The 71,244-nt window shown below is 51.0% G+C and overlaps 1 protein-coding gene across 1 annotated transcript; it reads left to right on the top strand.

Moving 5' to 3' along the window:
• The first annotated feature begins 19,833 nt into the window (after nucleotides 1-19,833).
• LOC123361631 (cytoskeleton-associated protein 2-like) lies at nucleotides 19,834-65,849 on the top strand. Its single transcript, XM_045001668.1, has 9 exons — nucleotides 19,834-19,864; nucleotides 22,282-22,348; nucleotides 29,310-29,376; nucleotides 32,924-34,230; nucleotides 36,346-36,547; nucleotides 45,114-45,269; nucleotides 46,317-46,380; nucleotides 64,709-64,904; nucleotides 65,555-65,849. Exons 1-9 carry the CDS (start codon nucleotides 19,834-19,836, stop codon nucleotides 65,769-65,771), a joined length of 2,307 nt encoding a protein of 768 aa, XP_044857603.1. The 3' UTR covers nucleotides 65,772-65,849.
• The last annotated feature ends 5,395 nt before the right edge of the window (nucleotides 65,850-71,244 follow it).

Below are 71,244 nucleotides of genomic sequence, written 5' to 3'. Positions count from 1 at the left end.
AGTTAATGGAACACAGATTATTAACAAAGTTTTCTTTAATTATGAATTCCTGTTCTAGGGTTGAAACATGGACGCAGACTGTGGTGGGTACGGTGTGCACAGATGTACAGACTGCTTCTACACTAGAGGAATGACAGACTCCTGCTCCTACAGCGGTCTCTGGGCGGAGGACAGTTGCGGGTGGGTGTGCAGGAAGGGGGGTGGGTTTGCAGGAAGGGGTGAGGGGTGCCGTCTTTGGGACGGAGTTTGGATGCAGGCTCTGGGCTGGGGGTCTGGGCGTAGGAAGGGGTGAGGGGTGTGTGGGAAGGGTGAGTATGTGTCCGTGGATGAGGGCTCTTGCTGGGGCTCAGGGCATCGGAGAGGCTCGTGGCTAGGGTGGAAGGGCATGGTAGGCCAGCCTGCCTTGCCATTTGTGGATGGCAGGCGCTAGGACCCTGGGGCGGCATACACCTCACAGACTGACCCGGGGCAGCATACACCTCACAGACTGACCCTGGTGCCTAGTGACTGCGGTCTGTGTGTGTCCTGCTGTTGATCCTGCCCCCAAGTCTGTACCCTGGTAATGGAGGCTGTCCTATGCAATTAAAAAACCCCTCCCCCCCCTTACACAAAGTCTTATGACAAGAAAAACGGGACGGAAACCGTGAATAACAACAAACTACTTTTAATACTCAACTACACAGTGGGGGGATGAAACTTGGATTTGGGACTGGGTGATCCAGGAAGGGAAGCACTTCTCAAATTTTATGGCATCAGAGCTGTGTGGTACATGAGCGCTCAGCTGGGGTGCAGTGACAGTTTGCACGGCCCCTAGCGTCCCTCCTTCTTGTTATTTTGGGTGACGGGGGGACAGGACTTTGTGGCAGGGGATTGCGGTTGCAGATACAGTGCAGGGGGGCTCTCTCCTCCTGCCTGCGGTCCTGCAGAACATCTACAAGGCACCGGAGCGTGTCCGTTTGCTCCCTCATTAGCCCAAGCAGGGTTTGAGTCGCCTGCTGGTCTTCCTGCCGCCACCTGTCCTCCCGTTCGATGTGTGAGCGCTGGTGCTGACATAGGGTCTCCCTCCACCGTCTCTGCTCGGCCGGCTCGGCTCTGGAGCAGGCCATCAGTTCCGAGAACATGTCGTCCCTAGTCTTTTTCTTTCGCCGCCTAATCTGCGCCAGCCTCTGTGAGGGGGATGCCGGGGCAGTTCGTGAAAGAGCCGCAGCTGTGTGATGGGAAAAAGGAAGTGATTTCCTTGAAAAGATACATGTTCGCAAACACTGAACACAGTCTACTCAGTTTCTGTGAACAAGACCATACAGGGCACCTAGTCTCACGAGCTCTCAGGACAAGTTTGAGATTTCGGAATACGCTTTCAGTGGCTGCGGTCTTGCACCGGAGATCGGACAAGCGGGGCGGTACAGCTGAATCCATTTATCAGCCAGGCCTGGTAAGCCCTACACTATAGGCTGCTTAACAGTTAATGGATAGCTGTGCCCTCCCGCAGAAAGCAATCAGGAAAGCATAAAGTCTGACCCCGTTCCAGCCCCGTTCCAGCCCCTCGAGGCTGTGCCCGGGAAAGATCACTGTATGCTTTTCCTCTGCGGCCTCCAGCACGTGGCTGTTAAACGAAGGTCTTTGCTATGCAAAGTAAAACTCAAGCATTCACAGTAGTAACAGTACACTAATTGCCCTACTTAGATGCAGCAGTCGCCGAACGACATTACCCTGAGGCGGGTCACTCAGACAGAGAGAGAGAGGATGCTGCGAGACTCCCTGCACAGACCAGGACCGTATGCAGCCATGCTGGTCGAGGCAATGATTCCTTTGTACGTGAGGATGGCCTGGCGCGGAAGAGTGTGCTTCCACGGAGCACCACATAAGGCACCTCTCCCCAGGAACCTCCTGTGGAGGCTTTTTGAGTACCTCTACGAGAGCTTCGTGGAAGTGTCCCAAGAGGATTTCTCTTCAATCCCTATATGTGTGGACCTTCTTTTTATATAGTTTTATATGGACAACTTTTTAGCTAGTTTTTATATAGTATATATTCCTGTTGTTTAAGAAATAAATGTTTCCATGTTTATAACACTTACCGACTGATCCTTCCCCTGATTCTGAGTCCGTGTTAACGGCCGGGGAGGGTTGGTAGGGGATCTCTGTGAGGGTGATGAAGAGATCCTGGCTGTCGGGGAAAGCGGTATTGTAAGCGCTGTCGCCTGCGCCGTCCTCCACAAACCCTTCCTCATCTTCCCCATCGGCGAACAACGCCGAGGAACTGCCCGTCGACACTATGCCATCCTCAGAGTCCACTGTCACTGGTGGGGCAGTGGTGGCAGACCCACCTAGAATGGCATGCAGTGCCTCGTAGAAGCGGCATGTCTGGGGCTGGGCTCCGGAGCGTCCGTTTGCCGCTCTGACTTTTTGGTAGCCTTGTCTCAGGTCCTTGATTTTCACGCAGCACTGCGTTGTATCCCGGCTGTATCCTCTGAGTGCCATGGCTTTGGAGACCTTCTCGTAGGTCTTTGCATTCCGTTTGTTGGAGCGCAGCTCCAAAAGCACAGACTCATCGCCCCACACAGCGATCAGATCCAGGACTTCCCGTCTGTCCATGCTGGGGACCTCTTTCTACTCTGGGATTGCATGGACTCCTCTGCTGGAGAGCTCTGCATCGTTGCAGGTGCTGCTGAGCTCGCCCCGATGTCCAACCAGGAATTGAGATTCAAACTGGCCAGACAGGAAAAGGAATTCAAATTTTCCTGGGTCGTTTCCTGTGTGGCTGGTCAGAGAATCCAAGCTTGGACTGCTGTCCAGAGCGTCAACAGAGTGGTGCAGTGGTGCTTACTCCCGGAGCTAGTAAGTTCGATTTGCATCCACACCTAGCCTAATTCGACATAGCCATGTCGAATTTAGCGCTACTCCCCTCGTCGGGGTGGAGTATGTAGCCCTGAGGATTAATCTGTTGGTCTGTATAAAATGTCTTTTTGATAAAGTGTATAGGCTGCATAGATTAATAGGAATTTGCAATAGCTGTAATGAAGATACCTAGAAACTTCTAGACCAGACATCCTGGCCTATTTCCTCTGTGATGCTGAAAGCAACCTTTAAGACCCTTACTCAGAAAAGTAATAATAGGAGACAAACCTACGCAAATTGTCTAGGGACTTTTGAATATCTGCTAACCTTTCACCTAGTTAGGTGCAAAGTGGGGGTTTTTTGCCACAAATTTCACACATATACCCGCAGGTGCGTCATTTAATACGTACACAAAGGTCAGCCTATGAAAACAGGTACCCTCACCTTTCCATGGGGGAAAGACAAATTTGGGCATAGGAGGAAGGATTTCTCCCTATAAAAAGGGTGGTAATCCTCCATTAGGGCAGGCGATACATCTCTCTGTTTCCTTGTCGTCTCAACCTGCTTCGAAGCCTCTTTCTCCTACGAAAGCTGTCAATACTAAGTCGTAGTATTAATTCTTTTCAAAGTTGTGAGTATGAACAAATTCTTATTTTTGCTAGAGCATTTAGGTTAAAAGAGAGTTTCACTCATAACCAATCTCTTTATAACTTCCTCTATCAATAGGTGTGAACAACACCCTCTTTGCTGCAAAGTGCATTTAGAACTGTGTAATATCATATCATATCTCTTAAAGAACTGTGATATTTTGTAACTTTGTAATCTCATACTGCTTTTAACATTTTACATTTACTTCTTGTTTTATTGATTTTAAATAAAAGGTCTTGTTTGACTAAACTCTGTCTCTGTCTAAATTTCCTGTTATACCCCAATCTCCTTGTATTAAATTCTGTGAAGCCTGATTCAAGACGAACTTTATCTTCTGATCACACATATTGGCGAGCCATACCCATATTATTAACATCTATTAATTATTATTAACATTACTAATTAATTAGAAAATTAATTATTAAATAAAACTAAATTAAGTGGATAAATTCCACTGTCCCCACTAACCCTCCCCAAATCAGGCTACAAGTACCGAATTCGAACTAAAGAGCCCTCTAGGTCGAATTAAATGGCTTCCTGGTGTGGACGGGTGCACGGTTAATTCGAATTAACGCTGCTAAATTCGAATTAAAGTCCTAGTGTAGACCAGGCCTGAGAGATCAGTATGTCTATTTTTAAACATTTTGGAGTCTCTCTGGTATTAAGGTGAATTGGAGCCATATAAACTAATAAGACTAAGATTTTTAGGCAAGGACATGGACTGAAGTTCTACTTGAAATTCCCATCCTATCTGGATAACATCTTGTTACCGCTGGAAATTTCCAGTATAGTTATTCTGGCATTTAGTTTTTCCATAAAGTCGATTTACTATTGAATTTGACTTAAAACAATTTTTATATTCCTTTGGAAGTAGTGAACCTTGATGCTTATTTTATATTCTTTCTTTGAATTTAATTTTTTAGATCCGCTCTACAGATGATGCTCACTCCGTCCAGGAATCAGAAAGGGCTTCCTGGCAGCGAGAAAAAACTATTTTGCAGAATGCTTTGAAACAGGCAGAATCTGAGCTGGCTAAAGCTACTGTTGAAATAGAAAACAAGCCAGTTATGGAAACTTCCAACCCAAAGGTAAAATGGATGATGCAAAATATGGCCCTCCCACTCCATCTGGTATCAGCTCAGGATCCTGTGGAAGTCAACCCTGAGTAAGGGACCTACCAGTGGGAGTCTACATCCACTGTCCTCGGCTACTTCCTACCATTGTTCCTTCAGTTTGGGGTGTGGCCCCTATAATCCAGGTTGCAGTGATGGCTTGTCTCTAGTAGTGCCCCTCCTAGATTCTGGGTGGTGTTCTGTTGCGGTCCCAGGGCAGCTGTAAGGTATGGCAGGGTCAGAACCTTCTTTCATCTGGGTCTGTCTTAAGACAGCTCCTCCTATGCCTCTTCCTCAGTCTCCTCTGGCCAGGGAGATTGTACTTGTTTCTGATGGCTGCCTTGAATGGCAGGCTAGTGATCCTTCCCCTCAGATAAGGTTGCAGCTAACTGCTCTTGAGGTACTCTTCTGTGCAAGGATGATCATTTTTGTAACTCTTTTAGTCCTTTCTGTAAACTGAGACATGCAGGAGATTAATGTTAAATAAAATTATTCGGTGAAAGACTGTGATACTTGGACATCATTTTAGTACTTGATGTGAGGAACTGAGATTGATCTTGTCTGAGCCTTGTTCAAATGGCTAGTATCAAAGATTTAATTGAAGTATGTGTATAGTTTTAACTAGGGCTGTCAATCGCACTTAACTCACATGATTAACTCAAAAAAATTAATCATGAATAATCACACTGTTAAACAATAGAATATCAATTGAAATGTATTAAATATTTGTGGATGATTTTTTACATTTCCAGATATATTGATTTCTATTACAATACAGAATACAAAGTGCACAGTGCTCACTTTATATTATTTTTATTACAAATATTTGCACTGTAAAAATGATAAAAGAAATAGTATTTTTCACCTGACCTCATACAAGTACTGTAGTGCAATCTCTTTATTGTGAAAGTGTAACTTACAAATGTAGGGGTTTTTTTGTTACATAACTACACTCAAAAACAAAACAGTGTAAAACTTCAGAGCCTACAAGTCCACTCAGTCCTACTTCTTGTTCAGCCAATCGCTAAGACAAACAAGTTTGTTTTACATTGACGGGAGATACTGCTGCCTGCTTCTTATTTACAATGTCACCTGAAAGTGAGAACAGGTGTTCACATGTCACTTTTGTAGCCGGTGTTGCAAGGTATTTACATGCCAGATATGCTAAACATTCGTATGCCCCTTCATGCTTCGGCCATCATTCTGGAGGACAAGCTTCCAAGCTGATGATCCTCATTAAAAACAATAATGTGTTAATTAAATTTGTGACTGAACTCCTTGGGGGAGAATTGTATGTCTCCCGTTCTGATTTACCCGCGTTTTGCCATATATTTCATGTTACAGCAGTCTCAGATGATGACCCAGATCATGTTCATTTTAAGAACACTTTCACAGCAGATTTGACAAAATGCAAAGAAGGTACCAATGTGAGATTTCTAAAAATAACTACAGCATTAGACCCAAGGTTTAGGAATCTGAAGTGCTGTCCAAAATCTTAGAGGGACGAGGTGTGGCGCATGCTTTCAGAAGTCTTAAAAGAGCAACACTCCGATGTGAAAACTACAGAACTTGAACCACCAAAAAAGAAAATCAACCTTCTGCTGGTGGCATCTGACTCAGATGATGAAAATGAACATGCGTCGGTCCGCTCTGCTTTGGATGGTTATTGAACAGAACCCATTGTCAGCATGGGCGCATGTCCTCTGGAATGGTGATTGAAGCATGAAGGGACACATGAGGCTTTAGCGCATCTGGCACATAAATATCTTGCAACATCGGCTACAACAGTGCTATGAGAATGCCTGTTCTCACTTTCAGGTGACAAACAATAAGCGGGAAGCATTATCTCCTGCAAATGTAAACAAACTTGTTTGTCTGAGTGATTGGCTGAACAAGAAGTAAGACTGAGGGGACTTCTAGGCTTTAAAATTTTGCATTGTTTCATTTTTGAATGCCGTTATTTTTTGTACATAATTCTATATTTGTAAGTTCTTCTTCAAGCATGTTCATGTCCATTCCAATAGATGTGTGTGCACGTGCCATGTGCATGATTGTTGGAAGGTTTTTCCCCTAGCGATACCTGTCGGGTCAGCTGTGGAGCCCCCTGGAGTGACGCCCTTATGGTGGTGTATATAGGACACTGCCGACCAGCCACCTGCTTGGTTCCTTCTTACCACCAATGATGGTCATTGGAGCTTCCTTCAGTGTCTTGCTTTGCAAGTGCCTACCTAGTGGTTACCTTCTAGTTAGTTGTAAATAGTTCTTGAAAGTTGTAGTTTAATAGTAGTTAGCTTCTTTTGGGGGGTTCTGCCCCCTTCCCTAGCTCCCCAAACTGGTGTATGCCTCGGTCACAGGGGTTTAAATCCTGCGAACGCTGCAGGAAGCCTGTGCCCAAGGGCGATCCACACGCGTTGTGCCTTAAGTGCCTGGGTGAGGGCCATAAAACAGATAAGTGCTCCATTTGCAGGCTCTTTAGACCCAGGATGAAGAGGGAGCAGGACTATCTCCTCAAGCTCCTTTTAATGGAGACGGCTCTTCACCCTCAGCTGGCACCGGAAGCGGCACCAGTGACATCGGTGCAGGATGCCTTGGCACCGAAAAAAGCAGGGATTTGTAGCGGAGCCCAGAGCTGGAGTGTGGAGCAGCTCTGGAGCAGTGGAGCTGCAGGTTTTTGCCTGGAGCTGGAGCAGAGCCGGAGCACAGCTCCAAAGCCCTGGAAAAAAGACTCCTCCAGGGCTGCTGCCGCAAAGCGGGTTTGAGCATGTGGCACCACTCTCAGTCCCCGGTGCCGCATAAGAAGAAGAAGGTGAACAGGGGTCAGTCCCTCGTCAGCAAACAGCACAAGGATCCCAGTGAGGTGCGTCCTAGGTCAGGGCACCCACAGCCTGGCCCTCAAATCCTGGCACCGTCAACTCCAGCTCGGCCAGGGGCTCCATTGAGTCAGGTGCTTGTGGACTCCCTGACTTGGGAGGAGTTGGAGGACGAGATTGATCGCCCCTCCATGCCGGATACCTTTGAGGCCGTGCAGGACGTTATTGTCATGACGGCACAGTCCCCGGCCCTGCAGGCACAACCACCGGCACCGGTCCAGGCAGCGGCGGCTGCAAAGGCACTGGCAAAGTCTATGGCACGTTTTGCGACACCAATGGCGGCGCCACTATCCATTCAACACCAGGGCAAGCCAGCGATGCTACGGTGTTGCTCCCTGTCACTGCGGTATGTTCCCCTGCACAGTCGGGCTCTGCCCCTCCATGGTCTGGCTCAGACTATTAGTTGCACTCCGGTAATGAGTCGTCGATCTGCAGACATAGTACTGGTCTCGGTCCTGGGACTGCAGATCGCGGGACATGCCAGCGACAGTGGTATCCTGGCCCCCACAGTGGCAGGGTCCAGTACAGTGGCCCTTTTGGACTCCTTGGGTCTACCGTCAGGCTCAAGGGCAGGGCTTCTGGGCCGTGTTCATGGTGTCCATGCCCCGTGCTTCTCCTTCAGCCATGTCGGTGCCACGCCATACTCCCACAGCACCTGAAGACCCCCCCCACATGACAAGGACCCTGGGTCTTCGCAAGTGGATGCGACGCTCAAGCCAGCACCCTATGTGGTACCAGCACCACAGTCCACCCCAAATAGGGCAGACCTACCAGAGCCAGCCTCCAGGGAGCCTGAGGGTCAGGAGGACTCGCGGCCCTCATCATCCTCTTCGCTGGATGAAGTGATGACTGGCACTTCTACCACCACACTCCCTGTGCTGGACAATAGGGTGCACCAGGACCTTCTTATGATGGTGGCCCAAAGCTTACCCCTCCAGGTTGAGGCGGTGTCAGACGACTCGGACCCAATGGTGGACATCCTTGCCCAGGAGGGTACATCTAGGGTAGCCTTGCCCCTTATAAAGACCATACAAAACACCACAAAGGTGCTATGGCAGACCCCGTCCTCCATACTTCCCACAGCCAAAGGGTTGGAAAGAAGGTATTTTGTGCCACAGAAGGGGTACAGACACCTTTTTACCCACCCTCAGCCTGGAACATTAGGGGTGGATGCAGCGAATCACAAAGAGTGGCAAGGTCAACCGGGTCCTGTCCCAAAGTCACGGGACACTAAGAAGCTGGACTTTTTCTGCCGTAAAGTGTACTCGACCTGTGGGGGGCTTCAGCTTCGCATTGCTAATCAGCAAGCAGGCTCCATCGCGGATGCTTTTCACCTCACATGGACGAGTCACATGCTCTGAGTTCCCGTCCTTCCCTCTCATACACAGAGTCCTTCTGAAGGTCCGCCAGGACAAGGCTTTGTTGATCTCCATAGTGCCGGCGTGGCCCTGCCAGCACTGGTTTGCTACGCTGTTAAGCCTATCGGTCGACAGACCAGTAACCCTTCCCTTATGCCCAGAACTCATCACTCAGGACCACGGCAAGCTCCAGCACCTCAACCTGGAGTCCCTTCATCTCACGGTGTGGAAACTCCATGGTTGAACCTGTTGGCGTTCCAGTGTTGGAACTCAGTGAGAGAAGTTCTTCTGGGAAGTAGGAAACCTTCCACGCGAGCCACATATCTGGCAAAGTGAAAGTGATTTTCTATTTGGTCCCTGTGAAAGGGTATCCCACCTGAGCAAGTGCCAATTCTTCTCATTTTGGACTACTTACTGGACCTGAAGCAACAAGGGCTGGCAATCTCATCTATAAAAGTGCACTTGGCTGCCACCTTGGCCTTCCACCCAGGGGCAGCGGATAGATCAGTCTTCGGAAACCCCATGGTTGGCCGATTGCTCAAGGGCTTGGACAGGCTTTACCCCCATGTGCGGCGGCCCATTCCCCAGTGGGACCTCAACCTAGTCTTGTCCAGGCTCCTGGGCCCTCCATTTGAGCCCATGGCCACCTGCCCTCTCTCCTACCCCTCTTGGAAGGTTGCCTTTCTGATGGCTATAACATCGGCTACAAACATCTGTGAGCTCAAAGAGCTTACCTCCAAGCCCCCCTATACTGTCTTTTACAAAGACATGGTTCAGCTGCATCCTCATCCTGTGTTTCTGCCCAAGGTGGTCTCCTAGTTTCATGTAAATCAGGACATATTTTACCAGTCTTCTTCCCTAAGCCTCATGCCACTGACAGAGAGCTGATGCTCCATTCCCTGGATGTCAGGCATGCCCTAGCCTTCTACATTGAACACACACAACCATTTAGTAAGTCACCACAGCTCTTCATTGCAATCACCGAAAGGACGAGAGGGCTTCCCGTCTCATCCCAGCGCATTTCGTTGTAGATCATGTCCTTCATTAGAACATGCTACAACCTGGTCAAAGTTCTGCCGCCACCATTGACAGCACACTCCACAAGAGCTCAGGCTTCAGCCACAGCTTTCCTCACGCACATCCCTGTTCAAGACATATTCAAGGCGGCAACATGGTCTTCCATCCGCACCTTCACGTTGCACTACGGCATCACCCAGCAAACAAGGGATGACACAGCATTCAGCAGGGCAGTCCTACAATCAGCAATCAGGTGAACTCCGACCCCTCCTCCAGAGAAACTGCTTGAGAGTCGCATATTGGAATGGACACAAGCAAACACTTGAAGAAAAACGGTCACCTACCTTTCGTAACTGTTGTTCTTCAAGATGTGTTGCTCATGTCCATTCCAAATCCCACCCGCCTCCCGTCTGTCGGAGTCTTCCGGCAAGAAGGGACTGAGCAGGCGGTGGGTTGGCAGTGTCCTATATAGACCACCAGGAGGGCACCACTCCAGGGGGTTTCACAGCCGACCCAACGCGTACTGCCAAGGGAAAACCTTCCGACGATCGTGCACGCGGTGCACACACACACACTTATTGGAATGGGCATGAGCAACACATCTCGAAGAACAACAATTACGAGAGGTAGGTAACCAGTTTTTCAACTTTCATGATAAAGAGATTACACTGCATTACTTGTATTAGGTGAATTGAAAAATACTTTTTCTTTTGGTTTTTACAGTGCAAGTATTTGTAATCAAAGATAAATATAAAGTGAGCACTTTACACTTGGTATTCTGTGTGGTAATTGAAATCAATATATTTGAAAATGTAGAAAACATCCAAAAACATTTAAATAAATGGTATTCTATTATTGTTTAACAGCGTGATTAATCGCGTTTAATTTTTTAATAGCTTGACAGCCCTAGTTTTAACTAAACTTGTTGCTTCATGCAATCCAGGTGGATTTTCAGGGATGAGGCTGTTATGTGTGTTTGCTCTGTCTAAAGTAACTGTAACCAAAGATTAGAGTGTGTGTGTATTTTGTGCCTTCTATAGCACATTGTTTAAAGTTATTCCACTGTTTTCTCTTTAGAGCCAGTCAGTTTCCCCTGTTGTTTGGCTCTTTCACATGTAACATGGGAAGAAAAATCTTTAAAAACATTGTTAAACAATAGAAATTGGCTGGGGTAATATTTAAACTACTTAATATGTTTTTTTGAAATTCACTAGATTTCAAATTGATGGTATCACTTTAAATCATATTCTAGAAAAACTAAACAAGTAGGTTTTACTTCACTTCATGAACATAGTTATCCTCTGCATAGATCTAATCTTAAATTTGAATCTAAGCATATATTTAATTAAAAAAGACAAAACCTCTTGAATAGGATTCCGAAAGTAGATAATGTATATACCCATTGTTAGTAATGTACTCTATTGGTTTTAACAATTTGAGACAGTTACCACGTCAAGATCCTTGATTTTTGGGAAACCCAGGCTGCAGTTTTCTTGGTAATTGCTAAGTGAATAGAATCATAGAATATCAGGGTCGGAAGGGACCGTATCTAGTTCAACCCCCTGCTCAAAGCAGGGCCAATCCCCAAACAGATTTTTTGCCCCTGAGCCGTAAACGGCCCTCTCAAGATTGAACTTACAACCCTGGGTTTAGCAGGCCAGTGCTCAAACCACTGAGCTATCTCTCCCACTACCATAACGAAGGTTAAAAAAAGAAAGATCATTCTATTCTGAATCCTATTTGAATTCTCTGTTTATGATAAATATGATAGTACTTGCTGTGACAAAAGAACCAAGATCTCTCCATCTCATATTTGTTAGGATATTAGGTAATTTTCATTAAATATAGAATTGTTTTTCTGCTATATAAACTGCAATTATTGTTTACACTTTTGGAATCTTACAAGTTTTCAGTTTTTAGGAAAATCTTTGCAGTCACCTTTCAAAAGATTGTTAGTGATAGTTAGATAACATGTAGTTCACGAGGCCATTCAAAAATATTCTTCCGCATATGTCTTTGATAAGACAGGTTGTTGTCTTTGATAAGACAGTTGTTGCCAGGTCATGTAAGACACAAATTCCTCTGTAAAGCTCAGGCATCTCTCTCTGATCTAAAAGTTGTCTGAGGGAGACACAAGCCTCTTGTCTGTCACAAGAACTTACCCCAACCATCCCTGAATATTATGTATTCAGTGCATAGTTTCCTTTGAACTTCAGAAGCATCTATTAACCCCTTTGTGACAATTTTATTGTGATCAAGTTAGATTAACATTGAATGCTCATTAATATTAACTAGTTAACACAAATCCTGCTCTAGAAGGTAAACAGTGAAACCATTTTCCCAGTGTTGGGTGTGAATATGGTGTTCAGAAGCTCACAAATGTTAAGACAATTGGACTGTCCAAAATCAAATGCCTGTAAAGTTAGTTTCATAAGGCCTTGTCTACGCTAGGAAATTGCTGCTGTTGTAGCTGCCCCCATATCAGCAATGTTGGAAGCACTAATGTAGATGTCTTCTGGCAGCTGTTCTTAGAACCTTACTTGACTGGTCAAGTAACCCAGCAAAAATTCCTTGGTATAGATAAGGCCTCGTAGACAGGTAGAGGTATAGCAGACTTACAGACCTTCATGTAAGGTTTCCATGCTGCCATTATCACAAACACTGTTAATTTTCAGTAAATGGTCCATATCAGCAGGAGCTTCAGTAATCCAAATTTTAATTGGAAGTTTCATTTTCAAAAACATTATACAATTTATTCAAAGTTTTAGAAACAGTTCTTATTATATGGCCTTCCACACAATTTTCCAAAGCAAAACAGCTTTAGCTAACTTTTGTCAAGCCACGGACAACAGGTTGTGGGAGAACTTGTGGGAGTAAACAGGTCTGGCTGTGCAACGAGTGTACGGGCTTCCTTAATTAAATTTCAATGACTTGGGTTTTTTTCAGCTGCAGAAATTATACAGGAAGTATCTGCAAGCAGAGAGTTTTAGAAAGGCTCTCGTTTATCAGAAGAAATACCTTCTTCTGCTTCTGGGTGGATTCTAGGATTGTGAGCAAGCAACACTGTCACTGATAGCTCGTATGGGAGTCTATCCTTCGCCTGCTGACCTGCAGGTCTCTGAATCACGTTCCCGTCCTTTTACCAAGTTCAGATCTGCAGTGAGAGTGGTCATTGCAGTATCAAGGTAAAAACAAACTCACATAATAATTTTCCTATGTTTTTCTTGTAAATGTTACAGCATCCACAATACATTCCCCAGATTTTTCATTTGTAGAACTGCTCAGGTATAGTTCACTTACTCTGGAGTGAAAGTTTTGTTTTGTAGGAATGTTACACTTCTCAAGCGGCTGAAGTGGTTCCCACACCCCCACACTCCCGATCAGGAGACACACAGATAAAGCGCTGACCAGGTGCATACTTTGGGAGTACACAATGTATAAGGCACCAATCAGGGGAGGGGGCGAAGTAGTTGGATTATGTTAGCACATGCGCATAATAGCATGATTTATGTAACCACTTATAATAAATAGACGTGGACAGCCCCGTTGGGCGCGGCTCCACGGCACTCCACCGGAACAGACTGACTGACTTGGCTTCATTCATTGCTACATCTGGTGACCCCGACGTGATACCCCCTGCTCACCGGCTGGAACAGCCTCCGATGCATCGACCCTCGCCGAATAGCCCCGTTTCGTGAGTATGGGGGGGGGAAATTGTCAGCTCAGCAAAAGGTTCATGCGAAACAGCTGCAAGATATCACACAACAGACTGGCAGGCCAGTTTCCCTGGGTCAGTTAGAAAAGCTATTAATTGAAATCAATCGCCAATGTCCTTGGTACCCGGATCACGGGTCACTGTCAGTAGATGATTGGATAAAGATAGGGGCGACACTGCACGCAGAGCCTAGAGCTGCGGTGCAATGGCTCCTGCTTTGGCAGCGATGTACAGAGGCTCTGGATTCAATCAGGGTTGGAGCGTCATCCAGGGCTATCCTTCTCGCCCCCGCGCCTTCGGCCCCCCCTCCTTACCCTCTGATTTTGCCCTCTCTGCCGCCTGAGGCGGTACCCGAATGCCATGATGCATGTCCGGGTACGGATGGCTCTTCACAGCTGAATTTTCAGCTGTCCCCTTTTCAGGCAATGATACACAGGGAGGAGATGGGAGAATTGAGCAGCGAGGGAGGACAGAGCTCCGAAGAGATAATGGAGCTACTGGCTGCCTTCCCAGTGACACATTGCCCAGGCAACGCAGAGGGGGAGGTTGAGGTGGACATTACAGCCCTCCCCTATTCTGTTCTGCGAGAGGCGAGACGAGCGGCTACTGAGTCTGGATTGGAATCCACCTTTACCCGAGGCATGTTAGAAGAAATTAATCATCACAAGAAAGAAATACAGCGGCTGCAGAAAGAAATCGAACGCCATAAGAAGGCATTGGGGGGGGCCTATACTCCCGAGCAATTGTATGGAGCAGGACAGTTCACCGCTATACGAGAGCAGGCAGATAATCCTGATGCCCAGTGGGAATTAATGAGGAAACTCGCTTATCGGTATCCTCCTTGAGGGACTGGCGGATACTGGAGCTGACGTTACAGTCCTCTCCGCTTGGCAGTGGCCGTCCACCTGGGACTAATCCAAAGTGCCAGCCATTTGGGGAGTGGGCGGATTGCAGGCTGCTCAACAAAGCACCCGATGGATTGCTATAACTCCGAGAGAAGGGGGAAAGGAGATTCTCCTTAAGCCCTATATCATGGATATTGCTGTATCCCTATGGGGAAGAGACTTGTTAAGTAAATTTGGATTGCATTTTACTGTTTATGATTGAGGCCAGTGCTGTTAGTGCCTGGCCAAGTTTTGCCGCTTGTGTTTGGGTGTAGTTAAGCCCCCCTTTCTCTTGGCTGTTCGCCAAGTTTTGGTAGCTAGTTGTGTTTTTGACTGAGGCCAGAAATTTATCTTCAGCCTTTTTTAGTTAATTTATTTTGTTTATATTTTACCATTCATGACTGAGTTTACTGCCCTTTCCCTTGTATGGCTAATCAGTACCCCTGTGTGGGTGGAATAGTGGCCACTGCCCCAGGAGAAGCTTTTTGCATTGTGTCACTTATGTGAGGAACAATACCAGGTGGGCAATGTGGAAAAATCCACTAGCCCCTGGAATTCGCCAGTTTTTGTTATTAAGAAAAGATCTGGTAAATGGCGAATGCTCCATGATTTTAGAGCGATTAATGCATGCATTTAACCCATGGGACCCCTGCAGTGTGGAACCCCAAATTCCAGTTTTATTTCATATGATTATTAGCTTAGGATAATAGGTTTTAAAGATTGTTTTTTTAATGATTTTTCCTTGTTTTAAAGATAGGGAGCTTATTTTTTCCAGGGAGGCGGTGGTGGTTTTTATTTGATTTTTTGGACCCCTGCCCCCAGGCATGATGGGGTTAATTCTCCCTGGTTTTATGCCGGAAAATATGGCATTTAGATAGTCCCCAGGGTAATAGATAGTGATTATGTGGGAAGAATTTATGTTTAGATTTGGGCTCATATGCCAAAATAGCAGCACCAAGGGGACTCATGGGCCCAGATGGTGATCCTTCCCTTTTCTTTTTGGCTAATATATTTTGTTAGTGTTTGGCTGAGTTCTGTTGCTTTCATTGCTGCCTTTTTTGGCTATTCGCCAAGCCCCCTTTTCTTGGCTGTTTGCCAAGCCCTCCCTTCTGCGAAGCGGTGTCCTTGACTGAGTCAGTGTTTTGGTTTTTTTTAGCTTTTTTCAGTTAACCCATTCTGTTCTTTTCGGATTCCATTGATAGTCATGCATTTTTTTTATTGAAATGCTAAATTTTTAGTGAAGCATTTAATGATCCCCCTAATTCAGGCCCGATGTATTGTTTAAATTTGTAATTATTGTGCCAGTTTTTATTATAATTTTGAATTGGGTGTTAACCCTCGCAGCCTTTTATTTAATCAAATTTGGCAAATGGATGTTACGGTTTATTTTCCCTTTTTTTTTTCCTGGAAACATTTACATGTTACCATTGATACCTACTTTCATTACATGTGGGCCACCCCCCAATGGGGCAAATAGGCCAAACATGTAATTAATTACATTTTTGCTGCGGTGGCCGTAATGGGCCGCCCCCCCCGATAGATAAAAACCGATAATGGCCCCGCCTACATTTTTTACAGATTTGCAGATTTCTGCACGCAGTGGCAAATTAACCACGTTTTTGGTATTTTGTATAACTCCACAGGTCAAGCCATTGTGGAATGGACCAATCATACACTTACAGAGTACCTACAAAAAGCAAAACAAAACAGTGGGGGATGATGGGCCAACCATGGGAGCCAAGCAAAATTAATTAGTGATAGTATTGTTTACCCTAAATATTTTAAATGTCTTTCAGAATTTTACAGCCACTGAATGACATTTTAAGGTGGAAACCCCGCTCCCATGCCCATCTGTTAGATATAGGCAGAGCCCAGACCCTAATTGGTATGGCCCCTGTGATGGGCCAGGTACCCCAGCGCCCCCTCGTGGCAGGGGCGGGTTGGGGCCTAGCGCTGCACCACTCGCTTGTCCTTCGGTCTGCCCCTGGTAGCCGGCGTATTACGGCCTAGCGGCCAGAGTCTATGGACACCCCCTCCGGGGTGGAGTAGCACGGCCTAGCGGCTGGAGTCCATACACACCCCTTCGGGGTGGGGTAGCGCGGCCTAGCGGCCGGAGTCCATAAGCGCCCCCTTCGGGGCGGGGTAGCGCAGCCTAGCGGCCGGAGTCCATAAGCGCCCCCTTCGGGGTGGGGTAGCACGGCCTAGCGGCCTGAGTCCCTACACACCCCCTTCGGAGTGGGGTAGTGCGGCCTAGCGGCCTGAGTCCATAAATACCCCCTTCGGGGTGGGGTATTACGGGGTGGGGTAGGGGGACTCGGGCCCTCCCTCTCCACCGAGCCCCGACCCAGGGCCCTGTTTGTGGCAAGTTCTCCTTGCCTCCCGCTCGGCGGGGATCCGCCCGCAACACGCCGAGCGGTCCTGCAGCTTTAAGGCTGTCAGTCTCTACAATGCCCCTGGGTCACTTCCTACCCTGCCTGGCCGGACGTCTGCGTTGTGGGAGCGGCTCCCCCGTAGGTCCGTCACTGCCGGCGTCCCTCCCCGGGGGCCCCGGGTCGGCCCCGGCTCGGCTGGCGCCCCGGTCCGAGCTCCTGGGCTCTCCCTCTGCAGAGGCTGACGGTCTGCATCCTTCTCCCCCGGTGGCCAGCCCAGACTGAGCAGACCTGCAGGCTTTTATACTGGTCTGCCAGTTGGAGCATTCCCAGCAGAACTTCCTGGGCGTGGCTTCCTCTGCTAGTAAAGAAGGGTTAAACCCTGCTGTACCAGTGCGGGGCTGCCCTGCCCCGTCACAGCCCCGTTCCATTGAGAATCTGGGGACGGGGGCATGCCGCTGTGCTTACTCCCACAGGTCCGTTGTGGGTCCCTGCCAAGAACGTGCGACCGTGGCACGATGACGTGGCATCAAAGCCTCAAGAACCCGATACCCAACTTCAATCTGACCCCAACCGAGACCTTTCCAGTGTGCCGAGCCACAAAGACGGCACCAAAGGTTACCTGGGGGCAGGTGAAACGACTGGCGCAGCAGGCTCAGCAAATGCTGGAGAATAACAAGGCCAAGCTTACCCCCAAGAATTTTACTGCTGTTATTTTTGCTTGTTTAATTGCTAATTCTTTTACCATATTGTTGTGTTGTTTTTGTGTGTTACAGGCTAGGGCCGAACCTGAATTGCATAACCGTATGTGTTATAATATATGGGCTCGACTTGTGATTGTGGCCAATTAATCCTCCTTTTGTTTACAGCAGGCCCCTGAGATGCATGGCCTGTTGGGCACCTGCCTGGTCCCAGTATGTAAGGCGCCGGGCAGTGCTGCACATGCAACGGGGATGTTTAATTTTATGAATGTTATATTAGATAATAGAGCGGTAATCAATTACCTGCTATTGCTTAGCCATGTGGGTTGTGAAGAGGTATATGGCATGTGTTGTTTTAATCTGACAGACAATTCTAAACGGATTCAAGCACACATAGATAACCTCAAAGAATTGGCTCAACACATTCAGCAGGACAGGAACCCATCATGGTGGGATGACCTTTGGGCGTGGCTGCCATCCATGGGATGGGTCCGAACTGTTTTGCAATATGTTTTGATTGTTACCGCCTGCTTGATTGGTTTTTGTTGCTTTGCTCAGTGTATTCCTAATAATATTAGGATGTGCTTTACACCCTGTCGGCGCAAACCCCTGCCTACATTCCAAGCCGTCATGTATGCCCATAGAATCATGAAACATGCGGACCAGGCACGGGTCGACAAAACAGAAAAGGAGGGGATGTAGGAATGTTACACTTCTCAAGCGGCTGAAGTGGTTCCCACACCCCCACACTCCCGATCAGGAGACACACAGATAAAGCGCTGACCAGGTGCATACTTTGGGAGTACACAATGTATAAGGCACCAATCAGGGGAGGGGGCGAAGTAGTTGGATTATGTTAGCACATGCGCATAATAGCATGATTTATGTAACCACTTATAATAAATAGACGTGGACAGCCCCGTTGGGCGCGGCTCCACGGCACTCCACCGGAACAGACTGACTGACTTGGCTTCATTCATTGCTACATTGTTCAACAGTTATTTCAGAGTGTTAATTAGACAATAATTGTGTGTTTGACCAATATAGCATGTTCAAGGCCAATGTGTTTCATATGTGCCTTATTAGAATACTTTAAAATATTCCTCAAAGCTGCTTTTGTCTATTTTTATACTGCACCCAGCCCCATGGTATCTGACAACCTGCATGCAGCACCTGTGAAGGAATGACCCATTCAGGCAATATCCCCTCCGTCTGGGCTTACTGAGTGTATTCTAACCCATAGTAGACTATTGTATCACCAGTCATTGGCCTGAAGTATTAATCCTTCCATCTGACCTCATTCATGCTTCATCAGCGATGAGTATGTTCCTCTGAGTTCTGCCAACAAAGTCCACTTTTCATCAGTCACAAAGCTTGTCACAATGATTTATCCGCAAAGGATCAATCTGTAATAAGCAGATAATTTCAAGATGCAAAACCCAGCTCCCTATTGGTTGGAGGTCATTGAAATATTACTTTTTTAAATTTTAAAAGAATTTTGTTCTAAATGTAACAGGTGGTTCCTCCTGAGTCTTTTCCCTCACCTTGTAAAAGTGTGATTGGCTGAGGTTAATAATTGCCTGATGTGAGTCTAATTAGGGAGTTAGTCCAACACAGGAATAAGCCCTGTACTTTGTTATACCTGAGAGGGAAGCTTTCATGGCAACAGCAGCAGGATGACATGCAGGCACAGGAAACCAGTGACCAATCCTGTGGAGCATGAGGAGCCGTCCCGGGGCTCCGTAAGGCTGCGGGATAGTGGAGGGCATCCTCCAGCATCATGCATTCATAAGTACGGAGGAAAGGAGCCACAAACCTTCTGCCCATGCTGAGTAGGGAGCAAGAAAGGGAAGGATCTGCTACGCTCAGAGACAAAACAAAGGGAAGGCAGGAACTGTTGAGGGGGATTGGTGTTTTTAGGCTGTTATAATTGTGTTACCGTATTTGTTACTTTTCTTACTGCCACATAAACAGTCTTTTGGGACTGGGTTTCTGTTACGTACAGCGCCCAGCGCCCTGGCCCCGAGCTTGGCGGCCCCGGACCTAGTTCCGCCCTGCCCCGCCCGAGCCAGGGAGTTGCCCTTCTCCCCATCTCTCTCAGAAGAGATGCGGGAACGGAGCGCGGACCCTATGATTGACATCCCGCGGTCCCGCCCGCCGCGCCTCGCTAGCTAATCGCCTGCGCCGCCACAAGCTCGTCTTCTCTTCTATTGGCTGCTTCGAATGCGGCGACGGCCAATGAGCGCGCAGGAACGGCGAGCTGCGGGAAGGACGGCGCAGACCGGGCCGTTGTGCTAGGCTCCAGCGGAGAACGTGAGGGCGCCATGGGGCGCGCGAAGGCCACGGCCGCCCAGGGTGAGTGCGGGTCGGACCCCGCCCCCCCCCGGCTGGGGTGCGGGGGGCACGGGAGGCAGGAGCCCCTCCCTCCTCGGGGTCCTGCGCAGGCGGCCCCCCCCTCGTGGCCGCGGTGTTGTGCCCCTGCCCCCCTTCTCTGGGAGAGGGGCCAGGCTCTGTGCGGGGAGCGGCTCGGGGCAATGTGGGGTGGGGGGAAGCAGCGCTTCCCTTGGTGCGTATAGGACAGGGGGTCTCAGACTCAACTGACCACCAGGGCCACGTGAGGACTAGTACATTGGCCGGAGGGCCACATTACTGACACCCCCCACCCCTGCCCCCACTCCACCCCTTCCATGAGGCCCCTCCCCTGCCCCACCCTTTCTCCGCCCCCATTCCAACCCCTTCCCCGAAACCCCCATCCCAACTCCCGCCCCCTCCCTGCCCCAGTGGGTGCAGGGGGTGTGTAGTGTATGGCAGGGGCTCAGGGCAGGGGGTTGGTGTGCAGCAGGGGGTCAGGGTGTGGGGGACAGGGGTGCAGCAGGGGGCTCGGCAGGGGCTTGGGGTGCAGCAGGGGGTCAGGATGCGGCTGGCAGGGGTGCAGGGTGTGGCAGGGGGCTCAGGGCAGGGAGTCGGGGTGCAGATGCAGTGCAGGGTGCAGGAGGGGTTTCAGGGGTTGGGGTGCAGGGTGCGGCAGGGGGTTCAGCTGCAGTTGGTGTTCAGGGGGCGGGCTCTGGACCAACGTGCACCGGGGTCAGGGCAGGCTCCCTGCCTTTCCACCGCACCGGGAAGTGGCCAAAACCTGGGGGACGAGGGGCGCAGGGGTGTGTGTGGCGGTTGCTTCAGGCACTGCCCCCAGCAGCTCCCATTGGCCATTGGTGCCTGAAGCAACCGCCGCACACGCCCCTAGTCCCCCAGGTTCCGGCCACTTCCCGGCACAGGAGCAGGGCAGGCAGGCAGGGAGCCTGCCCTGACCCCGGTGCACGTCAGTCCGGGTCCGCTCTAGGTAAACGCTGGGGGAGGGCGGGGGGGATGCGAGGAGCTTGCAGGCCACAGAAAATAACCCCACGGGCTGCGTGTTTGAGACCCCTGGTATAGGAGATGCTGCAGCACACTACTGTACCCCTTTCTAAAGTTTGATTTGTCTTGTGTACCACCAAATTTTACCTCACTTAAAAACTACTTGTTTACAAAATCACACAAAAAATATAAAGCTGTCACAGCCACACTATTACTGAAAATTGCTGACTTTCTCATTTCTACCATATAATTATAAAATAAATCAATTGGAATATAAATATTTTACTTACATTTCAGTGTATAGGATATAGACTAATATGAATGTCATTGTCTATATGAAATTTTAGTTTGTACTAGGTTAACTGATAGGATATCTCCAATAAGCATCAAGCTTAACTCCTAGGACTGGAAGGGACCTTGAAAGGTCATCGAGTCCAGCCCCCTGCCTCCACTAGCAGGACCAAGTACTGATTTTTGCCCCAGATCCCTAGGTGGCCCCCTCAAGGATTGAATTTGCAACCCTGGGTTTAGCAGGCCAATGCTCAAACCACTGAGCTATTCCTCCCTCACAGGTTTCTGTTAATGGTTAAACTCTGGTTGCTTGGGGCTGCTGGCCCCACATGCCCAGGGTCCCTCGGCTGCCAGCACTGCTGCTGCCTGGCATCCTGGTGTGCCCGGGGTCTCTCCAGGCTATGGGATCCCCAGCGTGGGGCCAGCAGCTGGGATGCCTAGTTCCCTGGGGTAAACTTAACCATGTAACTGATAGAATTTTAATCGGTTACACAGTTACTGTTTTTACACGTTACTTATATCCCTAGTTTGTACTGATTTTGCTAGTGTTTTTTATGTAGCCTGTTGTAAAACTAAGCTAATAGCTAGATGAGTACTCCCTAGAAGACCTCATGTATCCCCATTGGGTACACATACCCCTGGTTGAGAACCATTGCTCTAGTCTAATGTCGCATTCTGTTTCTGCCTTGAATTCCCTTTATGCCAAAGGCCTGAGCACTGAACTGTTGTTGTTTTTTTTGTTTTTGTTTTTTGCAATAAAAGCATTTGTGTGTGCTCTGCTGGACTGTAATACTTCCCCTGTATTCACAGTCAGGCACCCAAACTGCTGCACTAGGGCATTCTTTCCAGAATAGTCTTGCCTCTTTATTTTATGGGGCTCAAATTAAGGGTGTCTCTGTTTCCTTGTATTTTGCCCCATCTGTCTGCCTGTATCATCTGTTGTCTCTAGTCTTGGGTCACCTAGTGCAGTCAGCGGAGAAGGGAGCCCAAGAGATTTGTTGTAGGGTAAAATAATTTAATTTAAATGTGAATTAAAACAAATCAGCTACTCTCATTAATATGTTAGAAATATTAAGCTCTATGATTTTTTTTAAAAATGTATATTAGACTTTACTCTGATCTCGTTGCAGAAGAGCGGCAGAAGAAGCTTCAGGAGTATTTAGCAACTAAAGGAAAGCTGAAGTGTCCAAATACAAAGTGAGTTTAAACAAATTTCTAATTGAATCCTGTCTTGCTTGCTAATACTTAACTTCAAAATTCTCAGTTAATGATTAGCTGCGAATTTCTGTTTCCCTGTGCTTAGCTGCCCCTATAATGACAAGAGGAACATATTTTAGTACCCTGGTTCTCAAGTTGTGGTCCCCACAGAGTTGCTGTCACAAAACAGAATCATCTCTTCTTAGTTATAGCCTCTTCAGGTATTTTTTTGTGTCTTTTTGCCCAATTAAAGGGATATAGTTGACTCAAATTACACTAGTCAGAATATGTTGACTATAGTTAGACCTAAGATTACTGTAACTGAATAATTAATCATCCTGTGTATTTGACAAAAAAATCTTATGCATTGTCAGTTAGGCCCCAATCTTGGAGCAGGATTTCTGAGAACAGACTCTTATGCCTAAGCAGCAAAGAATCCTGTGGCACCTTATAGACTAACAGACGTTTGGGAGCATGAGCTTTCGTGGGTGAATACCCACTTCGTCGGATGCAAATAGTGGAAATTTCCAGGGGCAGGTATATATAAGCAAGCAAGAAGCAAGCTAGAGATAACAAGGTTAGTTCAATCAGGGAGGATGAGGCCCTGTTCTAGCAGTTGAGGTGTGAAAACCAAGGGAGGAGAAACTGGTTTTGTAGTTGGCAAGCTACAAGGAAATCCTATTGGAGGACAGAGGCCTTGGTCAGTTTCCATTGTTTCTGTGGGGGTCTCTCACAGAAAAACATTTCATTTTTTAAAAATGAGGTTGTAAAGCCAGAAATTGGCAGATGGATTTGTGTGGGTGGGAGCAGATGTGGAACCTGAAATTGTTCTTAATTCACTTTTTTTTAATTGACTAGATTTCTAGTTGACTTTAAACTATATTCTGTGTAAGTGCTTTGTCTGTCTTTAATTGAAGTTTGTAAATTGCACAATGATTGCATTTTGTGGCTGATGCCAACATTAGAGAGGTAGTAAAAATATAGGGGAGCAGAATAGAGCAGGGGAATTTGCAGGTGATATGGGGAGATTTGGTGCTAATAAATTTGAAGTCATGCTCCCAAGGAGAGGAAGCAAATAGCTCAGATAGTGTGAGGTGATAGAGGAGAGGCATTAGAGACTTTCTGATCTTGACTCTTTAATTCTGAGCTAATATTCAGTGGACAAGGACTAGTACTATGGCAAAGGGGAGCCCTCTTTTAATAAAACAAAAACTTCATATATGTTTGTGGGGTGATGAGGAATAAGGGCTGGGAGCCAAGGTTAGAAAACTGGCTCCTTGCCCTTCAAATAATGGCCAAATTGAATCCATATGTTGCCTGTGGTAGTGCAGGGCCTCAAGAGGGCTACATGGCTTGATGGTTTCGAAAGATCAGAAATATAGTTTAGTAGGGAGGGGAGAAAATCCATAATCTTTCAGTCACTTAGTCAGTGCACAGTTATGTTCATATATATATATATATATATATATATATATATATATATATACTCTCTCTAGGCCCTTGTATCTCATGTTCTCTGTATGTATAAATATCTCCTGTCTGTGTGTTCCATTCTATGCATCCGAAGAAGTGAGCTGTAGCTCACGAAAGCTCATGCTTCAATAAATTTGTTAGTCTTTAAGGTGCCACAAGTACTCCTGTTCTTTTTACCATCCAAGTAGTATCTGAGCACCTTACTAAGCAAAAATTAATCTCTATAGAAATTCCTGTTGAGCTGCTAATCTTTATTAACATTGCACTGCAGTTTGTCATGCTGTCTGGAATGGCTCCCGACCCAGAGTCCCTGCCTGGTGGTGTGTTCTATAATTAGATTTCACCAAGACAGTAACAACTGTGAACTCCTGGATCACTATACGAGTCTTACCATGGAGTCTCAAACAGTCCCCTTAGGGCAAGAGTGGGGAATCTTTTTTCTATTGGGAGCCACTGACCCACAGAAAAATCAGTCGTGGGCCACACACAGCCCCGTTCGGGGAGGAGGGCCCTCAGGACTTCCCCCTAGGCTCCAGGGTGGGGCCAGAAATTAGGGGTTCAGGGAACGGGCTGGGGTAGGGGATTGGGGTGCAGGCTCTGGGAGGGGGTTGGGGTCTGGGAGGGGGCTCAGGGCTGGGGCAGGGGTTCAGGGTGGGGATGCATTCTCTGGGAGTGGCTTGAGGTGCAGGAGGGGGTGAGGGGTGTGGGCTCCGGCTGGGCGCCGCTTACCTCAGGTGGCAGCGCAGCAGACTCCTCTCCCTGCCCTAGCCCTGTGCCACTCCTGGAAGCGGCCATGATGTGGCCAAGCGGCTCTGTATGGTATGGGCGGGGGTAGGCGAACATAGACTCGGAGCTTCCCTGATCACCCCTGCACCTAGAAGGGACCGCAGGGACAGTTGCCTGACAGGCCTGGCACCCTAGCTTCCCCCTGCAGTGGGGCGAGCCAGCACTCACAGTTCCAGCCCTGTGGGGGGGCACCGAGGCTCAGGGCTTCCAGCTAGCAGTGCAGAGACTTGCTGCGGGCCAGATGAAATTAAGTAGGGGGCTGGATTCGCCCCGTGGACTGGAGGTTCCCACCCCGGCCTTACAGTATGTCTACATTGGCAAGTTTTTGCACCAAAAGTTATACCACTTTTATTAAAGTGCTTTAATTAAAAGCACTGTTACGTGTCCACACTAGCTTCTTGTGTTGCTGGAGCAGCTGTGGTAGCTATTCCACTATGCAACTGGCCATAGGGTGCTTTGGGAAGGGTTTGCAATGCCTCATGGAGCAGGTACAGCCTCACATGATGTAGGTTTCTCAATCCCATTGCCAGCTGCTTTTCAACTGAAGTGTGGTGGGGAGAGTGTGTGACTGCCAGTGTGGAGGTGGGGGGGAGGAGAAGACACAGTGTGTGTTGTGGGAGAGTGTCGGCATGCTGTCTCATAAATTTAAACAGCTGCTGGAAGTAACCAGTCCTGAGACACGGAGAGGGAGAGACCCCAACCTCGGTCCCCGCCTCCCTCCATGGCTCTGCACAGCACAGTCTCTCTCACTGTCACACACACCTGCCTGCCTCTGTTCCTATTGTGGGAGATAGCAGGAGCATTCCTCATTAATGATTTACTGTATGTCTCAGAGCAGCACAGCAGCCCAGGCTGTCAGAACATCAGAAAGGAGCTTTGAAAGGGGAAGAATGCATGCCTGCAGGGCTGCTGAGTTCAAAACAATGAGCAGAGTGGTCACTGCAGGCATTGTGGGACACTTCCGGAGGCCAATTGCAGTGATAAAAGCAATCAAGGCGTTCATACTGGCACTATTGCATTAAAGCCTCAGCGCAAAAAGCCTTATGACTGTTGTCAGTGGTGGTTTTATTACAGAGCTGCAACTAAGGAGTTTTGGTGCAAAAGTGACTTGTCAGTATGGATGCCACTGTTGTTTCAGCACAAAAAGCTGACTTTTAGCACAAAACTTGCAAGTGTAGACCAGGCCTTAGACTCTCCAGTGTATCTTGCCACCCAGACAAAATTGGACTTTGTGATCAAATGTAGCGATAAATGAAGCCAAGTCCGTCAGTCTGTTCCAGTGGAGCGCCCCGAACGGGGGTTTTCCACGTCCTTTTATTATAATTGGTTACATAAATCATCCTATCATGCGCATGTACTAACTCAGTCCAACTTCTCGCCCCCTCTCCTGATTGGTGCTTTATGCATTGCGTGTTCCAGTGGTAAACACCTGGTCGGCGCTTAATCAGTGTGTCTCCTGACCGGATGTGGGGGGGGGACCACTTCAGCCGCTCTATGATCGGGGGCGGTTTTCCTACCCCCATAGTGCTTAAGAAGTGTAAAGTTCCTACAATAAAATGGTTATTTACACCAAAAATCACATCACATTTAGGTTGCTTCCAGTCCCAAGAGACTTGTCACATATCCAAAATCAACTGGTACTCTATATCATACACCCAAGACAGCGCTGGTAGTCAATTCTATAGTAAACTAGGTTTTATTAGCTAAGAAAAGGAAATAAGAGTTATTCAGAGGTTAAAGCAGGTAAAATATATGGACAGATAAGTCACAGTTTGTAATTCCAAATGGTGGCAGTGATGTAATAAACTGCCAGTTTCCCAAAAGTCTTTTCAGGGTAATCAAATTGTCTCTGGGGATTTCTGCTTTGCATCTGGTACACTTCCCAGTAATAGTTCAAACAATGAAGAATCTTTCCTTGAATCCATTCTTATAGCTTCTTCTAACAGAAAACAAGCTGACAGTGTCAGTACCCACATGGGCTTTTCCTTTGACAGAGAGCGAGGAATGTATTTTAGGTCTTTGACCTCAGTCATCTCACACAATGACCACTTGCTTTGAAATTAGTACTTTTTTGTTATTTCATTTGCATTTCTCAAGTTGTCCTTGTCCTTTGTGTATATCCCTGTAACAAAATAACCCATCAATTTAAATGTTTGCTACTATATTAGAACAGGATACAGATAAGTGAAAACAATGCAAGTAACGTCCTATTAGTTCTCATGAAGTTTAAACACCAAATACACACTCATACTGTGATGGGTTCCCTGGGGTGCAACCTGGAACTGGGGTACCGCTGAGCCCTCTGGATTACCAACCTGGGCTCCCTCTCACATTATGATGTTGTCACAAACTGCAAACCTCTGCACTTAACACATCATCAAGCGGCTGGTGCTCAGTGGTCACCCTTTCAAAATCTTCAGCAAGACAGCTGTTCTTTAACAGAGAATATGTGCTGTGGTTTAAGCCGGTGGTGCTGAGGACCAAGTGGGGCCACAAAGGACACATCACAGAGCTGCTAGGGAGTCATGATCACATGAAGTGTTATTTTGATGGGCAGCTGAAATCCCAGGACATGGTGATGCTGAATCTGTACAAGCGCGTCTTCCCTAAATGGACTTATGACCCGCATGTGCCAGAGCCAGTACCGTGGGTGAGAAATGAACAGCAGGAGTGGAGATGGAATAACCCTCCAGGCTTAGATGGCTGCTGTGGTTCGCACCTCCTGCACCCCACATGGGTGCTTGGCTGTTCCAAACCTCATGAGAAGTAGGGAGAACTGCCCTGGACTTGCTGTGCCTTTCCTGGGGTTTGTGTCCAGCATTCACGCTGGCTGCTGCAGCATTAGATTTGGCTCACAACTGCCTATGCCCTGGCTTCCAATGTCAGTTTATTTCAATGATAAATATCTTCACTTCAGTTAATATAAAAAAAAAAAATCCATAGGCAGGGACACACCCAGCTGTGATACATGAATGCTTTTGCTAACCACTCATGAACCAACAATAAAGAGGCTCCAGCCAATTCCCCACAGCTCCCCAGTCTAGGACCCCAGAACTGTATCGTCTTGCCATGGTCAGAAGCCTGACCAGTGTACGTTTATAACCCTGTCCACCCATTCCCTCAGTGTGGAGAGGACATGCACCTTATCTTGTTCCTGAACAGATTTCCCAAGCACTTTGTGCCAAAACACAGTTTTAAGTAAAATATAAAACAGATTTATTACCTACAGAAATATTTAAATCAAGCATTGTCTCACCTTGATGGTATAGTTCCTTCATACCAGGGGGTGGGATTCCTCTTTTCAGCCTCGGACCGCCTCCCCAGTTCAGTCTTTGTTCTACAGCTGTGTTTTGAGGTGTTGAGTTGTGAGGGGAGTGAGGACAAGCAATGATGTCACTTGCCCCTTTTATAGCTTCTCCCAGCTTACTGGAAAGATCCTTTGCTATGATGTGAGGCAAGCAGTCTCCATAGGTGCATTCTCTGAGAAGTCTCCATTGTATATGGTTCCTGGGACAGTCTTTGTGAGTATGTATTCCCTTTAATGGGCCATTAGCACAGTTGGCTCCTCTACTGTTGTACCTGAAAGGCTGGATGTGGGTGTTTCCAACTTCACAACAGTTTTCAGTAACACACACATAGCAAAACTCCATAACTCCACGTACAATGATAGCACATACAGTTCCACAGGATATTAATGTCCAACACATTAAGACTTTTAAAATGATACCTTACACGGAATGCTTTGTACAAAACATATCATAATCATATCACAATGGTAAATATGGAGGTGTCAGGGTGTTGCTTTAGGGTACAGTGTCACACATACATTTAACAATCACTTTGATCTATACCAGGCCTGCACAGCTCATAAAGCAGCGAGGGCCATATTACTCCAAAGAAAATAGCTGAGGGCTTAAACCCCCCGGCCGCGCTGAAACCCACCCCCTAGCCTCCAAGTATAAAGCCTCACCGCCACTACCTGCCCACCCACCCACTCGGTTTGTCATCCCCCCCATGAAATAAGGGGAGGGGAAAAGGGGGACAGTTTGAAGGGATTGGATGTGACTGTCCAACACAGGGGCCGCAGGGAGCCCGAGGGGGGCAGGGCGCAGTGTGATAAGTGCCAGAGAGGGGTAAGGTCCCTGGACCAGGGAAGGGGGCAGCAGGCAGGGCAGGTGCAACGCACGCGCACACACACACACACGCAGGGCTGCCCAGAGGGGAAGAGCAAGTGGGGCGATTTGCCCCAGGCCCTGCAGGGTCCTCACGAGAATGTCGGAGGCTCCACCCCACCTCTGCCTTCGCCTTCCCTCATCCCCCGGCGCCTCAGCGCGCCACCTCCAGGAGCAGCCCTGGACAACGCTGCAGTGGTATCGCTCCAGTGGGGCCTGAGCTCCTCCCGCTCAGAGCTGCGTGGTAAGTGGGTAGGGCTGCGAGCTGCAGGCGAGCGGCGGGAGCTCATGCCCCGCTGGAGCCAGGCTGCTCCTGGACCTGATGATAATACACAAGTGAATTGACCTGGGGCTCTGGCATAAGTTGGCACCTGATCTGCCAGTGTCACACAGTTAACTAACTTGTTTCTGCTATTAAAAAGCTTCTCAAAAACTACTAACACTAAAACTGCTTTTGAATTGTTGCCTAATATTTAATCCTTCATTCAACATCCTGTTTGGTGCACTGATATTTTGTTTGATTTCTATAGACCCTATTTAAAGGACTGGACCAATCAGCCAAATCCACAGTTACCACGACTTTCTAAATCAGGGCCTGTAAGTAGAAAAGACCTTTCTCTTATGATGATCTAGTTTTGTACTCTATGCTGGAATCAGCCCAGGCATGGTTAGGGGCTCTGTAGAAACACATAATAAGAGCCACACCATCAGGGGCTCATTCACCTGCACATCTACCAATGTGATATATGCCAGCAATGCCCCACTGCCATGTATATTGGCCAAACCGGACAGTCTCTATGCAAAAGAATAAATGGACACAAATCAGACATCAAGAATTGTAACATTCAAAAATCAGTAGGAAAGCACTTCAGTCTCCCCGGACACTCAGTAACAGACTTAAAAGTGGCAATTCTTCAACAAAAAAACTTCAAAAACAGACTCCAACGTGAAACTGCAGAACTGGAATTAATTTGCAAACTGGACAACATCAGATTAGGCCTGAATAAAGACTGGAAGGGGCTGGGTCACTACAAAAAGTAATTTTCCCTCTGTTGTTACTCACACCTTCTTGTCAACTGTGGGGAAGGGGCGACGTCCATCTTGATTGAATTGGCCTCATTAGCACTGACCCCCCCACTTGGTAAGGCAACTCCCATCTTTTCATGTGCTGTAATATATATACTGTATATTGGTAAGGAAGCCTCAGGTATTGTAAACATTGGTGTGCACGCAGCCGGCTCTATAGAGAGTGGTTCTATTTTTGGTTAACCAAAGCCTACTGACCTCCAGTGGGTAGAGGCTTCATAAAAGAGCTCATAGAAACTTTAAGCTACAATTAATCATATCCAAAGTGTTCACTGAGAAATCAGGGGTTTACAAGCCTATAGGGCAAGGTAAAGCTGCTCGCTGAACGAGATCAGGGGTAGCAGGATAAGATAATTTAGGCTGTGTCACTCGCTGCAAGGGTTATGGGGTGACAAAAGAAACTATACACGTTAAAAATGTTTAAAAAAAGACAAGGGAGAACAGTCTCAGAGGGAGGAATGAAGTTTGAAGGAGCTCCAACCTCACCTTTTGTAAAAGAAATAACACCCTTTAAACAAATCCTTCAGAGGTATGGGCACAGTCCTTGGACTGAACAAGCCCTTGCAGATGCTTGCTCTATTTCGGATCTAGAGGATAGATTGGCCCAATATATCCTCATATGTAAACCCCCAATGCAGCAAAAAGAGACGCTGCAGGGATCTGGCTGCTGTGGGAGGCTTGTAATGACAGCTACTTCCACCTAACAGCCTGCAAAGAGGAGAACTTAGTGTTTCTCGCTCTAATCCTGGGAAGGATTTTTATAGTTGGTGTATAAATCCTCGGTGGTAGTAGGCCGAGTGATACAGAGGGAGGCTTATTGTCTCTCTCTTTGGCCCAGAGAGGGTTAAGTTGCTCTTTCAGGAGTTGTAAACTGCTCTTTTAGCAATTAGGGGTTATAGTGCTTAATATTTATCAGTTTGGTTTTGTTGTGGTTGGTTGTTGCTCACAACTGTTGGGAAAAATGTTTAAAAAAACACTGTCTAAAGATATCCATAAAAAAACCCCCAAACAACAGATTGGCTAGGTACTTATTAATATATAAACCCTCAACTCCAATGAAAAAGGAAGCAGCCGCAGTTTGGCTTCTATGGAAAACCTGTAATAAGGTATTCCTGCAATTGGCTAAATGTAAAAATGAAAAACTGCTCCAAGATTTACAAGCCTCTGCTGCAAAAGCAGAGAAATAAAAATGTATGTAGTACCCAAACCCAGTTAGATGCCCTTAAGGTTGGGTACAGAGAGTTAAAACAGCGCTCTCAAATCTTACAGCTGCAGTAACATCAGAGGGAGAAACATTTGAGACCCCAGAAGGGGCAGACTTTTGGGACCCCTCTGGAGATTGGGAAGGGGGATATTTGGGTAGATTCCTCCTCCCAGGGCCAGAATGCCATTGGAACAGTAACAACAGTGCCTGCATTCTCCACCAAAATGTTATACCAATATAATAAAAACCAGCAGGATCTTATTAAGAGGGATAAGGCAAAGATGCCACATTTATTGTAAATATAATAAAGCAAAAGATAAAAGTAAACGTTGTTTGACTACTTATTCCTTATACGCACACGCGCGCGCACACACACACACATATACACACATATACATTCACACAATCATTCATTCAAGTTCTGTATAGGTGTTATAGTAACCAGCCTAGTAGTTGCTCATGCCAAGTTACTGGCTAGGTATCTTGGTCATGAGGCTGGAGCCGATTCTCTGGTTCTGCTGCCAACCTCCAGGAGCATCAGGTGCATCTGACACAAACTCGGCTCCATCCTCATGACCAAGATACCTGGCCAGTAACTTGGCATGAGCAATTTCTAGGCTGGTAACGATAACACCTATACAGAATGTGTGTGTGTGTGTGTGTGAGGAATAAGTAGTTAATAGGAATAAGTAGTCAAACAACGTTGTTTACTTTTATCTTTTGCTTTATTATTATATTTACAATAAATGTGGCATCTTTGCCTTATCCCTCTTAATAAGATCCTGCTGGTTTTTATTATATTGGTATAACATGTACGGTATATACTTACTGTATTTTTCACTCCATGCATCTGATGAAGTGGGTTTTAGCCCATGAAAGCTTGTGCCCAAATAAATGTGTTAGTCTCTAAGGTGCCACAAGGACTCCCAGTTGTTTTTGCTGATACAGACTAACACGACTACCACTGAAACCTGACACAATAAAATGGGTTTCCTTGCCCTAAAGGGATTGGTGTCAGTGGAGTGCTAACTAGCTTGGCATAAGAGGCAATTAAATACAAATATTTTCTTACTAAATATATTAAAAATGCTGAAGACCTCTAGTCACTAAGCATTAAATTCAGACTTTGAAACATGCCAATATGCTTGATGTTTCAGCCACTACTAAAATAGTTATCTCTGGGATGAAACACCAGCTGTCTACCAGGGCAGCAACACTGCACAGAAGTTCAGAACTGAAAGTGTGTACTACATCCAAACAAAACTAAACCGCCTTACATTACTATTTTTAAGTGTTTTTTGTTCTCCTTTGAGTGATTGTCAACATATATATTCCACTGTTGGTATGTGCATGCCTAGTGCACTTGAGATGGAGACTTTTGGTCAGCAGTACCCACCGGAATGGCGCATGTATGTATTGGGATAATACTCGTGCAATGCATAAATCCCCAAGCTTTAAGAACTACCCTGTTTGCAAGGCTCTTGTGCCTCTTAATGATGTTGCCACACTCTGTGCCTCATTTGCTTAGAGGATGGGCACATCACAGACTTCTCTAAGCGCACTCAAAAGTTGAGTGTCATCTCAGGATGCACCTTATGGAGAGGTCCATGCATGTGGCCTCTGATATTGAAAACTTTAGAACAGCTGTGTCCATTGCTCTTTCATGTAGACAGCTACCACAGGGCTTCTGCAATTGAGAATGGGTGTGGAAAGAGGGCCGAAGTGATTGCAAACAAGAAAACTCTCTCTCAAATGTATATGAAGTATGAACTCCTGGTCTAATTTAGAATCTGGTGGTGGATTCTGTTCATTTCTCTTATTTTTAAGGCTGATGTTTATCTTCTCTCTCCTCAGGTTGTCCAGCCCCAGAAGGATGTTCTCTCAAAAGTATCGAAATGCATACCGAAGGATCACGCACCTGCTGTCAAAAACACAAGGAGTGCACGTCGTGCTCTTCAGCACAGGTCCTCAAATGCCCCTGGGTTCCAGAGGCCAAAGAGTATACCTCCCAACCTTCTGGGAAAGAGTACAGGGCCACCTGCCAACCTTCTACCAAACAAAAGCCATTGTGTGCAACCGAACAGATTGGCATCATCGTCTACCTGTCATCAGTTAAATCAAATACAAGAGACTATGAAATCTGAAAATCCAGGGTCAGTCACCGATCAAAGGGCTGTAATGTTGACCCAGACTGGAAATGATCCCCACTGTGGGGAGCACCACTCAGTAACTGAGAATTTGCAAGAAATGATAGACTGTGATAAAGTAAATCTTCCTAATAAAACTGTTCTAGAATCTTCTGAGAACAGGACAGAGTCCGGACTGGACATCAAAGTACAATCTAGGACTGGTTTAAACAAGCCAGAGAGCAAAAGAGGTTTGGTTCACAGGCATACCTTGGGCACAGCTCCAAGGAACAGTGTGGATCTGAAAGACAGAGTTACTGCCTGTCAGACCAGTAAGGAACTAATTTGGAATAAACTAGCAAAATCTCCACCTGGCTGTAAAGTCGTGTGTCCTCAAAGACCCAGCAGTGAAGCCCGGGGGTCAGTGCCTCCTTCCCAGATATTTACTGTTTCTAGTACTCGGCTATCCAAGAAATCAGGTGCAGAAAAACAGTGTCTACATCCCAGTGTTGTGAGGCAAAGCACAGTGAAATTACAGGCAGTTGGAATGCTCGGTCTTGCAAGACAGCCCACACAAAAGCAATATCTGAAGCACTCAAGGACATGTAAAACTCCTGGTGCTCTGGAAGTTGGAAGGTCCAAACAACAGGTTAGAGCTGGACAAGATCTGAAACTGACAAGGTCTCCCATAAATTCTCATGTCTCCAAGAGGCCCTCTGTGATGGAACTGAAAGCAAAATCAAAACCCATGTCAGAGAGACCCAATTCAAAAACAAGTGGCACAGCCAATTGGCAAATGAATGCAACAAAAGGGAAGCAGTGCATTAAAGACTTGAAGAAAGCTTCTCAGACTTGTGATACAAAATCCAAAAGCACTCTCCCCAGAAACTGTACTGCAAGCACATGCATGTCCAGAGACCAAGCCAGTGTCGGCATGCTTAGGAATATGAGAGAAACACCCAAGCGAGAGCTGTTAAGGGTAAAGGAGGTTCTGCATAATCAGGATCCCAAGACCCCAGCTGCTGAGAATCGCAAGTAAGTAACTTCTTTTCTGGTTCTCTCCTCTTTTCCCTCCAGCCTGTAACCCTGAACATGGCAGTTAACCTGTTTCCTCACCCCTTCACCAAGACAAGTTGTCTTCATGGAGAGACAGGAGGTAATGCCTCTTCAGAGTCAACCCCCAGGAGATGAGCTCCTGCCTCATGGTGGCAAGGGCTCTGCTTTACCTTTCTGCTGCCTCCCTCTCCATGAGGGGATCAAATGCCCTGGCTGGGCCTCTACCTCCTCCCCTACTCCACTGGTGCAGTAGCTGTGTCTAATTCAGCTACTGATACCTCTTGAAGGAAGTATCTCTTCAAGGGAAAGGTTCAAGGTTCACTTGTTCACCAAGATCCCAGTGTTCTTCCACCTCACAGATGGAAGCTTCCCACCAGATTGCGTCCAAAATTTGGATATGTATTAAACTGCAGTATTCTGTCAGTACCCTTCTAAACAACGCTGTGAATAAGAGATAAGGGCTCAGTATTTCCCATGCAACAAGCAATATCTAAAACATATGCAGGAAATGTAGCTCTTTGACTTGTATTCAGTGCATTGTTTGATGTGATCTGCTGAAAGCCGGCTAGGGTAAATCCTATTGTCTGGGATATGGACAGATCCGGTCTGGGGAAGTGAAATGTTTATTACCTAGTGCCAAGTAGACATGCTGCTAAGCTGCACCAAGATATCTGTAACTTTTCAATAGGTGTTCTATTCCTTCAAAAATAGTTTACCAGATCTATTCAGCATTATGTCAACCTGAAAGGAGATGGAATATCTTCTTAAATTGACCTGGAAGTTCTGTTAGTAATAGTCTGTCCTTTTTAGTGGTTTGGGGCTACTGAGGTGTTCTACATTCTGACTGGTATTAATGTCCAGAGACTGAAAAAACACATGGATGAGAAATAGATGAGATTTCTAAGGCATGAGTCTGCCTCACCATCCAGGTTACAATCAAGCTCTGGCCTGTTTCTGACCAGAACATTTGAAAGGTAAAGGACCTTACTTTTTCCCTCTATGCAAACAGACTGCTTCAAAAAGCAGTCATTTTGGGTGGTGGGCCCATTCTTTTACTAAAATCACTGCTCCTTGCCTCCAGAAAAACCCTACAACTTTGCTGCATATTGAATTACTCTCTCTCATGCTCATTTCAAGCTGCTGTCTGGGCTCATTGGAAAGCACAGAATCTAAACCTTCTAATGTATTTGAAAGTACCTGAAAGATTTTATGAATTAACACATTATTCCCTGAATATAATAATTTTAAACTGGATGGGTTTGCTTAGAGCTGCCCATTAGTAGGCCCTAAATCTGCCAAGTCATCATATCTTCTAGTATCAGCTTCAAAAATGTACCTGAAGAAGAATGGAGACTGGGTCCTCCTGAAATTCAAGGGTAAGGAGAAGGGAAAGGGAGGCACTCTGGGCTCCTTTCTCCTCCCATCAGAGTGTTGTCTCTGGAACTCACTGGGTAGCTTCTTTCATATCAACCTGGCATGTAGGTCTCTGCTAAACTTGGAGCTCTTCCCACCCTTTCTGCAATTCCCTTTCTCCTGTGCATATCTTACCCCTCCCCTCTACTTACCCCCAGCAAAAACAGTAAAGTGAAACTTGCTAGAATAGGGTCATTTTCACTTTGCAGTGGGCCTGAGAGTGCAATGAGATTGTGCTAATGATGCACTTTCGATAGAAGGGGATTGTAAGTTCAGATGCAGCAAGACAGGTTCTCTGAAATTTCCCATAGCATAGGACAAATGTTGAAGTGTATGGCTTTGGTTTAATGCTGAATCAGCAGAAGGCTGTATTCAAAATGTAGTAACTTGTTTATAAATCAGTCAAGCACTGTAGCTACGGTCTGACTGGAAACGCCAGTGACCTCACCATATCATTGAGTAGGAAAGAAGAGGTGCAACTGACTCTTTAATTTTAAAAAAGAGGGTTCTCTCCTAGCCTTCAATAGATGTTGGAATGTTTGTCATATCTATTAGCTCTCTATGAGCAAAACAGTGGACTCGACATATGACTGAAACAAAAATCAGAGCTGTAGCCCAGGGGATAGATGAGAACTGGTAATCTGATGTTGATGGTCCAATGATCTCTTTGCCCTTTGATAGGAAGCAACTGGAGCAGTGGTTAGCATCCAGAGGGAAATCGTATAAACGTCCACCCATGACACTGCCTGCTAAAAAGCCAACCAAGGAGATGGTGAACCTGTCCTTCTGGAATGGCATGGAGGAGGAGGAGAAGAGAAAGCAGCTCTGTGTGACGGACAAGATCAATGGCATGTTGGCAGAGTGTCTGGAACTTGCTGTGAAGGTGAGGACCAAGCAGGAGTGGCTTTAACAACCTGTAAAAGCAGCAAAGAATCCTGTGGCACCTTATAGACTAACAGACGTTCTTCTTCGAGTGATTGCTCCTATGCATTCCATGTAGGTGTGCGCGCCGCGCGTGCACGGCTCTTTGGAACATTTTTACCCTAGCAACTCCGGCGGGCCGGCTGGCGCCTCCTGGAGTGGCGCCGCTATGGCGCCTGTTATATACCCCAGCCGGCCCGTCCGCTCCTCAGTTCCTTCTTACCGCCCGTGACGGCCAGTTGGAACTGTGGAGTGCTCTCTGTCCTCCGCAACCCTAGCTCTCGCTACGTTCTATGTATATAGTTGTTTCAGTAATTAGTGTAGATAGTTGAATAAGTTAGTTAGATAGTTTAGGATAAGGGATAAGGGGGGTTTACCCCTCTTTTTCCTCTACCGGTGCGGGCTCATGCCCAAGGCACCGGGCTTTAAGCCCTGCACATCTTGCCAGCGGCACATGCCGGTTGGGGATCCGCACGACTCCTGCCTCCGCTGCCTCGGGGAGACTCACAGAACAGATAAGTGCCCTATCTGTACGGCCTTTAAGCCCCGAACGCGAAAGGAGCGGGACATTCATTTGAGGCAGCTCCTCATGGAGGCATCGCTCCAGCCCCTGGCACCGACCGCGCCGGCGCCGAAGGCTTCATCGGCGCGCAGCGCACCGGCGGCCCCGAGCCACTCCGGCACCGAGTCTTCTCGACCTCCGCATCCAGCACCGGCGACCCGGCACCGCTCCCTCTCACCATCGAGGAAGCGTAAGCCGGCGAAGGCAACTGCGAAGACCCATGCTCAGGGTCACGTAGCCCAGCCACCACCACCACCTCCGGTACCGGCTGTGGCCGTGCACAGGCCGTGCACCGTGCCGTTGACTCCGGCGCCGCAAGGGCTGTCGAGTCCGGTACCACCCTGCTCCCCGGTGCCGACCGCGGTTGAGCTGCAGTTGCCATCCACGCCCGAGACATTCTCGACGGCGCGGGAGCTCGTAGAGCTCACAGGCACCGAGCCTCCGGCCCCCGGCACCGCCGGTGCGGGCTGTTGTGTCAGCGGGAAAGCCGGCGATGATGATTCGGCCCCCTTCCCCGGACGGACGGCATAGACGGCGCTCCAGGTCCCGGTCCCGACGACGGTCACCGTCGCGCCGCTCGAGGTCCCGGCACCGCTCACCATCGCGGTACCGGTCGCCTTCTTGACGCCGGTCGCAGTCCTGGTACCGCTCAACGTCGCGGTACCGGTCGCACTCCCGGCGTCGCTCCCGGTCCCGATCGCCTTCTCATCAGCACCGAAGAAGGTCTGCTTCCTGGCACCAGGACTCCCGGAGCCGCTCCCAGCACCGCAGGTCGAGATCCCGGTCGAGCTCCCGGCACCGGTCGAGCTCCCGGCACCATGGCGGTCGATGGTCTCGTTCGCCATCCCGGTACCGCGACGACCGGCACCGATCCTCGGCACCGTCCGGGGACAGGATGCCACTCTCGATGGCGCAGTCCATCAGCGCCTCTGCACCCCCGTGGCCATCTCGTCCCGCGTCGGTCGTTTCGGGAGTAGGCAGCAATGGTCACCTTCCGCCTGCCCCGCAAGGTCAAGCTCAAGGTGCGCAGCAGTGGGGCTTCTGGGTGCCCTGGGCCCAGTACGAGACTCAAGGGGTGCCTTTCCCTCCGAGGGCCTCTGCCTCCGAACGCAGGGTACCGGAGGCCACCATAAGCAGACCGCCCCCTTCGCCACCGGGTTCGGCTCCGTTACCGCCTGATCCCCAGAGGCATCCTCAGCCCGAGCCAGCCGACCACCCTTTAGATGACCCATCTGCGGAGGCCGTGGTCCAGGGCTTATCCTCGTCGTCTTCACCAGACGAGGCGGTGGCCGGGGCATCTGCCTCCGATCCTCCACCAATTCACTTGCGGGCCCACCAAGATCTTCTTCGACGGGTGGCGAAAGCTATCGACCTCCCCGTGGCGGAGGTCAAGGAGGACGAAGACCCGGTGACTAATGTGATTGGAGCGGAGGCTCCAGTGCGGGTGGCCTTGCCGTTCATCCGCACCATTAAGAAAAACGCCACTACCATCTGGCAGTCACCGGCGTCCGTCCCTCCTACCGCCCGCGGGGTCGAAAGAAAGTACTCCGTCCCCGCCACGGGGTATGAGTACTTGTATACTCATCCTGCCCCAGATTCGTTGGTCGTCCAGTCGGTCAACGACAGGGAGAGGCATGGCCAGCCCGCCCCAGCGCCGAAGTCCAAGGAGGCGAGGCGGATGGATCTGTTGGGCCGCAAGGTCTACTCTGCAGGCGGTCTCCAGCTTCGGATCGCCAACCAGATGGCCCTCCTCGCCAGGTACACCTATGACATCATGGTGTCCCCGGCGAAGTTCACAGAATTGGTCCCAACAGCCTCTCGCCAGGAGTTCTCGGCGCTGTTGGAAGAGGGGAAAAAGTCTTCCAGGTCCTCCATCCAGGCCGCTCTCGACTCCGCGGACTCGGGTGCAAGAACCCTGGCCTCAGGAGTCACTATGAGGCGCATCTCCTGGCTGCAGTCCTCCACCCTGCCACCGGAGGTGCAGTACACCCTGCAGGACCTGCCCTTTGATACTCAGGGTCTGTTCTCCGAAAAGACTGATTCCAGGATCCAGACCCTGAAGGACGGTCGCATAGCCATCCGCACTCTGGGGATGCATACACCGGCAACCCAGAGAAGGTCTTTCAGACAGCAACCTTACCGGCCTTTCAGTCAGACCAGGTCCCGTCCCTATAACAGCAGACGGCCTGGCCTGAATCGCCGTTGACCGTCCGGCAACCGGCGCAACCAAACCCATCCGCCTTCCAAGACCCCTCAGGGCCCCAAACAGGCGTTTTGATGGGACGCCCGAGGACAGCCCATCACTCTCAATTCCGGATCCTACCCATTTGTTTTGCAACCGCCTTTCCATTTCCTTTCGGCGTGGTCCCAAATAACAACGGACAACTGGGTTCTTCAAACAATCCAGTCTGGGTACCGCCTCCAATTTGTTTCGTCCCCTCCTTCCCACCCACCTTCCCCGTCCCTCTTCAGGGACCCCTCTCACGAGCAATTCCTCTTACAAGAGGTCGAGACTCTGTTGAGCTTGGGTGCCATAGAGGAAGTGCCTCACGACAGGCGGGGCAGGGGATTCTATTCCCGATATTTTCTCATCCCCAAGGCAAAAGGAGGTCTACGTCCTATACTGGACCTCCGGGAGCTGAACAGGTACCTGCTCAAGCTCAAGTTCCGCATGGTCACCCTGGGGACCATCATTCCCTCCCTGGATCCGGGAGACTGGTTTGCCGCCCTCGACATGAAGGACGCGTACTTCCATGTCGCGATCTACCCTCCCCATCGACGCTACCTGCGATTCGTAGTAAAAAACGCGCACTACCAGTTCGCAGTGCTACCGTTCGGCCTATCCACCGCGCCGAGGGTGTTTACCAAATGCATGGCAGTGGTCGCCGCAGCCCTCCGCCGTCGTCATATACACGTCTACCCGTATCTCGACGACTGGCTGGTTCGCGGAACGTCCCGGCGGCTGGTAACGGACCCGATGACAGAAATCCTGTCTCTATTTCAACAGCTTGGTCTTCTCATCAATGCCGAGAAGTCCACCTTAATTCCGTCGCAGCGGGTGGAGTTCATTGGAGCGGTTCTCGACTCCAGCTTGGCCAGGGCCTGCCTCCCGCGATCTCGGCACCAGACAATGGTCTCCATCATCCGAGACCTTCTCACCTTTCCCACGACAACGGTTCGGTCCTGCCTCCGCCTCCTGGGCCACATGGCGTCCTGTACGTTTGTCACCGCGTACGCGAGACTCCACCTTCGCCCGTTCCAGTCCTGGCTAGCGTCGGTGTACCGACCGCATCGCGACCCCATCGACATGGTGGTCACGGTCACGAAGCCCACCCTCGAGTCACTCAGCTGGTGGCTGGACCCAGAGGTAGTGTGTGCAGGAGTCCCGTTCCACCCTCCTCGCCCATCCGCCACTCTGACCACGGATGCCTCAGCGCTCGGGTGGGGGGCTCACCTGGGCGACCTTCACACCCAAGGTCTTTGGTCGCCCCAAGAGCTCGCTCTTCACATCAACATCCGCGAGCTGAGAGCGATCCGTTTGGCGTGTCACACCTTCCGCGCCCGCCTGCAAGGCTGCTGCGTTACAGTGTTCACGGACAACACGACAGCAATGTTCTACGTGAACAAGCAGGGCGGAGCCCGTTCCTCTCTCCTCTGCAAGGAAGCGATGCTCCTGTGGGACTTCTGCGTGACCCACTCGATTCACCTAGAAGCGTCCTTTCTTCCAGGAGTGCAGAACACGCTGGCGGACCACCTCAGCAAGTCTTCCCTCGCCCACGAGTGGTCCCTTCGACCGGACGTGGTGCACACGATTTTCCAGCAGTGGGGCTTTCCCCAGGTAGACCTGTTCGCCTCCAAAGAGAACAGGAAGTGCCACCAGTTCTGTTCCTACCAGGGTCGCTCTCCGGGCTCCCTGTCGGATGCCTTCCTGTTCTCCTGGACGGATCACCTCCTTTACGCCTTCCCTCCGTTCCCGCTCGTCCACCGGGTACTGCTCAAGCTTCGGAGGGACCGGGCCCGTCTAATACTTGTCGTTCCGGCCTGGCCGAGGCAGCATTGGTACACCCTGCTGCTCGAGCTCTCCGTTCGGGATCCCATTCCCCTTCCATTATGGCCAGACCTCATCACGCAGGACTTCGGCAGACTCCGCCACCCGGACCTACAGTCCCTCCACCTTACAGCTTGGTACCTGCGTGGCTGACCCACGCAGAGAGGGACTGTTCGGCGGCGGTGCAGCAAATCCTGCTTGAAAGCAGAAAGCCTTCCACTCGCTCCACCTATCTTGCAAAGTGGAAGCGCTTTGCCCTCTGGTGTGACCAGCGCGGCCTTAATCCCTTCCTAGTCCCTATCTCTACAATCCTGGACTACCTCTGGTACCTTAAGGAGCAAGGTCTCGCGGTCTCCTCCTTGAACGTACACCTGGCAGCCGTGTCCGCCTTTCGCCCAGCCATACACGATCGATCCATCTTCTTGAACCAGATGGTTTCCCGCTTCCTGAAGGGCCTGGACCGGTTGTACCCGCCGATACGACGTCCTCCCCCGGCCTGGGATTTAAACCTGGTTCTGGCCAAGCTTATGGGAGCCCCCTTCGAGCCTTTGGCCACGTGCTCCCTACTCTACTTGGCATGGAAGACGGCCTTCCTCGTCGCTATAACGTCAGCGAGACGAGTGTCCGAGCTTCGTGCCCTAACGGTTGGTCCACCTTATACCGTCTTTCATGCAGACAAGGTACAGCTTCGCCCGCACCCGGCCTTCCTCCCGAAAGTCGTCTCGGCCTTCCATGTCAACCAGGAGATCTTCCTCCCGGTCTTCTTCCCGAAGCCGCACGCCTCACCTCGGGAGCAACAGCTTCACACCCTGGACGTTCGCAGGGCCCTCGCTTTTTATATTGAGCGGACGAAGCCCTTCCGGCGTTCGACCCAGCTGTTCGTCGCGGTGGCCGATCGCATGAAAGGCGAGCCCATCTCCTCCCAACGGATTTCCTCCTGGGTTACGGCATGTATCTGGACATGCTATGAGCTTGCTCGTGTGCCTGCATGCCGCCTCACCGCTCACTCCACGAGAGCGCAAGCCTCGTCTGCCGCCTTCCTGGCCCATGTCCCCATCCAGGACATCTGTAGAACGGCCACCTGGTCTTCTGTACACACCTTCGCTTCCCACTACGCGTTGGTGCAGCAATCCAGAGACAATGCAGCCTTCGGCTCAGCAGTCTTACACTCTGCCACGTCTCACTCTGACCCCACCGCCTAGGTAAGGCTTGGGATTCACCTACATGGAATGCATAGGAGCAATCACTCGAAGAAGAAAAGACGGTTACTCACCGTAGTAACTGTTGTTCTTCGAGATGTGTTGCTCCTATCCATTCCAGACCCGCCCTCCTTCCCCACTGTCGGAGTAGCCGGCAAGAAGGAACTGAGGAGCGGACGGGCCGGCTGGGGTATATAACACGCGCCATAGCGGCGCCACTCCAGGGGGCGCCAGCCGGCCCGCCGGAGTTGCTAGGGTAAAAATGTTCCGAAGAGCCGTGCACGCGCGGCGCGCACACCTACATGGAATGGATAGGAGCAACACATCTCGAAGAACAACAGTTACTACGGTGAGTAACAGTCTTTTTTGCAGCATAAGCTTTCGTGGGTGAATACCCACTTCTTCGGATGCAAGTCCTGCTCCTCTTAATGTGTTTTGGGAGACTGTTAGGCAGAGGTACCTTGAGGCAACCCTAACTTGTAATACAGGGGCATGGTTTGTGAAGACTGTCTGCCCCAGCATGCAGCATTCTTTGTGCTCAGTGGCTTTACTGCTTGGATCTGGCCTGCCAGATGCTGCCACTGGATAACAGAATGGATCACTTGATGGTTGCCTTGTTCTATTCATTCCTTGTGAAGCATCTGGCATTGACCACTGTCGAAAGACAGGATACTAGGCTAGATGGACCATCAGTCTGGCCGTGCTTATAGTTCTTATCAAGCAGCCCCATTCTGCAGTGACTCTGTAGTCAAGATGAGGACCATTGCAATTTGCTCTTTGATGCCTAAATTAGGTGTAGCCATCTGGGTTGGAGCAAACTGCCAGTACAGATCTAAGGCAAAACTGCAGTATCCATGATCTTGGAGGCAGTATTAGTGTCCATACTGAGCCAGTTTCTTTCCTACCAATGAAATATTAATGTGATACTTAAGATTGGATGAAAATCTGTTGCTCAGCTTTCCCTGAAGGATTCCAAAACCCCCTGCAGTAAGAGATACAATTGGGATACTGTGGAGATTTAAGTTACGCAGCAGAGCAGCACTGAAATCTGTGCTAAAATGGGGATTTTACATAATTAATAGATGACAAAATAATTGATACAAGTGTTACCCATGATTTAAAATATCTTGTCACAAATTTTTTCTTGCTGCTCGCAGAGCATTTGGTCCCAGAAACTTCCAAGTCCAGCATCATACCTTAACTTGTGTCTGAAGTTGTACATTCTTGAAGAACATTACTGTTGTTGAATTTCATTGCTGGAAATGCCAAGTGACTTTACATGATTTGTATACGTATTTATATAGTCCCTATTACCACAGTATCAACTCAAAAACTAAATGTATCATCGCAACGCCCCTGTGATACATCTGTGACACTTTGGGGTTCAATCCAGACCAGGAAGGGATCGTGTCACTGCCTGCCCCGCAACCCTAGGTGCCTTAAATGTTATGCTGCTGTGGCTCACAGCTCCCGACACCAACAGCCCACACACAATTGTGCAGGTCACATCCTGCCTTCCACTGTCCAGTGACCAACATTCTCCCAGTCCCAAATTTCCCCAAAGCTGTCTCCCTGCAGTGTCCAGCCCTCTCCTGGAGCACTTGCAGAGGTTAAGTTTGTTGCTCCATTTAAAGAGACAATACACTACAACTCGTTAATTTAACTGGGATTTGACAGATATTTCAATCGCAGCACTGGACTGGTTTATAGTAAAAGTAAAACAAGTTTATTTAACAAAAGGACATAGGATTACGTGATAGCAGGTATAAGGAATAAAGATAGAAAGGATTACAAACAATTGTAAAAATACGCTTTCTAATGACGTAAGACCTAATTTAACAAGCTACAGTCTTTGGTGAGGACTACCTTGAATGATCTTTCTTTTCCAGCAGTGGTTGACTAGCTCTTATTCAGAATCCCCACAAAGTCCAAGGTGCTTGTTTTCCTTGCATCTTCAGGTGAAGGATAACTTGGGGATTCTCTGCCCTTTTCTCTATAGTCCAGTAAACCTTTGAAAAGTCTCTCTCTCAAACTTCAAGAGGCAGGAAGGTTTCCTGGGGGTGCAGTCTCCATCCCCCGGTGAGATTAAGTGATCACTTTTTCCTCCACTTTCTCTGCCGATGGCTTTGATTGCCTGGCATGCAAATATACTTTTCTTTGTCTTTTGTCACACCTTGCTTAATTTACATAGCAGATACATTCAAGCAGGTGGAACTGCATTCCCTTGTCTGGAAAATACCCGTTTATCAACTCCCCCATACCTGTCTGGTTTAAATACATTTTAATCATAATTCCAGCACATCTGTATAATCCTTTGTGGGTTGATCAAACATACAGCATTCAAGAGTATTAATGATTAGTAAGTTGTTAGTTTTTCAATGACATTTTTGGGGTATATATCCTGACAACAGTGTATTAGGTGTAGTGAGTATGTCAGGCCTAATGAGTTGTTGACACACAGCTGTGAACCACCAATAGGCCTCTGTCACATTATCCTCATTTTGCTGATGAGAAACTGAGGCACAGAGAAAGTGAATGATTTGCCCAAAGTCACCACAGTAAATATATGTCAGAACTGGGTATTTAACTGAGTTCCAGTCAGGTGCCTCAAATATAAGACCATCCTTCCTCGCCTTGAGGGATGTTAACCGTTAACCTTGTCAGTGGTTTTCCTCCATTCTAACCTGCACCTCTCTTCCTGATATGGCTGTTTTTGCAGGGTTTTCCTTCAGAGGAGCTCTTCACCACACTGTCCAGTATCCCAGAGGCAGAGAAGTTTGCCAAGTTCTGGATCTGCAAGGCAAAACTGCTGGCTCGTAATGGCACCATTGACATGACTGGGTTGTATGAAGCAGCGGTTTGTGCTGGTGCTGCGGTGAGTGATTGTTCCACAAACTTCTCATTGGAACTTCCTCTGAATTCACAAATGTCCCACCTAGTTCTGGTGGCCTCGACATCAGCACACCTCATTCAGATATTTCCTGTCCCAGGAGGCTGGGGAAAACAGCGATGGTGACCCATCCTCTCCAATTAGCTAAACAAATTTTCTGGAGCTCAATAGCCAGATTGGGCTAGAGGGTGTGTGTTTGTGGCTAAACATATTAGTTGAATGTCTCTTTAAAGCTGCTTATATGGGGGTGAATAGACACATTGAAATGGCTACAGTCTAGCCCTAATTTTAGGTGAGGATGGTTGGTCAACTGTATAATCGTGTTCCTTTCTCCAAACACGCAGGAGTTACTGAGACACCTGCTCCCCATCACAGTGTAGGAAGGAGGGCAATGTTAAGTTTTCCTTTCAACCAGAGTTTGGAAGTTGCCGTGGCTTGAAGGCAGCATAGTTTGGTGGGAGGGGCTGTGGGAGGAGTTATGGGCAGACTCTGCACAGCTGTCAATTTGCAGCCATAATATGTAGGTCTCTTATGCATTTGTACTATTTCTTGTCATATTCCATCTACTCAAGCCCAGCCCGTTTCCACCTGGTGTCCCTGCAGACCCTGGCTTGTAGCCCTCTCAGGAGCATGGGACAGTGGCAGTTAATCTTTATTTTAGAAAGTCTGACATTGAGGTGTGTGACAGGCTTCCCCAGAAGACAGGAACATACTGTGGACACCAGAACTGTAAGGACACAGACCAAGTGTGGAGGGGGTGGAATGTTTCTCTTCTTGCTGACAGCATCTAGCAATCCTCAGCTTGGTCTGTTCTTGAACAAGTTCAGTCTTCTTACAAATATTTCCCCTCCTCTTTATCATTGATTCACCTTGGTTTGACTGCCTGGTGTGGGGAGATGAGTTGTGATTTAATGGAATAGTGAGTGCCGAACACGCTACACTCTTTGGGACCCAAAGTCTTAGTTTGGATGCTCACATTTTCCTGAGTCAAGTGTGCTCTGACCTTAAAGTTCTCAATTGTTTTTCCTGCAGCCAATCCAGGAGCTGAGAGAAGTTGTTGTTGAGTTTTGGAAAAATACAGACACCGTATACCAAGGTAACATGTACCAAATGGAACTTAAGCTTTGACAAGACTGGGCAAATGGTTAGCTGGGTGAAACTGGAAGAACGCATGAATGGGAAAAGGTCCTCTGAAGAGGGATGATGTTTCCTTAGGAGTGGAGGATAAGGGTCACAGCTTTCTGACATGGCTGCCTAAATTTGGGCACCAAAGTGCTCTGACTTTCATAGGCACTGAGCAACCCCCCTACCCCCTGAAAGCCAGGCTAGCTTGTTAAGTCTTGACAATGTAAGTCACATAGGCGCGGACTCCGTGGGTGCTCTCTTGCCAGGGATCAGTAATTCCTAGGCAGCCCTGCCCCCACCAACCAGTTAGTAGACAGCTGCTTTAATCACCTATGAGCTGTTCAACTTTTGTAGCTCCTGGGCTTGCTGCAGCAGAGGCTGACCCAACCCTGCTTCAGCCCTCGATGTGGGGGGCTCCTCCAGCAGCCTCAGGGAGCTGCTCCTGCCGGGGTTAGGAGTGGGCGAGAGGGGAGTGCAGGGCTCCCTCTGCTCAGCAGAAGCCCAGCCAGATCACAGCGGTGAGACCCTGCTCACCTGGGTCGCCCTGCCTCCTACCTAGATCTCCTGGATAAGCTCCAGCTCCTAGCCAGCTCCAGCTGCAGGCAGCACTAGGTGAGTCCTGTTTCAGGCAGAGGGAGCCTGGCTGGAGTTGGGGTGCTGCAGTGTCAGGTGAGGGGGAGAGGAGTCCACCATGGGCGCAGTTTGGGGGTGGGGGAGCCTGCAGAGTCACTGCCACTGCCTTCCCTCATTTCTGCCAGTGCTGAGCTGCTCTGCTCTGCCTAGGTGGGGAAGTGTCTGTCCTCAGGGGTGTCATTTAGGGGGAGGAACTGTCCTGGCCCCCCCAGGATAGTAAAAATCTGGGGGCAAATTTGTCTCTCTCATCCTCCCTTGCACCCATGCATTCTTTATCCAAAATATTCATTTGGCACTGAAGTTAAATAGGTGTTAACAAAATCAGACAAAACAGGTTTTCAAAATGTGATTTTAAAATCCCTTCCGCTCTCCTTTGCTCAATTTTCTGTCTTTTGACTCTTGTGAATATCATTTCACTAGTTCTCCTGGTATCATAGGCTTTGTCTGGACTAGCATTTGTCCGTCTTTTGTAATTGATTAGCATTTACAGTCAGATTGCCAACTGCTTGTTAAGTATCAGGACATGCCTCAGGCAAACCACAAAACTTTGTGCCCCAAAACAAACATTTGTGGAGATCCTCAGTTTTCAACACAATTAGCATTTAGGATCAATTAGCTCAAATTATAACAGGACCACCAACTCTAGTCTAGACAAAGCCAAAGCATGAGTCCCCTAGGCTAGGCAGGACCTGGATCTTTAACATAAAAGGAGGCAACATAAATGTATTTTCCCTCCCCAAAACAAAAAAAACCAAACAAACATGCAAACAAAAAAAAACAAACCACCTCGGCCCCCAAATCTTCATGCCTTCTGTAACAGGTCGGACTCACCCCTGCAGCGCCTCCTGCTGGTGACTCTGGGAATTAGCTCTGCTCCAGCGCTGGAGCGCCCTCTGCAGGCTGGTGATCCACCTGTCCTCAGGCCCCCGCGTCCCTCCCTGGACCCGGTGCCCTTTCACATGGGGGTGCTGCCCCTGGCAGTAACCCCTTTCTCTCTGGGTCTCCCCTCCTTGGGGAACCCTCACCCTCTATCCCCACCTTGCCTCAGTATTGGCTACTGCCAGTCATTGTCTATCCCCACGCTCTGGGGCAGACTGCAGTATCAGCTTACTCATCACAGGCAAAGGGGTTTGGACCTGCTGCCTTGGCCTACTCCTGGGCTGCCCTCTGCAACCCCCAGTACCTGTTGGCCCTTTGCTAGGCTGCAGCCTGGGGCTTTCTAGGCTGGAGCTCCCCAGCTCCTTAGCCTTTCCCCAGCCCTGCTTCACCCTAGGTACCTTGCCTATAGCCCCTGCAGCCAGGCCCTTCTTCCTCTTCAGGCAGAGAAAGACTGTCTGGGCTTCTGGCTTCCCTGGCCTTTTTTATAAGGCCCAGCTGTCGCTCAGTTTGGGGCGTGGCCTCACCTGCAGCCACTTCCTCAATCAGCCCAGCCTTGAGCAGCCGCTCTCAAGCCCTGTCAGGCAGCATTTCAAGCCCCTCAGGGCCGGAGCAGGGTCCACCCTGCTACGGGAGCGCTCTGCCTGCTTGGGCTGCCCTGCTGGCTGGAGGGCTCCCCCTTCTCTGGCTGCCTTGCTGGCTGGAGCCCCTCTCCTTTCCTGGGCTGCTGCTGCTGGCTGGAGAGCTTCTTCCCAGACTGCTGCTCCTGCTACAACTGCTGCTGAGTGGGTGAGTGAGGGGTGGGGGGGGCCTTGCTGGCCAGCCCCCACTCCCCCACCTCTGGAGGGAGAAGCCAGGACCCCACCACTACAGCTACCACCTGGGGGGGTCCTTCCTGCCTGGCCACCAGGGCTGCTGGAGGAGGAGAGGCTGCTGCTGCTGCTGGAGCTGTGTTTGTCCTGGGGAGCTGCTGGAGCCTGGAGGAGGACTGAGAAGACCACCGGCTGCTGGGAAGTGCACAGGAATCTGAAGACCACTGTGGAGGGGGCCTTAAAAACTGAGTAACTCTTTGACTGTGCTCTAGTGGTGGGGGTTTAGACTGTGTTTGTGGGGACACGGGGGTGTGGCGTGGAGCCTGCCCCCTGGTCCATCTGTGTCCCCCCGCCAACCCCCACCACCACCGCTGCCCCCTCCACCACCCCTGCAGGCCCCTTACCATCTGCCTCGGTTCCTGCCTCTGGGACTCAGCTGCTCGCCTGGCCTGCCACGCCCTATTGCCACCGTCTGGGCCTCCAGCGGCAGCCAGCCAGCCATTGACTGTGCACAAGTGCTTGTGGGTGCACGCACCCCCCCCCTTCCCCTGGACTGACCCCTTCCCCTCTGCAACAGGCCCCCTAGCTTTGCCCCTTGTTGCCTGCTCCGTTTGCCCCTTGTAGCCTTCCCCCCCCCGCCCAGCTTCAGTTTGTTTGCCTGCCCCGCCCATCTCCCTTTGCTGCTCTGTTTGTCCTGCCCTAGCCCTGAAGCCAGCCCCTTGGTCCCTCTGCCCCGCTCCCAGCCTGGTTGCTCCCCTCCCTCCGCGGCCCCTCGCCCTGATTAGCCCCTCCCCTCGTGCGCCCATAGCCCCATCAGTGCGCTTGTGCCTCTCCCTTGTTTAAGTTGCCCCTCTTGCACTGCACCCCCATTGCTCTTGTTTCCCCCCCCCTCCCCTAGTGCAGCTAGAGGAGCCGGATTTCATTCCTCTGTCGGTGACTGACCCCCCCCCGAAGTCCTCGATAGTCCCCGTATCTGCCCCCCCTCTCTATTGTTGGCACCCTCCTCCCTGCTCACAGCCTAGCAGGGAGGAGTAGGTGACCTGTTCTTCCCCCCGTCCCCTTTCTCTGGTGTTTGCCCTCCCTCCCCGTTCAGCATGGCGGGAGGCGCGGCGGGTGGGATTCCCAGGACGACGTCTGTACCCCCTCCCTCGCCTGCTCCCCCCAAACGCCTCCCGGTCTCGACCTCAACCGCCGCTGCCGGACCACCTGCCACCGCTCCCGCTGAGGCGCCCGCAGCGGCGACCGACGGGGTGCCCTCTGCTGCTGCCACGTCCCTCGCCCCTTCCGCCTCTGGGGGAGCCCCCCCAGCCGGCGGAAAGGGTCGGGGCAAAAAGAAGGGAAAGGGCCCCGCTAGGACGACTAAGCCCTCCATGGCGGAGCCTGCCACCACTGCCGCGGCCCCGCCACCGGCCGCGGCGTCCCTCCCCGCTGTTCCCTCCACCAGCTCTGCGGGTGTCCCTCCCTCGGCCCCCAGAGCGTACGCCCAGGTGGCGCCGCCGCTACGTCATCTCCCCCGACCACCGCCTCCGCTACCATCTACAGCGGCCGGGGCCCCTTCCCCACCTTGACCCGGAAGCACGGCGTCCGTTGCCTCCTGGTGCCCGCCTCGTCCCACGTGGAGACCTACGTGCGGGCGTTGGCGAGGGTGGTGGAGCCCACGGCCATCGTGGCGGCCTCCAAATGTACGGCAAGGCGGTCTTCTTTCTTGCCTTGGAGGCCGCCGCCCAGGAGGCGGTGGAGAAGGGCCTAGCGGTGGGGGGCGTGTTCGTCCCCCTGGAACCGCTGGAGGACCTGGGTGTCCGAGTGGTCCTGACCTCCGTCCCTCCCTTCCTGCCCAATGTCGCCCTGTTACCCGCCCTCTCTACTTTGGGGAAGCCCATCTCCGTGGTGAGCCCTCTCCCCTTGGGCTGCAAAGACCCCGCCCTCCGTCACGTCCTCTCGTTCCGCCGGCAGGTGCAGCTTCAACTGTCGCCGGCGGCGCGTGGCGGAGAGGCGCTCGAGGGGTCTTTCCTGGTCCCCTATCAGGGGGCCCAGTACCGGGTGCATTACTCCACGGGGGAGGCCCGGTGTTACCTCTGCCAGGCGACGGGGCACGTCCGGAGGGACTGCCCCTTGGCCCGGCACGGGGGAGCGCCCGGGACCCCCGAGCCCCGGCGGGGCGCCGGCCCCGTCATCGCCAGCGCCCCTGGCCGCCCGGTGCCCAGAGTCGCCCCTCCTCCTCCTCAGCCCATCACTGCTCCCGCTCGGGCCTCAGGGGTACGTCTTCCAGGGCGCCCAGCCGAGCGGGAGAGCCCTGCCTCTGCTGCCTGCACTCTGGCGGGGCCTGTGGAGGAGGGTGCGGCAGGGGTACTGCCGGGCGTGGGAGAGGGCTCTCCCCAGGGGGACTCTTCCCTCTCTCCTGCTGTCCCCCCAGTGCCTCTCCGAGCCCCCGAACTGGCATCCTTGCCCCCCGACCCAACCCCTGTCGACCGGCCCAACGATGATGCCATGGAGGGCTGGACCCGGGTAGAGGGTAAGCGGGGCAAGCGGAAGGCTCGAGCTCCGCCCGTGCCACCTGAGGCGGAAGCCCCCCATAAGACCAGACGGGGGGCCGCAGGCACCGAGCCTTCCGCCATGCCCACGGGGACAACCCATCTGCCGATGACGGCTAGGGCAGACGTGGCAGCGCCGGAGGGTACCACCCTCCCTCCTCCGCAGTCCCTTCTTGCGGAGGCCTCCGATGCAGCCCCTCCTGTCCCCTTGCCACCTGCGCCCCCCGCAATACCCAAGGCGAGCGTCGCCTCGGGTGCGTGTGGGGAGGACCCCGGGGTGGTGGGAGGTGAGCTCCCCTCCATCTTCGCGGAGATCGAGGCCCTGGGTCTGACCCCGGTCACCCCGGGGGAGGACGACCCTCTACCCACGGGCCTCGACTTAGCCGACCTCACCCCAGCTTCCCCTTCCCCATGCTCCACCGACCCTCCCGCTGCGTCCGCTCCCGCCTCCGCGGGTCCCCTGGACTCCTCAGCCTGCCCGGCTGCAGACGGCACCCTGCTGCTGGCTGCCGAGCCTGCTGTGGCGACGGCCGGTGCCTCGTGGCAGGGTGATGGGCTACCGGGGGTGTCCCTCGGTGGTGCGGAGCAATCGAGTTCCTTCCCGGGTGGGGGCCCCCCTGAGGGTTCCACATCTCCCCATGCCGAGGCTGCTCTACCCGCCATTGAGCCCGAGCCCGGTGTCACTGGGGACCCCCTCCCTACCCCTCAAACCCCCGTACCTGGCCGCGAGGAGCCGCTTACCGATGGTCCTGCTCCTGCGGCCCAGGGTCCCATCTCTGTCCCTCCCCTCAACATTGCTCCTGACCCCAGCCCTGCCCCCTCCACCTCCTGTACTTTTATTGCCGCCCCTGGGGCTGTCTCCTTCCCTTTCCCGGAGGATGACTCCCAGGGAGCGGCCTTTGAGTTCCACAGTCCCGACCCACTAGGGGCTGCGCTCTTCCCTCCGCCCCCCACCATTGAGCCAAGGACCGGGGCGGACCAGGTGGCGCCGGTCCATCAGGCGCCACGTCGCGGTCCGCCCCTTGTTTACCCATCCCAGCGGGCCACGGGGCTGCGCCAGAGGCCCCACCGGTGGACCCCCGGAGGCCAGTGACCCCGCCCCCCCATACGCTGCAAGAGGAGTTGCGGGAGTTCTTGGAGGACGTCCGGGGCTCCCGCAACAAGGTCGTGCTTGCTCTCCAGCGCTGGGGGGACTTCCACCGGATCCTCCTGGCCACGCGGGCCCTCATAGGGGAGGGCAAGGGGACCGGGAAGCAGAATGTCGCGGCTTACCACCGGGCGCGCGGCTTCCGTGACTCCCTGCTCACCTTCGGGGTGGGCCACGGTTTGCTGCGCTGCCCAACGGGGGCCGTGAGCGCCCCTGCTGACGTGGTTCCCCCCCAGCCCTCCTCATGGCAGTCATCACCTTTGCCACACTAAACACCCGGAGCTGTAGGGTGGGTTTCCGCAGGAGCCAGGTGCTCTCCTTCCTTCGGGAGGGGGGGTACTCTGTGGTTTTCCTGCAGGAGACCCACACGGATCCGGCCGCCGAAGCTAACTGGCGGCTGGAGTGGGGGGACAGGGTCTACTTCAGCCATCTCACCACCCATCAGGCTGGAGTGGCTACCCTGTTCTCCCCCGACCTACGGCCAGAGGTGCTGGGGGTCGCTGAGGCTGTGCCGGGCCGCCTGCTGCACCTCCGGGTCCGCATGGCGGGGCTTGTGGTCAACCTCATCAACATCTATGCCCCGGCATTTGCCCCGGAGCGGCTGCGGTTTTATCGGCAGGCGTCCGCCTTCCTCGGCTCCCTGGATCCTCGCGAGTGCCTGGTCCTGGGCGGGGACTTTAACACCATCCTCGAGGAGCGGGACCGCTCGGGAACCGAGCAGAGCCCGGCCGCCGCGGACGTCCTCAGGGAGATTGTCGCCCATCACTCCCTGGTGGACGTCTGGCGCGACCACCACCCGGACGACGCCTCCACGTACACCTATGTCCGGGTGGAAGCCCATCGGTCGTGCCACTCCCGGTTGGACCGCATCTATCTGTCCCGGTTCCATCTCTCACGGACCCAGTCCTCCAGCATCTGGCCGGCCCCTTTTTCGGACCACCACCTCGTCACCGTGACGGCCTCTCTCTGCGCGGAGAGGCCGGGGCCGGCCTATTGGCACTTCAACAACAGCTTGCTGGAGGATGGGGGCTTCGTGGCGTCCTTCCGGGAGTTCTGGCTGGCCTGGCGAGGGCAGCGGCGCGCCTTTCCCTCGGCGCGGCGGTGGTGGGATGTGGGGAAGGTGCGCGCCCGGCTCTTCTGCCGTGACTACACCCGGGGCGCCAGCCGACGGAGAGATGCGGCGATAGGGCAGTTGGAGCGGGAGGTCTTAGAGCTGGAGAGGCATCTGGCCGCCAGCCCCGAGGATCCATCCCTTTGCGGAGCGTGCCGGGAGAAGCGGGAGGAGCTCCGGGTCCTGGAAGACCATCGGGCCCGGGGCGCCTTTGTTAGATCCCGCATCCGCCTCCTTCGGGAGATGGATCGCGGCTCCCGCTTCTTCTACGCTCTGGAGAAACGGAGGGGGGCCAAGAAGCACGTCACCTGCCTCCTGGCGGAGGATGGCTCCCCCCTCACGGATCCGGCGGAGATGTGCGAGAGGGCCCGGACCTTCTACGCGCGCCTTTTCTCCCCGGATCCGACCGATTCTGCCGCTTGCAAAGTGCTCTGGGACGGACTCCCGACGGTCAGCGCGGGCGACCGGGACCGGCTAGAGCTGCCTCTCACTCTGGCCGAGTTCTCGGAAGCCCTCCGTCGCATGCCCACCAATAAATCCCCGGGCATGGACGGGCTGACCGTGGAGTTCTACCGCGTGTTCTGGGACGTCCTCGGCCCTGACCTAGTCACCGTCTGGGCCGAGTCCTTGCGGAGTGGGGTCCTCCCTCTCTCATGCAGGCGAGCCGTGCTCGCTTTATTGCCGAAGAGGGGGGACCTCCGCGATTTATGGAATTGGCGTCCCATCTCGCTCCTCAGTACGGACTATAAAATTGTTGCGAAGGCCATTTTGATTCGGCTAGGGTCCATGCTGGAGGACGTGATCCACCCAGACCAGACCTACACCGTCCCGGGCCGTACCATCTTCGATAACCTGTATCTGGTCCGGGATCTCTTGGAGCTTGGGTGCAGGGATGGTCTGTCGTTCGCCCTCCTGTCCCTGGATCAGGAGAAGGCGTTCGACAGGGTGGACCACGGGTATCTCCTGGGCACTCTGCAGGCGTTAGGCTTTGGATCCCAGTTTGTGGGTTTTCTCCAGGTGCTGTACGCTTCCGCAGAGTGTCTGGTCAGGCTCAACTGGACCCTGACCGAGCCGGTCAGCTTCGGGCGGGGAGTGCGGCAGGGGTGCCCCCTCTCGGGCCAGCTGTACGCCCTGGCGATCGAGCCCTTCCTCTGTCTCCTCCGCAGGAGGTTGACGGGGTTGGTGCTTCGGGAGCCGGAGCTGCGGCTGGTCTTGTCGGCATACGCCGACGATGTGCTCCTCGTGGTCCGGGACCCGGGTGACTTGGCGCGGGTGGAGGCCTGCCAAGCCGTGTACTCGGCGGCCTCCTCCGCCCGGGTCAACTGGGTCAAGAGCTCTGGCCTGGTGGTCGGGGACGGGTGGCAGGCGAGCTCCCTCCCACCCGCGCTTCAGGCCATCCGGTGGAGCGCGGGTCCGCTGCTCTATCTCGGCGTTTACCTTTCTGCCACGCATCCCTCTCCGCCGGAGAACTGTCAAGGTTTGCAGGGCAGGGTGGCGGAGCGGCTCCGGAAATGGACAGGACTCCTCCGGTGCCTTTCCCTCCGAGGGAGGGCACTGGTGCTCAATCAACTGGTCCTGTCCATGCTCTGGTACCGGCTCAACACTCTGGTCCCGGCCCCGGTGTTCCTGACCGACCTCCGGAGGGTGGTGCTGGAGTTCTTTTGGCCAGGACTGCACTGGGTCCCTGCAGGGGTACTCCAGCTGCCCCTGGAGGAGGGAGGGCAGGGCCTGAAGTGCCTCCGCACTCGGGTCCACGTCTTCCGCCTCCAGGCACTGCAGAGGCTCCTTTATGGTGCGGGTAGTCCGGCATGGAGAGCCCTGGCACACGCCTTCCTGCGCCGCTTCCAAGGGCTCCGATACGACCGGCAGCTCCTTTATCTCGACCCGAGGGGCCTTCCGCGAGACCTCTCCGGGCTGCCGGTCTTCTACCAGGACCTCCTCCGGACCTGGAAGCTGTTCTCTGCGACCAGGTCCGTGGCGGCCACCGAGGGGGCAGACCTCCTCGCGGAGCCCCTGCTACACAACCCTCAGCTCCGTGTGCAGGTGGTGGAGTCCCCCGCGGTGCGCCAGAGGTTGGTCCTGGCAGATGCCACCAGGGTCGGAGACCTCCTGGACTACGACCGGGGAGACTGGCTGGATCCCCTGACGCTCGCTCGGCGGATGGGGCTCTCCAGACCTTGTACTCCCCGGCGCGTACTACAGGAGGTGAAGGCCGCTTTGCCGCCCGCTGCTCGGGCTTACCTCGACCGGGTCCTGCGTGAGGGCACGCCCCACCCACCCCCCACCCCGAGCCCTCCGGACCTCTTCATCGGGCCCCTGCCCCGTGGACCCGACCCGCCCCCCTGCCCCTTCTCTGCCAGCCGGCTGCATGATCTACAGCCGGTCCGTTTCCAAACCGCGCCAAGGAAACAACTCTACGCGCTCGTGCTCCATACCATTCACTTCCTCACCCTCGTGTCCCGCCCCGACACCAAGTGGCGGGACCTCTTGCCACCTGTGGAGGGTGAGGAGCCCCGGTGGGCCAGCCTGTACTCCACCCTGGTCCCGAGGCCCGCCGGGGATATCAGCTGGCGGCTCCTTCACGGGGCCGTGAGCACGGGCGTGTACTTGGCGCGGTTCACCCCTGTCCCGGACACCTGCCCCTTCTGCGGCGTGAGCGAGACCCTGGCGCATGTTTACCTAGAGTGCGCCAGGTTGCAGCCCCTATACCGGCTCCTCACCGACATTCTGTTGCATTTCTGGCTGCACTTTTCCCCTCACCTCCTTATCCATGCACTCCCTATCCGTGGCCCCACAAAGTCGCGGGACCTCCTTGTCAACCTCCTCCTCGCCCTGGCTAAAAAGGCCATCCACGCGACCAGGGAGAGGAGGTTGGCCGACGGAGACTCCTGCGACTGTGGGGCTTGTTTCCGGTCCCTCGTCCGCTCACGTCTCTGGGCGGAGTTCCTCTGGGCGGCGTCCGCTGGCTCCCTTGACGCCTTCGAGGAGCAGTGGGCGCTGTCCGGGGTTCTCTGCTCGGTGTCCCCATCAGGCTCCCTCCTTATGACCCTTTGACCTCACTCCTGTCCCTGTTCTTTTATTAGTTGTCCCCCGCACTTAGTGGGTTTCCGTGGCCCTGTGGATCCTCTCCTTAGGCTGGGGGGGGATCCGTTAGCATGGGGCGGGCTTCCGCCCGCCCCCTCTCCCGGATAACCCAATAGTACACTTCTTTACACATCGGAAGAAAAACAAATGAAGACATAGTCTCAGTTATTGCCCTTTTACAGATCACCTTTAAAAATGAAATTAGCCTTTGCAATCCTAATTCCCCGAAATCAGGGTAACTGCTGACTTTGTGGGGCTGAAAGACTGGATCTGGGTCTGAAAATTTCTCCCTTTCCACCGTTGCAAGTACATATAGAACATATAGCACAACAGAATAGGTTAGGGTATGGCTACACTGGCGATTTGCAGCGCTGGAAAGCCTCCACCAGCGCTGCAATTAGTAAGTGGCCACACCTGCAGGGCACTTCCAGCGCTGCAACTCCCTGACTGCAGCGCTGGCCGTACACCTCACTCAGCATGGGGAATAAGGATTGCAGCGCTGGTGCTGCAGCGCTGGTCATCAAGTGTGGCCACACACCAGCGCTGTGATTGGCCTCCAGGGTATAAGGATGTATCCCAGAATGCCTGTTCAGCCACTCTGCTCATCAGGTCAGACTCTACTGCCCTGGGCTCAGGTGACCCGCCCTTTAAATGCCCCGGGAATTTTAAAAATCCCCTTCCTGTTTGCTCAGCCAGGTGTGGAGTGCAATCAGTTAATCTTTACAGGTGACCATGCCTCCACGTGGCAAACGAGCCCCAGCATGGAGCAATGGCAAGCTGATGGACCTCATCAGTGTTGGGGGGAGGAATCTGTGCGGGCACAGCTGCGCTCTAGCCATAAGAATTATGATACCTTTGCCCAGGTATCAAGAGCCATGCTGGAAAGGGGCCATGAGCGTGACGCGCTGCAGTGCAGGGTTAAAGTAAAGGAGCTGCGGAGTGCCTATTGCAAAGCACGCGAGGGAAACCGCAGATCCGGCGCTGCCCCCACGACCTGCCGGTTTTGCAAGGAGCTGGATGTGATTTATGGGGGTGACCCCTCTGTAAATCCAAGGACCACGATGGACAGTTCAGAGCCGGTAGGGGAGGGGGAGGCAGACAGTGAGGCTACTGTGGTGGGGGAAGACACCCCGGAGTCCCAGGAGGCATGCAGTCAGGAGCTCTTCTCAAGCCAGGAGGAAGCTAGCCAGTCGCAGCCACTGGGACTTGGTGCAGAAGAATCACAGGAGCAGGTCCCAGGTAAGCAGCTTTTATTGCAATGCAAAGGTTTTGGGAGAGGAGGGGGGGTGGTATGGCTGCATGCCTGCATGCCTAGACATGGAATATCCCATTGATGTGGTCTATCACGTCGCGGTAATCTGCCTCTGTAATCTCTTCAAAAGTTTCTGCAAGAGCATAGGCAATTCGCGTGACCAAGTTTAAAGGGAGAGCCAGTGTGGTCCCTGTCCCAGTCAGGCTAACGCGTCTGCACCACTGTTCCAGGAGGGGTGGGGGGACCATGGCTGCACACAGGCAAGCTGCATAGGGGCGAGGGCGGAATCCGCATTGTTGTAGGAGACCCTCCCTTGCTTCCCAGGTAACCCGCAGCAGGGAGATATCTTCAAGTATTAACTCCTGTGGGAAATGGAGGGAGTGTTTCAGTGCAGGTCTCCCAACTGCTGCTTGCTTCCTGCCTTTAACAAAGCCCAAAAAAAGGCAGTGTACCCATGAAGCTAAAAGTACCCTGCCCAGGCAAACCGCGGCAGGAACCCCAGGGTTAATTCCTGAGGGACATGGCAGTGCAGGTCTCCCAACTGCTGCTTGCTTCCTGCCTTTAACAAAGCCCAAAAAAAGGCAGTGTACCCATGAAGCTAAAAGCACCCTGCCCAGGCAAACCGTGGCAGGAACCCCAGGGTTAATTCCTGAGGGACATGGCAGTGCAGGTCTCCCAACTGCTGCTTGCTTCCTGCCTTTAACAAAGCCCAAAAAAAGGCAGTGTACCCATGAAGCTAAAAGCACCCTGCCCAGGCAAACCACGGCAGGAACCCCAGGGTTAATTCCTGAGGGACATGGAGGTTTTATTGACTACTACCCTCACTTACCATTTCTGGGAGGCTGTGAATTCTCTAGCTGTGTTTGAAATGTCTGAGGAATGCTACAGTGTGAGACTTGAAACTAACTTCAGATTATACACAATGCAGGCTCTCTTAAAATGTATCATTTGCTGTATTTTTATAGTGTCCTTGACTAGTCCTGGACCGGTCTTATCAGTGAATGAAAGAAAGCTTCAAAACCTGAGAAGGAAGCCTAACAAAAGCAAGGAAGATTTGGTGAAGGCAGTTATGAACCAGTGTGCAACAGAATAAAACTGCGCAGGAATGGAGAGTAAAGATGCAGCACTGGAAGGAAACAGAAAGCAGGAGAAAGGCGTTGATGCTGAAGAAAACCACGAGGCAGCTTATAAACCTCATGGCGCGCCAAACAGACTGTATGCAGTCACTGGTAGCAATGCAGGCAGAGCACTACCATGCCAAACCCCCACCCTCCCAAACCTCTTTCCCCTATGCACCAATGTCAGCTCCAAGTCCCATTCCCCAGCATCCAGGTTCTTACCTACACCATCACCAGCTGCCCCCGACACCTGTACGGTCACCTATGAGCCCAGAGAACTACGACCCTTACTCTCTGCACTCAACCCCCATCACCATGCAACAGTACAATCCTGAGGTGCACAGCACTCCTGGCAGTACATATGCAAACCTATGAATGTACAGTTCAACAACCAACCCCCCTGCCCGTTTACTTCCTTTTTTTTAAATAAATGATTTCTTTGATTATGAAACAGTTTTTATTATTGCATAAAGTGAAAGATAACAAACCCAAGGAAAACACAGGTAACAAACAGCAAGGAAAACACAGGCACTTAAAAGCACTGTAACCAGTGCACGTCACTCCTGGTCAAGGCAAAAAACATTACTGTTGGCTTTCAGCCTCAAATTCCTCCCTCAAGGCATCCCTAATCCTTGTTGCCCTGTGGTGGGCGTCTCTAGTAGCCCTGCTGTCTGGCTGTGCAAATTCAGCCTCCAGGACTTGCACCTCGTTGGTCCATGCCTGGCTGAATGTTTCACCCTTCCCTTCACAAATATTATAGAGGGTACAGCACGCGGATATAACCGCAGGGATGCTGCTTTCCCCCAAGTCTAGCTTCCCATAAAGCGCCCGCCAGCGCCCCTTTAAACGGCCGAAAGCACACTCCACAGTCATTCGGCATCGGCTCAACCTGTAGTTGAATTGGTCCTGGCTCCTGTCCAGCTTCCCTGTATAGGGTTTCATGAGCCAAGTCATTAATGGGTAAGCGGGGTCCCCAAGAATCACAATGGGCATTTCAACCTCCCCTACTGTGCTCTTTCGGTCTGGGAAAAATGTCCCTTCCTGAATCTTCCTGAACAGGCCACTGTTCCGAAAGATGCGTGCATCATGCACTTTTCCAGGCCAGCCTGTGTAAATGTCAATGAAACGCCCATGGTGATCCACAAGCGCCTGGAGAACCATAGAGAAATACCTCTTGCGATTAATGTACTCGTAGGCTAGGTGGGGTGGTGCCAGAATAGGAATATGCGTCCCATCTATTGCCCCTCCACAGTTAGGGAAACCCATTTCTGCAAAGCCATCCACAATGTCCTGCACGTTCCCCATAGTCACGGTTCTCCTTAGCAGGATGCTATTAATGGCCCTGCAAACTTGCATCAACACGATTCCAACGGTCGACTTTCCCACTCCAAACTGGTTCCCGACCGACCGGTAGCTGTCTGGAGTTGCCAGCTTCCAGATTGCAATAGCCACCCGCTTTTCCACCATCAGGGCAGCTCTCAATCTTGTGTCCTTGCACCGCAGGGTGGGGGCGAGCTCAGCACACAGTCCCATGAAAGTGGCTTTTCTCATACGAAAGTTCTGCAGCCACTGCTCGTCATCCCAGACTTCCATGACAATGTGATCCCACCACTCACTGCTTGTTTCACGAGCCCAAAAGTGGCGTTCCACGGTGCTGAGCATTTCCGTTACCGCCACAAGCAATTTCATGTCACCCGCATTAGGCAAATCCATATCATCGTCGGACTCCTCACTGTCACTTTGGAGCTGAAGGAATAGCTCAACTGCCAAACGTGATGTGCTGGCGACAGTCATCAGCAAAGTCCTCAGCAGCTCAGGCTCCAGTTCACACAGAAAGCGTGCTGCACTCACAATGGCAAGAAACGTGGACGGCGAAACGACTGCTGGGAAGTGAAGCGATGCACCACGGGGCGTTGGAACAGGAAGCGGAATGACCCACACACTTCCTTCCCCTTCCCACAATACTCAGCGCCAAAACGGCGCCAAAACGGGACGAGGTGCTCTGTGGGATAGCTGCCCACAATGCACCTCTCAGTACAGCGCTGCAAATGCTGCAAATGTGGCCACACTGCAGCGCTGGTAGCTGTCAGTGTGGCCACACTGCAGCGCTGGTAGCTGTCAGTGTGGCCACACTGCAGCGCTGGCCCTGCACAGCTGGACGACCAGCGCTGCAAACTACCAGTGCTGCAACTCACCAGTGTAGCCATACCCTTTGGGTAAGAGAAAGCTGATTAAGGGAAATTGGCCCTCAAAAAAAATCTTGTCTTTGAAAATTGCCACCGGGTTGGTTTAGTAGTCAAGATTTTTGTGGTTGTTTAAGTGAGATACAGTCCCACTAAAATAATCATGTAACATTCAAATTTTACACTTCTTATAACTTTTGATTTTTTTACACGTACTGTGGAAGCAGGGAAAGAATTAATAAGGATTTGAAGGGATTTTAATGCATGTCAGTTAGTTAGCAAGAGTTAGGCTAGCTGTGACCCTAATGACGTGAGACTTGTAGAAGCAAAGATAGTGTGAGACAGACGAACGAACTGTGTAAAAAGTTATTACGACCTTGCATTGATAACCAAATATGCAGGCTTGCTTTTTCTAGGAGTGAGACAAATAAGATAGCAGAAAGGCTTATGTATAAACAAATGCAATTGTTTCTCTTTACTGTCTGTATTATTGTTAATTATTGTCTGTAACAAAGGTATAAATGCTTGCTGTAATTGTTTACCAGTTGAGAGACCTGTCCAGGACTGGGGCAACCCTGTGTCCTATGGCACTCTCGCCCTCCATTGTAATTACTGGAGAAATAATAAAGTATTTGATTTTGCTGCACCCAAAGAAAAAGCGAGAACTGAGTTTTTCTCCGACAGTACTTAGGGCTCAGACTATGGCTCTGTTCCTGATATTACACTCTCAGGATCAATTGTGGATAATTTCCACCACCCATTTCCATTTTGCTGAAGCAATAATTAAAAAGCTATTCAGGGACTGGGGTAGAATTTACGGTGCAAATTTAGGTCATTTGATCAAGAGGTTCCCAATATATGTCCTCCCTCTGCATTATGAGCTTCTTTTTCAAAATACTCTAAATTCCTCATGCACAGTGAGATTATCTAGGATATTGGTATGCCACAACAGGGGCAATGGTGCAAGTTTGGAATAATTTGGGTCAGGCGTTCCTCAGATACTGTCACCCCCAATAAGAAAACTTATAATATTCCAGTTGCTCTAAAACTGACATGCATAGTGAGATTATCTTGAACAATGGTATTCCACAACTGAAACTGAGGTAGAGGGGAACTCACCACCCAAAGCTATTGCATTAGACTATTCATCTCTTTGGAACAGCCTAATTCATCTGAGCACACCCCACTGAATGGGCCATTCCACACATACAACAGGACTCCTGTACTGCAGAGAGCTGTGCAGAGCCCCTTCCTTTACACTAGCTCCCTGAAGTAGGGAAGCTCCTGGAGGTCCCTGCTATTCTTTTTGCTGCCTCCAGCTGGTGGATGTGCTCCTCACAGCCCATCAGTTACCATCCTCCTTTCTTCCCATGGCCTTCCAGCCCTACTGGGGGAATGGTGGGGCCAGGAGGAGGGCAGAGCTGGTAGCAGATCATTCCTCTCCCATAGGTGCCCTCCAGTCATACCCCCTCACTAACATCTCTTCCTCAAGAAACAAGGGAAATTAACTGCCCAAAAACATGGTTAATACAGGTCTTGTTTACACTACAGTGCCTTTGCCAGTATAGCTCTGCCAGCTAGACTCACTCCTGCTTAGTATCCTCTTCAACTAAAGAAATGTGTTTCAGATTCCTGCTGGCACTGCCAGTCTGATGTGCCTTCTCTCGCTTGTCAGATTGGGTTTATATCTGCTGGTGAACCACAGGGCCTCATTAGACTGCTTCCCAGACTGGTGAACCAGCTGTGGTTCATTCATTTTATATCAATGTAGCTCCATTGATTTCATTGGGATTGCTCCTGATTTACATTGCTACAAGTGAGCAGAGAATCAGGCATAGGCACCAGCTCCCTAGGTACTCCAGGGGTCAACACCCATGGAAAAAAATAGTGGGGGTGGTCAACATCTGCCAGCCACAGCTGTGCAGCTGGGCCGCAGTTTGGCAGCTGCATGGGGCCTCGGGTGGGGGGAGAAGGTGAAGCGGGGGAGTAAGAGGTGGAATGAGGGCGGGGCCTTGAGAGAGAGAGGGCGGAGCAGGGACAGGAAAAGTCGGAGTGCGGGTGGGACCTCAAGGGAGGGGGTGGAGTGGGGCAGGGCTTTGGGGTGGAGTGGAGGTGGAGCGCCCACCTGGAAAAATAAGTCAGTTCCTATGGAAGGTCATGCTGTAGGCAAGGGGATAGAAACTAACAATACAGTCTATTGAATATAATGCTCCCTTAAGCCTGACCATGCAACATGTACTTGCATATGGGGCTGGAATAAGCCCTATGTGGAAGGGTAAAGGATGCAAGATCAGGCGTCACAGGGTAGGACAGCAAAGATTTCAGCTTTTCTCCACCTATGGGCAGCAGAAAGGTATGCCTGGGAATCCTGGACTTGTACATTTAGTTTCCTGTGATCATTAAGAGATGAAGTGCAGGTTTCTCAATGCAATGGGGGAGAGAAGCAGTGACAACCATTATCAAGAAGTTAAAAAAAGATACCTCTTGTCCCACCCCACCCTCAAGCCTCTGCTGGTCTTCTAATCAAACAGCCAGCCCCAGCAGTATATCTGGTATCTCGGCACCCACTTTCTAATCTGTTCATCCTTCTGAGGGACATGAATGTGCTTAGTGCTCATAACTGAATGAGTCACTAACTGAAAATGCTCTGTAAAGGTGACTTGCCAAGGAAAAATAGAGGTCTGTCTTTTTGCTGCTTTGAGATAAAGAAGGCCTCTGGTCTTTAAATATTTTTCAAGCTTGTTTATCATCTTAGTATCAGGACCATCAAACCTGTTTTTTCTGGAGGCCTCAGATGTGAGTTAAGAGCTTTCCAATCGTGGGGCAGTGTTGCTAAATCTTAATAGAGAACTCTTTTCTCCCATTTGTTTTTAGGTTGTTTGGGTTAAATAGAGGTTACAGTTGGAATAAAATTCCATTTCCCCTCTCAGCTAATCAGCTGTCACTTCCTTGGTGTTTGCTATAATACATCAATTTCTCCAAAGATCCATAGTGCTTTCCCGTGTAGAGAAGATACATACTGTATAGATGTCATGGCCAGAAAGGGCCATTGTGATCCAGGCAGGAGATTATCACCCTTTGATTTCACTGTCAAGTCATAAGAACATAAGAACATAATTTGTCCAATAGTCCAATAATTTGTGGTTGCATTACAAGATATCTCTGTAGAAAAAGATTTCCAATCTGGATTTAAACACTCAAGTGCTGATGAATTTATCCCATCCCTTGGAAAGCCGTTCTGGGGGTTAATTTCCATCCCTGTTAAACGTATGCTTTTTTCCCAGGGTGAATTTTTCAGAAATCGGCTTCTTGGTATTTCTATAAACAGAAAAACCTTCCTTAGCGGTGCCTCACTCCATCACAGAGAAGGACCCACGGCCAGTTCTCTTCTTTTGCAAGTCACTGTTTGCTATAACAGATTGAAAACTGGCTTCTTCCAAAGTGTTGCATTACCGTAACCCTACTCGAGCTTGCAGCTTCCTTCCTTCCCTCTTTAAGCCAAGTTGCGGCCACAAAACTTGGAATTGACATGCCCTTTTTCTTCCTCTCCAGGGCTCTCTGCACACCCTTCTGCTGAAGTCAGCTCTCATATAGTGGAGGATGCAGCTGAACAGCCAGTGCTTCAGGGGCCCAGAACTCCTTGCCCTGGCATGAGAGAGCAGGTTGTGGCAACTCCACAGTCCAGTTTAAGGTTCTTGACTCGCAAGCCAGGCTCCTTGGTCAAGTTACAAGTTGTCCCAGTGCCCAGGTAAGAACCTGTAACCTGCAGTTCAAGCTGCTCTTATCCCTGCTGTTGTATATTGTTCCTCACTTCCAGTGATCAAACCTTTCTACCTGTTGCCATCAGCCAGCATGTCACTAGCCAAGAGATCTGCCATGCCTCTGCCATCAGTGTGTGGGGTCATGGGGCGGGTGTTTGGCTTCCTGTCTTGCTCCTGAGCTTTGCAGAGCATTGGTCCTGCAGTGTCTTGATTATGGCTGCAACTACATCAGCCCTGAGGTCTTGCTTGCTTGCTTGTTTCTAGGTCAGCAAAATGTGGGGAAGACCTTAACAGGATGGTGGACAGGGGTGGCCAGAGCGGCCACCAGCACATTGAGCCCTGCAGAGCTGTGGTAGCCATGATTAGTGTTTTTTTTTTTTAAGGGGGAGACTGATCTGAAGGAAGCTTCAGTGAAAGGATCCATGTTGTAGCCTTTCAGATGGGCGTGGGCCTTTCATTGTGGGTAGGGGAAATCCCAGCCTGGATGGTAGGAATCTAGTAGCTCCCCAAACCTCTCCTGCTTTATAGTGCTGTGTCTTTGTCCAGGGTCTACGTGTAGGAGACCAGACCGGGGCAATGGGATTCTTCAACCAGCCAAGCTTCAGCTAAGTGGCTCTTTCTCTTCTACTCTTTGCAGAACGAAGGGACTGTCTGATATGCAAGATTTGAAATTCTTAACCCCAGTGCGGCGTTCTCTGCGGATAGAGCATGCCAGATCCTGTTACCCAGAGATGCTGAGGGAACATGACACCGTAGTGTCTTCCCTTGATGAAATATTGGCCATGGAGGATGTGAGCCAGGTTGTGTTTCGTAAAAATGAGGCCCTGCTGGAAGAGGAGGAGCTGGAGCTTTAGGCTGGTGGTGTCCACAAGCTTCATGGCCTTCTGTTATGGTTTCCTTTGCCTGACTAAAGGGGAGGCCTGTAAATATACTGGGGAAAATGTGTAATTGCCTTTCTACAGTGTCACTACTCTTAATAAATGTATATACCCTGTGACACAGTATAACCTAGTGCATTACATGCTGGCCTGGGACACAAGGGAGCTGTTCTTGGCTCTACTCCTGGCCTGCTGGGTGACCTTGAACAAGTCACTTCACTTGTCTGTGCCTCAGATTCCCCATCTATAAAATGGGGGAGAATAATACCGACCTCCTTTGTAAAGTGCTGTGAGATCTGTGGATGGAAGAGCACTATGTAAGGCCGAGGTGGTGGTACTGTGATGAACAAGCTAATGCTGAATACTTTGAGCCATTCAGTAGAAGAATAGCAGGGTCCTGATGAGCCAAGAGAGGGGACACCAGAGCAAAGCAAAGACCTTGCAAAGAGGCCCTGGGCTCTAATCCCACCACATGGGCAGGGCTTCTCAGCACAACTAATGTTGGCACCTCCACTAGCCTTGTGCCTCTTAAAATGGTGCAGGAAAACTCTCAGGATTGACTGAGAGCAGCTGGTTTAGCTGCAGGACCTCCCACTGCCACAGCAGTGCAGTATTTCAGTGACCAGTGAGGAACTTCTTCCAAACTTGTGGTGACTAAGGCCTTGGCTACACTGGAGAGTTGCAGCGCTGGTGGTGGCTTTATAGCGCTGTAACTCACTCCCCGTCCACACTGGCAAGGCACATACAGCGCTGTATCTCCCTGGCCACAGCGCTGCTTGTACTCCACTGCCACGAGAGGAATAAAGACTATAGCGCTGCTGATGCAGCGCTGCCCCGCCAGTGTGACCACCAAAAGCGCTGTGATTGGCCTCCAGAAGTATTCGGCAGTATCCCAGAATGCCTGTTCTAGCTACTCTGCTCATCAGTTCGAACTCTACTGCCCTGGCCTCTGGTGACCAACCGTCAGACCTGCCCTTTAAATTCCCCAGGAATTTTAAAAATCCCCTTCCTGTTTGCTCAGCCAGGTGTGGAGTGCAATCAGTGAATCTTTCCGGGTGACCATGCCGCCACGCGCCAAACAAGCCCCAGCATGGAGCAATGGCGAGTTGCTGGACCTCATCAGTGTTTGGGGGGAGGAAGCTGTGCAGTCCCAGCTGCGCTCCAGCCATAGGAATTAGGATACCTTTGGGCAGCTATCAAGGTCCATGATGGAAAGGGGCCATGACCGGGACGCACTGCAGGGCAGGGTTAAAGTGAAGGAGCTGCGGAATGCCTACTGCAAAGCCCGCAAGGGAAACTGCCGTTCCGGTGCTGCCCCCACGACCTGCTGTTTCTACAAAGAGCTGGACGTGATACTTGGGGGTGACCCCACTGCCAATCCGAGGACCACCATGAACACTTCAGAGCGGGGGGGGGGGAGGAGGAGGAAAGCGGGAGTGAGGGTACTGGTGCAGGAGGAGACACCCCGGAGTCCCTGGAGGCATGCAGCCAGGATCTCTTCTCAAGCCAGGAGGAAGGTAGCCAGTCACAGCAGCCGGTACTTGGTGGAGGACAAACAGAGGAGCAGTTCCCGGTAAGCAGCTTTTATTTTCAGGATGGAAATTTTTTGGGAGAGGAGGGAGGGTTAGGGCTGCATGCATGCATGCCTAGATGCAGAACAGCGCATTGATATGGTTTATCACATCGCGGTAATCGGCCTCGGTAGTCTCATCCAGAACGCGGGCAATGCGCTTGTGCAGGTTTATTGGGAGAGCCACTGTGGTCCTTGTCCCAGTCAGGCTAACGCATCAGGCTAACCACTGTGCCGCTAGGGGTGGGGGGACCATTGCTGCACACAGGCAAGCTACATAGGGGCCAGGGCGGAATCCGCATTGCAGTAGAAGACCCTCCCTTCCCAGGTGACCCTCAGCAGCGAGATATCTTCCAGGATAAACTCCTGTGGAAAATGTTGGGATAGTGTTCAGTGTAGGTGCCCCCTGCAGCTGTTGGCTCTCCTCAATGCACAGAAACCCAGAGGACAGTACAGCCCTGAAACAATCAATCCCCCTTACTCACCATTTCGGGGTTCCCGTGGGTTATGTGCACTCTCTTTGGGATGGGAAAATTAAGCTATTGTGAAGACTGTTACCCTCCTTAAGTGCGGGGGAATCATTACGCTGTCTGGTATAAACAATGCTGCCTCTGTTAAGTGTTGCATTTTGCCTTTACAGATGCAGCCTTGAGATCTTGGCTGTCCGTGTTATCACCGGCTGAGAGACTGCAAAACCTCCGGAAGAGACCACGAAAAAGCAAAGATGACATGCTGCACGAAGTGATGCATCAGTCTCTCACTGTCATAAACAGATAGTTAAGGGTTAAAGTCTCTTTTACCTGTAAAGGGTTAACAAGCTCAGTAACCTGAGAAACACCTGACCAGAGGACCAATCAAGGGACAGGATAATTTCAAATCTCTGTGGAGGGAAGCCTTTGTCTGTGTTCTTTGTTTTAGTTCTGTGTGCTCTCTTTGGATCTAAGAGAGGCCAGACATGTCTCCAAGTTCTCCTGGAGTATTTCCTATTATCCAGTATAGTGAGTATTAGTTAAAAAGGCGGATTAGTCTTTTGAGTTGCTTTCTGTATTTGCAATTGTGTGTTTGCTGAAGGAATTCTTTATTTCTGTTTGCTGTTACTTTGATTATGCTGAGGAGGAGGGAGGGGAAGTCTCTCCAGTTTTTATAAGTTAAACCCTGTATTTTTGCATCCTGGTATTACAGAGATAGTGTACTTCTTTTTGTTCTTTCTAATAAATTCTTTCTTTTCTTTGGACTTGGTTAATTCCTTCTCTTGTGGAAATTCAAGGGAAGGGGAGGGGGGAAGAGTGAGTTCCTCCTGGGTTTGATTCACAGAGTTGAATCGGTGTGTATCTCTCCGGAGTGGCTAGGAGAGAGGGAGGGGGGAAGTGGGCTGCTTCCCTCTGTGTTGAGATTCAAGGTGGATGGATCTGTGTTACCCAGGGAAAGTTCAGGGGAACAGGGAGTGTGCTAGACACTTAAAAAACCTAGCTGGTAGCAGCGTAGTAGATCTAAACTAGGATTTTAGTTTAGAGGAGTCCATGCAGGTCCCCATCTTGGAACCCAACAGCTCCAAGTGGGGGAGAAGACCTATGACACTCACAGAGAATCAAAAAGCGCAGGAGTGGAGGGAGAGGGAAAGCAGGATCCGCAAGGAAAACGCATCGCACCGGAAGCAAAGCACGGAGTGGCTGATAAGCATCCTGGAGCGCCAAGCGGACTCTATCCAGGTGCTTGTAGCCATGCAGGCGGAGCACTACCGCCCCCATCCCCCTCCTGCACCCCTTGTTCCGAAGTTCTTTCCCTTGTGCCCCCATGTCAGCTCCAACCCCCCTTCCCCAACATCCGGGTTCTTACCACCACCAACTGCCTCCAACACCTGTATGTTCACCAACCAGCCCTGAGAACTACGACCCTTACCCTCTGCACTCAACCCCCATCACCATGCAGTGTAGCCATCCTGAAGTGCAGCACTCATTGCACAGCACTCCAGACAGGACATATGCAAATCTTTGATTGTATAGTTCCCCACCCCACCCCCTTGCCCTTTCAGATTCCCAAAAATTTGTTTCTTTCAATAAAGTAATTTTCTTTTCAATAAATGAATTTTTGGCTTTGAAAACAGTCTTTATGCACTAATAAAGTCAAAGATACCTTAGCCCAGGAAAGAAACAGGCACTGCAAATCAGCTTAGCAAACACAGATTCCTACTAACATTGTAACCACTGCACTTCACTCCCGTGCAAGGCACCAAACATGACTCTTGGTTTTTAGCCTCAAATTCCTCCTTCAAGGCATCCCTAATCCTCGCAGCCATGTGCTGGGCCTCTCTAGTAGCCCTGCTCTCTGGCTGTGCAAATTCAGCCTTCAGGCGTTGAACTTCGGAGGTCCATGCCTGACTGAATCTTTCACCCTTCCTTTCACAAATATTATGGAGGGTACAGCACACAGATATAACTGTGGGGATGCTGTTTTCGCCCAAGTTCAGCTTCCCATACAGAGATCGCTAGCGGCCCTTTAAACGGCCAAAAGCACGCTCCACAGTCATTCGGCACCGTCTCATCCTGTAGTTGAACCGTTCCTTGCTGCTGTCAAGGCTCCCTGAGTACGGTTTCATGAGCCACGGCATTAATGGGTAAGCGGGGTCTCCAAGGATCACAATGGGCATTTCAACATCCCCTACTGTGATCTTCCGCTCTGGGAAAAAAATCCCGGCCTGCAGCTTCGTTAATAGGCCAGTGTTCCAAAAGATGTGTGCATCATGCACCTTTCCGGGCCAGCCTGCGTTAATGTCAATGAAACGCCCACGGTGATCCACAAGCACCTGGAGAACCATAGAGAAATACCCCTTCCGATTAATGTACTCAGATTCTAGGTGGGGTGGTGCCAGAATAGGAATATGGGTCCCATCTATCGCCCCTCCACAGTAAGGGAAACCCGTTTGTGCAAAGCCATCCACAATGTCCTTCACGTTCCCCAGAGTCACGGTTCTCCTTAGCAGGATGCAATTAATGGCCCTGCAAACTTGCATCAACACGATTCCAATGGTCGACTTTCCCACTCCAAACTGATTCGTGACCAATCGGTAGCTGTCTGGAGTTGCCAGCTCCCAGATTGCAATAGCCACCCGCTTCTCCACCGGCAGGGCAGCTCTCAATCTTGTGTCCTTGCGCCGCAGGGTGGGGGTGAGCTCCTCACACAGTCCCATGAAGGTGGCTTTTCTCATCCAAAAGTTCTGCAGCCACTGCTCGTCATCCCAGACTTGCATGACGATGTGATCCCACCACTCAGTGCTTGTTTCCCGAGCCCAAAAGCGGCGTTCCGCGATGCTGAGCATGTCTGTGAATGCCACAAGCAATTTCATGTCGTACACATTACGCGACTCTCTATCATTGTCGGACTCCTCACTGTCACTTTGGATCTTAAGGAATAGCTCAACTGCCAAACGTGTTGTGCTGGCGAGACTCGTCAGCATACTCCTCAGCAGTTCAGGCTCCATTTTCCGCAGACCGAAACGGAACACAGATCGCGATGCACAGAAACCGTTGAAAGATGGTGCCAAATGTGGACGGAAACACAGGGATTGCTGGGATGTGAAGCGATGCATCACGGGGCGTTGGGACAGGAACCAGAATGGCCCGCCCCCTTCCCAAAACCCACGGTGCCAGAATGGGAAGAGGTGCTCTGTGGCATAGCTGCCCATAATGCGCCACTCCCAACACCGCTGCAAATGTGGCCACGACAGTGCGATGGTAGCTGTCAGTGTGGCCAGACTGCAGCGCTTTCCCTATTCAGCTGTACAAAGACAGGTTTAACTCCTAGTGCTGCAAGTGTAGCCAAACCCTAAGTATTTCTAAAGCAGCTTGTCTGCTCAATACCTTGAGGGGGTCGTGCATGGGC

The sequence above is a fragment of the Mauremys mutica genome, unplaced genomic scaffold (assembly GCF_020497125.1).
Source record: "Mauremys mutica isolate MM-2020 ecotype Southern unplaced genomic scaffold, ASM2049712v1 Super-Scaffold_409, whole genome shotgun sequence".
NCBI lineage: Eukaryota > Metazoa > Chordata > Testudines > Geoemydidae > Mauremys > Mauremys mutica.
The sequence above is the reverse complement of the archived record's forward strand: the minus strand, read 5'-3'. Positions and strand labels throughout refer to the sequence as shown.

Excerpts from the sequence above, each read along its gene's own strand:
- LOC123361631 (XM_045001668.1), top strand. The coding sequence starts at position 19,834 with ATGGGGCGCGCGAAGGCCACGGCCGCCCAGG. Across the intron at positions 22,349-29,309 it reads CTGAAGTGTCCAAATACAAA|ACCCTATTTAAAGGACTGGA; the intron begins GTGAGTTTAAAC and ends TGATTTCTATAG. Across the intron at positions 36,548-45,113 it reads GTCTGGAACTTGCTGTGAAG|GGTTTTCCTTCAGAGGAGCT; the intron begins GTGAGGACCAAG and ends CTGTTTTTGCAG.